We start from the raw sequence: 72,089 nt of genomic DNA on the forward strand, positions 1-72,089 counted from the left end.
AAATAAATTCCTTTTAACAACACACACCTGTTAAATTAAATGCATTCCAGTTGACTACCGCATGTTGCTGGTTGGGATAATGTCAAGTGTGTGCAAAGCGGTCATCAAGGCAAAGGGTGGCTACTTTGACGAATCTCAAATATATTTGGATTTGTTTAACACTTTTTTTGGTTACTACATGATTCAATTTGTGTTATTTCATAGTTTTGTTGTAGAAAAAAATACAAATAAAGAAAACCCTTGAATGAGTAGGTGTGTCCAAACTTTTGACTGTGTTAGCAGTTGATGTTATTCTTCAATAACACAGACCCCAAAGCAAATCAGGGGGATAAAAATAGGTTTATTCTAAAATAACAAATCATAGATGTTATGCTGAGAAGTAGATATTCATTATTCCCTGTCCTCAGTTTTCTCCACGGAACAAAGTGACAGGATGTAATTTATAACCCCCATCTCTAGCCTGTGGTTGACCAATTAGCATTCCTTGCAGTAAAATTGTGCCAATGGCCAAATAGCAAGCATCCTGTTTCAGGCTCAACGTATAGACGATTCAGTCCAATGAGATTTTGCCACCTGTGGCTATGAGTCCAGGACTGAAATCCCTACACAGATTCGAACCAGACGTTGAACATAAAAACAACTATTTCCATTGATCGTTAATTCCCTATTGACCTCTAGTCCTCCGCGTTGTGTATTATCTTAAAATATTCTTACAACTGGTACTGTAGATTAAGTTTCAAATTCAAAAATCGACCCGTGGTGCACTTCTATGTACTTCAAGAAATCCAGACCTAACCCGATCAATCTTGATGGCCTGAGTTCTGTCACTAAGAAGATCAGGAAACCATGAACAGGTGTCAGAGCTCCGGCCTATCGAGGATATTCAGTAAAATAGCATGATCAAAAGTATCAAAAGCTTTTTGCAGGTCCACAAACAAAGCAGCACATTTCATTGTAGTGTCTAACGCAATGCGAAGATCATTAACAACTAAAGTGGTTGCTGTAATAGTACTATGCCCACGCATAACACCTGATTGGTTTACATTCTAAGTAAATTTCTCTGCTAAAAAAAGCTAAGTTGTACATTTACCAAGGATTCAATAATCTTAGCTAGACAAAGAAGCCTTGAAATGGGGTGATAATGATGAAGATCACTACCATCCCCGCCCTCAAGGAGTGGAAGCGCAAGAGTTGATTTCCATACTTTTGGAATATTTCCCGATAACAATGTTTAATAAAAAATGTGGGTTATTGAGCCAACATTGATGGGCACGGCACACTTAAGCAGACTAGGATCCAATTGGTCAGATCCTGTTGATTTCTTATTGTCTATTGCTAGGAAAGCATCAAGGACTTATTTTTCTGTAAATAACCTCTAAGAAAAGCTTTGACTATCATCCCTCAGCAAGTTTCCCCTATCAGCATCCAGCCCAATATCATTGTGAATAGGCTGAGAAGTTCTTTCAAAGAGAGAGGCCGCTGAAATAAATGCATTAAATGCATCAATGATGGAACTTTCTTTCCGTAATGAGGCCAGTGTCTGAATGAATGTGTTATGGCAGACAGGAGGAAATAGAACCCTTCAGGGATTTGACAGTTTTGATTTCCCTTCAGGGATTTGACATGTAGCTAGAATTTATCCGGGTTCCCATTACAATCTGAAAGAGCGGTTAGATAATAATCCGATTTAGCCAATCTGATTTGTCTTAAACAATGATTCCTCAGTTGCTTAAAAGCTTGCCAGTCTGGGCTTAAACATGTGATCCTGGCCTTGACCCAAGCGTTGTTTCTTTTATGAAATAACTGTGGATAATTTTGGAGTGTACAAGGCATTCAATCTTCCTTTAACCCTTAATGCTTTTAATGGAGCATGATTATCCACAATAGTATTGAATACAACATCAAATAGGCTCAAAGCTAAATCACGCTCAGGGATAGCTGAAATACTATCAAGGTTACTAAATTAAAGTTAGTGTCAAAGGCTGAGATATTTGGGCAATGGTCACTAATGTCTTGGGCAAAGACACCAGTAGAAACACACAGTGCATTCAGGAAAGCCTTATTCTAAAATATAAAATATATATATTTTTTAAATCAATCTACACACAAAAACTATTTAATCAATTTTAGAGTAAGGCTGTTACGTAACAAAATTTGAAAAAAGTGAAGGGATATGAATACTTCTGAATGCTTCTGTATGTTATCCACCATCTGGATTCGGTCTTATGTAGCAACATTTGAAATGGTGATGTTCACATTGAATAAAAGTAGACTGTATGCTATAGAAATTATATAGCATACACTGCAGTTGAGGAACAATGGGAAAGTAATTCTGCTTTGAAAGTTGATAAACTTGTAAATGACCATTGAATACTTTGGTACACCTACTGGAGAGCTCTCTTTGTCTACACTATTTCAGCATTGTTCACACCCTGTTAAGCCTTAGCCCCACCAATCTCTTTAAGGATTCACATGTGAGGCCATTTGCTAAACGGAGAGAATAGTGTAGTAAACAACCTAATATTTCAAGACTGAAAGTGCTAAAAGTAGTAGCCTACAATAGGGAAAAACTACAGGTAAAAATACACTTTATCTAGTCCTTGGCCTATATCCTAATCTGACTTTGGTGCAGGTCATGTTCTTTACATTACCGTCTCTGGTAAACACACACTATATCAAATAAAAGTTGATTTGTCACATGCCACAGGATACAAAAGGTGTGAACAGTAGAGTGAAATGTTTACTTGTATAGTAGCAATATCAAAAACAGAAAGTGTCCAGATAAAAATGTTTTATAAATATTATTTAATTATTAGATGACGCTTACCAGACACACTTGTCTAAATTGATGGGTCATGTGAAAGAAATGCTGTAACCACCCCCCAGCCACATATAGCTAAGTGGATGGGTCACTATTCTCTAGACGTGCACATGTTCATGAAGTACAATAGATGGCGTAGACACACCTGGCTAACTTGATGGGTCATGTAATCTGGAAAAGTGGAGTCATTTGTTTAGACATGTAGCTACTGTAGCTATTAGCTACTGTAGCTGTTAGTTAGCTAAACAATGATTCAGCATAATCCCAACTCATACTTCTACCAATACAAGCATTGTCATAGCTGTACTATGAAACTGCAGGTAGCTAAAGATAACCAACTATGTCCAATGTTTGCTAGCTAACATTATGCTTTAACTAGCGATGCAAATGGTTTCTGATAATACTACTATACAGATACTACATGCAATGTTAGCTAGCAAGCCAGCAAGCTAATGTTCACTAGCTACCTAACAAAACGCTTAAACTTGCAATTAAAAATACTTTCTGACAAAATTAGAGACTTAGAATATTTGAAAATGCAGCTAGACTCTTACCCATGTACACGGATGAACGCTTCATGGCAGACGGGAACCATTTCACTTTTTTTGTAGCTACATCTTGTTTGGCCAGCGTTGTGTCAAGTCACTCCAGTTCACACTGACCATGGCGTGTGCAGAAAGTAGCCCATCACAGCTTTTTCCAACTGATCTGTCGATAGCACGCGCAAAACCTTTGCAGTTCTTGATGACTAACGTTATATCTTTCAAAAATGCTGCTGTAGAAAGGAATATCAACACCCACTGAGCAAGCTCATGTTATAGACCAAAGCATGCTACATGGCAGACCAATCCATACCCATCTCCAGGCATGTCCAACCAACCAATTATCTAGGGGCAAGGTTCCTGCCTTTGTTCGTGGCTAAACCAACCAGGCTCGTAATTTAACCATTTTATTTGTATTTACAGATGGAATACAAGTTTGTTAATAAGGCACAGGAAAGTTCACATGTCCCAGAAGACATTTCTGCCAAAAAATAATTTAAATAAAAAGGAATTAAAATGCCTCATCTGTGAAGTAGTGATGTGTGACGTACACCTAGTTTCTTGAAATGGGTCACATATTTCTCTGCTGTATTCGTTAAAATAACATCAATAAGAGATGACTTTGAAAGATCTTTAGGGTTGGGACGTGTAGGCTTAGTCACCAGCTGGGTTAGGTTTAGATCATTACATGTCTTTTAGATTGTCTGAAGCCTGTATTTCCCAATCATAATTTAGGTCACCCAGGATATTAACTTCTGATTTAGTAAAAGAAGACAACAAACAGGTGAATTCCTTGAGTACACAAAAGTTAGCCAAGGGAGGACGGTAGAGTTATGGATACATTTCTCCCCAGACAAAGGCTTCCATTTTTTTAGCTAACATTTCTGGGCAAGTGAAATGGATTTCAGCAAAGATAAAAATGTTTTTATAAGAATGGCCACTATACCACTTCTACTCTCAATATTAATATCAGAGTCTAGAATGTCCCCAGAGATCCAAGTTTCAGTCAATACCACAATGTCCAGATTCTTCTCCATAGCAGAGATCTTGATGTAATCCAGTTTAAGATGTAATCTTTACGATTTCACATGGAGTCTCCAACTCAAACAAGCTATGTCCAATAGGCAGTTGCAGGCCCTGTCTGAAGGTTGATATTGATATAGTTGGTATGGCTATAAGATTGAATAGAACTGCACCATTTGGTCTATCCCTATTAGTAATAGAGGAAGGAGAAATTGGAATTACTTTTCCAAGGTTAGCACCATAGCTAATGTCAATACGCAGAACTCTGAGTAAACAATGCTGTTGTAAGTCAGTTTATATGGGCTTATAAGGGCTTATGTTGCTATTGTGGTGTGGAAGTCAGCTGTGCTCAACCAGGTGCAGTCAGTGGAGGACCTGTACCCGGCCGAAGACTACAACCCTCTGTCCCGGGAGCTCACAGAGGAGGATCTTCAGTGGTTAAGGAACCAACAGGACATGTGTCCTTGAACCTGAGCCAGAACAAAGGCTACCCTCCCTATCATCCCTGTGTATACCGGACAATGTTAAAAAACAAGGGCACCTGGGGCATGCAGGCCTCATGGCTGGCATGGCGCTGTCAGTGGAGCAGCAGGAGGCTGTAAGCCAGACAACAATTGGGCAGCGCACCAACCGCAACTGGCCAACCATGAGGAGAGGGAAGTTGACGGCCAGCAATTATGTAGCAGTGGTTAGGGCCAAGTGCATTACTCTATCACTGCTAAAAAGGGTCCTCAGATCACAGTCATTGGATGGTGTGTTATATGTAAAGTGGGGCACAGATAACGAATAGGAGGGCATCGAGGCAGTGAAGTCGAAGGATTTCTATGTCAATGAGGGAGGGTCTTACAGCTTCTGTGAAGACCATCCTTACTGGCACCATGTCCAAGGTCAGCTCCATATCAAATGCTTGTGCTTCTAGTTCCAACAATGCAGTAAAATCCAACAAGTAATCTAACAATTTCACAACAACTACCTTATACCCACAAGTGTAAAGGAATGAATAAGAATGAGTGATGGTACAGAACGGCATAGGCAAGATGCAGTGGATGGTATAGAGTACCGTATATACATATGAGATGAGTAATGTAGGGTATGTAAATATATAAAAGTGGCATTGTTTAAAGTGGCTAGTGATACATTACATCAAGATGGCAAGATGCAGTAGATGGTATAGAGTACAGTATATACATATGAGATGAGTAATGTAGGGTATGTAAACATTATATGAAGTGGCATTGTTTAAAGTGGCTAGTGATATATTTATGACATCAATTTTTCCATTATTAAAGTGGCTGGAGTTGAGTCAGTATGTTGGCAGCAGCCACTCAATGTTAGTGATGGCTGTTTAATAACAGTCTGATGGCCTTGAGATAGAAGCTGTTTTTCAGTCTCTCGGTCCCTGCTTTGATGCACCTGTACTAACCTTGCCTTCTGGATGATAGCGGGGTGAACAGGCAGTGGCTTGGGTGGTTGTTGTCCTTGATGATCTTTTTGGCCTTCCTGTGACATCGGGTGGTGTAGGTGTCCTGGAGGGCAGATAGTTTGCCCCCGGTGATGCGTTGTGCAGACCTCACTACCCTCTGGAGAGCATTACGGTTATGGGCGGAGCAGTTGCTGTACCAGGTGATACAGCCCGATAGGATGCTCTCGAATGTGCATCTGTAAAAGTTTGTTTGTTTGTTTTTGGTGACAAGCTGAATTTCTTCAGCCTCCTGAGGTTGAAGAGGCGCTGCTGCGCCTTGTTCACCACGCTGTCTGTGTGGGTGGACCATTTCAGTTTGTCTGTGATGTGTACACCGAGGAACTTAAATCTTTCTACCCTCTCCACTACTGTCCAGTCGATGTGGATAGGGGGGTGCTCCCTCTGCTGTTTCCTGAAGTCCACGATTATATCCTTTGTTTTGTTGACGTTGAGTGTGAGGTTATTTTCCTGACACCACACTCCGAGGACCCTCACCTCCTCTCTGTAGGCCATCTCGTTGTTGTTGGTAATAGGGCAGTGTGCAGTGTGATTGCGATTGTGTCATCCATGGACCGGTTGCGGCGGTAAGAAAATTAGAGTGGGTCTAGGGTGTCAGGTAGGGTGGAGGTAACATTGTCCTTGAGTAGTCTCTCAAAGCACTTCATGATGACGGAAGTGAGTGCTACGGGGCGGTAATAATTTAGCTCAGTTACCTTAGCTTTCTTGGGAACAGGAACAATGGTGGCCCTCTTGAAGCATGTTAGGACAGCAGACTGGGATAAGGATTGATTGAATATGTCCGTAAACACACCAGCCAGCCAGGGCGCGGCTGGGGATGCCGTCTGGGCTGCAGCCTTGCGTGGGTTGATACATTTAAATATTTTGCTCACGTTGGCTGCAGTGAAGGAAAGCTCGCATGTTTTGGTAGCGGGCCATGTCAGTGGCACTGTAGTGTCCCCAAAGCGAGCAAAGAAGTTGTTTAGTCTGTCTGGGAGCAAGACATCCTGGTCCGCGACAGGGCTGGTTTTACTTTTATAGTCCGTGATTGGCTGTAGACCCTGCCACATACCTCTCGTGTCTGAGCCGTTGAATTGCGACTCTACTTTGTCTCTATACTGACGCTTAGCTTGTTTGATTGCCTTGCTGAGGGAATAGCTACACTGTTTGTATTCGTTCATGTTTCCGGTCACCTTGCCCTGATTAAAAGCAATGGTTTCCGCTTTCAGTTTTGCGCAAATGCTGCCATCAATCCATGGTTTCTGGTTTGGGAATGTTTCAATAAACGCTGTGGGTACGACATCACCAATGCACTTGCTAATAAACCCGCTCACCGAATCAGCGTATACATCAATGTTGTTGTTCGCCTCAATGCGTAACATATCCCAGTCCACGTGATTGAAGCAGTCTTGAAAGCGTGGAATCCGATTGGTCAGACCTGAGTGCGGGAGCTTCCTGTTTTAGTGTCTGTCTATAGGCTGGGAGCAACAAAATGGAGTCGTGGTCAGCTTTTCCGAAAGGAGGACAGGGGAGGGCCTTATACGCGTCGCGGGGAGGGCCTTATATGCGCCGTGATCTAGGGTTTTGCCAGCCCTGGTTGCACAATCGATATGCTGATAGAATTTAGGGAGCCTTGTTTTCAGATTAGCCTTGTTAAAATCCTCAGCTACAATAAATGTAGCCTCAGGATATGCGGTTTCCAGTTTACATAGAGTCAAATGAAGTTCGTTCAGGGCCATCGATATGTCTGCTTGGAGGCGATATATGCGGCTGTGATTATAATCGAAGAAAATTCTCTAGGTAGATAATGCGGTGAGCATTTGATTGTGAGGAATGTGTTGTTATGATCACACCACGTCTCGTTAATCATAAGACATAACCCCCCCCCCCCCCTTCTTCTTACCAGAAAGATGCTTGTTTCTGTCAGCGCGATGCGTGAAGAAACCAGCTGGCTGTACTGACTCCGATAGTGTGTCTCGAGTGAGCCATGTTTCCGTGAAACAAAGAACGTTACAGTCTCAGATGTCTCTCTGGAAGGCTACCCTTGCCCGGATTTCGTCTATCTTGTTGTCAAGAGACTGGACATTGGCGAGTAGTAGCTCAGGAGCGGTGCGCGATGTGCCCGTCTACGGAGCCTGACTGGAAGACCGCTCTGTCTGCCCCTTCTACGGCGTCGTTGTTTTGGGTCGCCGGCTAGGATCCGATCCATTGTCCTGGGTGGTGGGCCAAACAGAGGATGCGCTTCGGGAAAGTCGTATTCCTGGTCATAATGTTGGTGAGTTGACGTTGCTCTTATATCCAATAGTTCCTCCCGACTGTATGTAATAAAACCGAAGATTTCCTGCGGTAACAATGTAAGAAATAACATTACAAAAAAATAAATACTGCATAGTGTCCTAGGAACGCAAAGCGAGGCGGCCATCTCTGTCGGCGCCGGAAGTAGCCAGTATCACTGGAAGGGACACCTGCTTCTTTGTTGTGTGGCCCACCAAAGCCTCCATCAGCATCCCCATCCAGCTTGACGACCTCTGACAGACTCATATTGCTCCTCCTATCAGTACATAAACTGGAAACCACATATCCTGATGCTACATTGATTTCACAGAAGTGTGATTGACTTGGAGTTGTGTTGTTTAAGTGTTCCCTTTATTTTTGTGAGCAGTGTACATTACTTCAGTTGGCTGCTTTGAGCAAAACTTATATGTACTATAATATAACCTATTCTGGGAGCCTAGTGTGTGTACGAACTATGTGGAATATTTTTGGACCATTGGCTGTCCACTTAGGAAGCAACACTGATTGACAATAGATTTCACATGCTGTTGTGCAAATGGAATAGACAACAGGTGGAAATTATAGGCAATTAGCAAGACACCCGCAATAAAGGAGTGGTTCTGCAGGTGGGGACCACAGACCACTTCTCAGTTCCTATGCTTCCTGGCTGATGTTTTGGTCACTTTTGAATGCTGGCGGTGCTTTCACTCTAGTGGTAGCATGAGACGGAGTCTACAACCCACACAAGTGGCTCAGGTAGTGCAGCTCATCCAGGATGGCACATCAATGCGAGCTGTGGCAAGAAGGTTTGCTGTGTCTGTCAGCGTAGTGTCCAGAGCATGGAGGCGCTACCAGGAGACAGGCCAGTACCTCAGGAGACGTGGAGGAGGCCGTAGGAGGGCAACAACCCAGCAGCAGGACCGCTACCTCTGCCTTTGTGCGAGGAGGAGCAGGAGGAGCACTGCCAGAGCCCTGCAAAATGACCTCCAGCAGGCCACAAATGTGCATGTGTCTGCTCAAACGGTCAGAAACAGACTCCATGAGGGTGGTATGAGGGCCCGACGTCCACAGGTGGGGTTTGTGCTTACAGCCCAACACCGTGCAGGACGTTTGGCATTTGCCAGAGAACACCAATATTGGCAAATTCGCCACTGGCGCCCTGTGCTCTTCACAAATGAAAGCAGGTTCACACTGAGCACATGTGACAGACGTGACAGTCTGGAGACGCCGTGGAGAACGTTCTGCTGCCTGCAACATCCTCCAGCATGACCGGTTTGGCGGTGGGTCAGTCATGGTGTGGGGTGGCATTTCTTTGGAAGGCCGCACAGCCCTCCATGTGCTCGCCAGAGGTAGCCTGACTGCCATTAGGTATCGAGATGAGATCCTCAGACCCCTTGTAAGAACATATGCTGGTGCGGTTGGCCCTGGGTTCCTCCTAATGCAAGACAATGCTAGACCTCATGTGGCTGGAGTGTGTCAGCAGTTCCTGCAAGAGGAAGGCATTGATGCTATGGACTGGCCCGCCCGTTCCCCAGACCTGAATCCAGTTGAGCACATCTGGGACATCATGTCTCGCTCCATCCACCAACGCCACGTTGCACCACAGACTGTCCAGGAGTTGGCGGATGCTTTAGTCCAGGTCTGGGAGGAGATCCCTCAGGAGACCATCCACCACCACATCAGGATCAAGCCCAGGCATTGTAGGGAGGTGATACAGGCACGTGGAGGCCACACTACTGAGCCTCATTTTGACTTGTTTTAAGGACATTACATCAAAGTTGGATCAGCCTGTAGTGTGGTTTTCCACTTTAATTTTGAGTGTGACTCCAAAACCAGACCTCCATGGGTTGATACATTTGATTTCCATTGATAATTTTTGTGTGATTTTGTTGTCAGCACATTCAACTATGTAAAGAAAAAAGTATTTAATAAGAATATTTCATTAATTCAGATCTAGGATGTGTTATTTTAGTGTTCCCTTTATTTTTTTGAGCAGTGTAGTTAACTTTATCATGGGCAGAGTGGGAATGTCGATCTGTGATGTTCAAATTATTTCTTACCCCCTGTGTCTTACTTGCTGAAGGACCCTGTCATCCCTGCCTGTACCTATTACATTCACGTTTTGCTCAAAGCAGCCAACTAAAGTCATGTAGTTAATCTCCTCACTTTCATTCAGTAATACAACACCATTCACATTGCATTTTATCATGCGCACAGTGGGAATTTATATCTGTGATGTTTAAATTATGTCTTACCCCCAGAATGAGAGAGTGAGAGAGTACATAACTTCCAACAGATGTCCTGAAGGATGCAGTCCTGTTGGACTGGAAAACAAAAAGACATTTGCTCAGTGGTAGGTCATTTTCGATGCTGTATCACCAATTTTACCTGGACAGAAAACACATTGTTTATCGTAGCACAAACCCACCATGGACATTTTGACAGGTCCCTCAACACCCAATCTTAAGTCATGAGAAACATACACGAACATACTGTGCAGATACACAGTATCTACAAATGAATTGTTTTATACCATTTGGTGAGTTACTGACCTGTCCATCCACAGGCTCGATCTGCTGTAGTCTCTACAACTGGACGCTTGCACTTGGATCACACTGGCACAGGATGTCCATGCACAGGATGGTCTGAGGCATGCACTGCTGTTGGACTGGAAAACAGACATTTGGTCAGTCTTAGGTCCTTTTTAATGCTGTATCAACATCTTTATCTGGACAGAAAATGCATTGTTTCATAACACAAACCCACCTTGGACAAAGTGGTCCCTCAACACCCAATCCTCATGCCTTATTGTTTGTTCTTGTTTCCCAATCATCAGTCTGAATCTTCCTCTTCCGCCATGTTGGATGAGCTACATTTTCTGGTAAATACAGGGCCATTTCTCTTTCCCAACGGAAAACGGCAGCTACAGACCCGACTGTTGTCCCTGGGTTTCCTTTCTGCCCATCTGAAAGACAAAAAAGTAACTTACTAGCTAGCTAGATTACTAAAATGGTACATCTATATTTCAATACCATAACCCACATAACCCACAGACTTGACTATAGTAACGGTAAAATAGACTGCTTTGGTCTATCTGCACATCTAAAATCCTTCTATGTGGATGGGAGATCTCTGCTGGGATGGAGGAATTATCTGGAATGCTCAACTAGATGATCAGATACAGACTAGGGTACTATTTGCCCGAAGAGGGGGAAGTATTGTGATTACCTATAAGACTGTGCTTGTGATTTTAATTCTCAAGTGAAAAGTTAAAACCGTCAGCCGTGAGGTCACTGAGGAGGACCAACAGCGGTAGGAGGGTTGTCTGAAAAAGACTGACATGCAGGGATGGAACATAAGGATTATGGGCACTGGCCAACAGACCACAATTTCTAATAGCCCAGGTAACATTCAGGTCCTAAATCTGTGGCATGCGATGTTTGTAAAGGCAAAATTTCACTGCTGTGTCAGGCTAGTTTGGCACATTTTCTACTAGCCATTTCACTGCTGTGTCAAGTCTACTAGCCCAGTGTGAAAAGTACTAGCCCTCGGGCTAGCTTAATTTATTATTTTTTTTACCTTTATTTAACTAGGAAAGTCAGTTAAGAACAAATTCTTATTTACAATGATGGCCTACCCCGGCGACGCTGGGCCAATTGTGCACCACCCTATGGGACTCCCAAACATGGCTGGATGTGATACAGCCTGGAATCAAACCAAGGACTGTAGTGATGCCTTTTGCACTGAGATTCAGTGCCTTAGACCGCTGCGCCACTCGGGCTGATTTCACAGGTCATTTGATTAGTCATGTACAACAGATGGACTTGTGGAACACAATTGTTTCTGTGTTTTTGTGTGGGGAAAACATTGAGCCCAAAAGTCCTTTGTGAGCTAGTTAGCCAACTGTAACTAATGTAGCTAACTAGCCAACCAAGGTGCCTAATTAGCTAGCTCACAGGCAATATTTAGCTAGCTATCTAGTTAACATTAACTCACCGTTTGTTTAGTCATGCTAGCTAACCAACTAACCTTGCCATGGTGTCGGCCTAGCGTTAGCCAGCAAGTCTGCCTACATGAACCGTGAGTTAACATTAACTAGCTAGCTAAATATCCCTTCCCTGGTGGACTAACATTAGCTAGCATGTCACCGCGTGAAAAAGTATGACTACACAAACCGTGAGCTAATGTTAAATAGCTGGCTAAATCACTAAAGACTTGTCAATACAAATGTCACAATAGTCATGTTAGCCTATGCTGGTTTGTAAAGAAGGTAACATGCGTTGTACACATAACTACAGACGGTTGTTGTCTAGCTCATTTTGATAAGCACCTGACTAACCACAGATCTTTGACCTAACCAAAATAGGTGTTAGCAGCTAGCAAACAGGGCTTACCTTATCACATGGCTCCAGCTATGCCTCTTAAATTACAGAGGTCGGAAAACAACAAAATGCTTATTGGAGTAGTGGTTACAATCATAGCACATAACTGTCCTTGCTTCTGATCGACAGAGAGACCTAAGGTTATCAAGTTCGCTACGAAGGCCAGAGGGTAATTAAAACAATTATAGTAATTTCAAAATACTAAGGTAGCTATCTAGGTATTTTGAAAAATGCTAAACAATAATACACATGAGAAAAACACAATATAAATAATTTACATGAAAAACTAAAAAGGCTATCATATTTATTTGCTATGTTACTTGCTACTTGTCGATGAGAGTTTGCATGGAGAAATGTGACTTGAGGGATGACGTCAAAGCTTGCGACAGGATGTGTAATTCTGCTAATTAGCACAGTTTTGGGGAGTAATTACAGGCAAATATATTGATAAAAGTTACCCTGTCTGAGAGAGATTTGCACAGTTATCAAAACATCACGCCAGGGTAAGCCTACACAAAACACAGACCTTATATGAAGTAGTTCTAAAATCCCATACAAAAAATGTTATGGTGAAAAAATTAGTAGAACCATTTCCGTTTTTTACTGCTTGGTTTAATGGGCTTTATGACTAATACTGTGGTACTCAATATAATGACATCGTTCTGTATATAAGAGAGCACTGCACGATGACCTCAGCTTTCCAACACTGAGCAGACAGCCTTGTCCTCTCAAGCGTCATAATCCCGTGCATCTGTCAAACCTCATGCGTCACTCTCTGTGTCAGGCATGTAATGTCGCTGCCGTAGCGGACAATGCTACCACCACCACTTCTGGGCTGAGCCTGAATCGAGGGCTCATGAATGAAGAGAGGGAGGAAATGAACAGCGGCTCTTATCTGATGCCCTGGAGTGGAGAACCCCTCCATCGCATGTGTCCAATTTTACATATTTGACAAGGGCTTCAGCTGCAGAGAAGATGAGTAGAGGGTGAAGGGAAAAGTGGACGAAGAGGAGAAATTCTGAGGAAATTGCAGGTGTCCATGTGGCAAGAAAATTCCACCCCACCACCCTTTCCACCCCCTCTACCCTTCTAGCTGTGAGAACTCAGAGCCCATTTAGCAGATGAAGAGTTTCCCATCTGCCACTACAATTCCCTGCCACTCTCTACACCAACCACTACTAATTTTCTGCTGTCTTCGAGCCCTCTCTCTTCCTGAACATAATTTCATTCTAATTGATTCTTTAGTGTAGACTATTGAGTCCTAGAGAGGTGGCTGGCTGATTGGCACTTCTCTCAGAAATGCAGGTGTAGGTCTATCAGAGGAGCATGCTCAATCCCTGCTACTTAATGCGATTCAGATCAAGCATTAATGGGTGATAGCCGACACTTGCATAGCTGACGTTTTGCCGGTGTCAGTATCACGGCTCAGAAGAAGACCCAGGTGCAGGCATTTCGAAGAAACAAAACTTTTACAAAAACAGGTGGCAGGCAAACGACAGATCAAGGTACATCAAAAGGTACAGAACAGCAGGCAGGCTCGGGATCAGGGAAGGCAGAGGTCAGTAATTCAGGCCAGTGTCACAAGGTATAGAACGTCAGCAGGCAGGCAGGCTCTGGGCAGGCAGGCAGGCTCAGGGCAGGCAGAATTGTCAAAACCAGGAAAACTAGCAAAGAAAGAAAGAAAAAAAATATAGGCATATGGGAAATCGCTGGTAGGCTTGACGTTCACAAATAAAACTGCCAACAGACAAACAGAGAACACAGGTATAAATGCACTGGGGATAATGGGGAAGATGGGCGACACCTGGAGGGGTGGAGACAAGCACAAAGACAGGTGAAACAGATCAAGGTGTGACAGTCAGAGGAGTAACTGTGTTGGAGCTGTCAAATCGGCCAGCAGCTGCTCTTGATCATTGTCACGAAGCCCCACCCCTTCTACCTGAGTTAGAAGTTCAGAAAGACAAAGTGTAGGCTATATAGAAATAATGACGCTCAAATTGAAAATCATTCAACAAAATAATTAGGATTTCTATCAGCCTAATCGAGGTGTAGATTGCATCTCACATTCCAGTGTTCGAACTTGTAAACAAGGCTGCTTGGGATTTCTCTTAATGCGACTTTGTGCAGCCAATGGCAATGTCCGCTTTAGGTATAATGCCACTTGTGGATTTGACAGCTCAGTTCCACCTCTGACACCGCCAAAACAGACGCTATGTGGATGTCAGCTAAAGCGGACCTGATTGAATAGATCCCCTAGTTTGTCTCTGATCTATCTAGTTAAATTAAAAGTCAAAATACCTGGTCTAAGCTCAGAATGGATGATACTGTTATTGAGGGTGTACCATCATTTAATTGTTAACAAAACAGAAATGGGGAAAGATGAACTAAGCAATCCCCTTATATTTGCATGCGTTTCTTATTGAAGATCTACACCCAAAGGCTTGGTCTGTCCGTCCATCCGTCCTTGTGTCTCCAGAGCTCTCCTAGTCTGTCTAGTCAGTCTCACCTCTGGATGATGTGTAAGCCCTCTGCAATGTTTTACTTTCTCCTGTCCTTCCCCTCTAACCCTCTAATCCTTTTCTCAAGGTTGATTTTCTGTCTGTGGAATGTTGCACATCTCAAAAAAAGGTCCAAGCCAGGAGTATAAATCGAAATGGCTAATAAGAAACCTGACCATAGAAAATTGCCCTGAAATACAAGCCACTATTACAGGGTTGTTTGGCCATTTTGCTCCTTCAATAGATGGATGTGAGATTGGGCAGCCATTCCAAATATAATGGTTAGGATCAGAGCCGTGTGTCAGTCTTTCAATATAAGGCTCTGGTTGGGGTTATCTGCCCATTGTCTGGCTCTGGGAGCGCCTATGAATTCCCGTTGTCATGTCATGATGCTCTTTGTATGCCTCTGATCAGTGGTGTAAAGTGCTTAAGTAAAAAATACTTGAAAGTACTTTGAAAGTATTTTTTTCGGGTATCTGTACCTTACTCTGTACCTTACTCTAATATTTATATTTGTACTTTTTTACTTTTACTTTTACTTCACTATATTTCTAAAGAAAATAATATACTTTTTACTCCATACATTTCCAATGACACCAAAAAGTACTTGTTACATTTTGAATGCTTAGTAGGACAGGACATTTTCTAATTCACACACTTATCAGGAGAACAACCCTGGGTATCCCTACTGCCTCTGATCTGGCGGACTCACTAAACACATGCTTCGTTTGTAAATGTGGTCTGAGTGTTGGAATGTGCCCCGGGCTATCCGGAAAAAAAAGAAAATGGTGCCATCTGTTTTGCTTAATATAATGAATTTGAAATGATTTATACTTTTACTTTTCATACTTAAATATATTTTAGCTATTACATTTAATTTTGATAAAGTATATTTAAAAATAAATACTTTTAGACTTTTACTCAAGTAGTATTTTACTAGATGACTTTCACTTTTACTTGAGTCATTTTCTATAAAGGTATCTTTACTTTTACTCAAGTATGACTTTTCGGTACTTTTTCCACCACTGCCTCTGATGATGAACACCTATTCAGAACACCAGGTTAAAAACAACAACATTGCAGTGAGTCAATCACACTATCTTTACAACTGCAATTTGAGATTTATGTTTTGGGCTGGCACCTGTGGTAAGATTTGTGGTCTATTTGTGGTCCCGGCCAGGGGCACCTGTGGCAAGATTTGTGGTCTATTAGTGGTCCAGTCCGCGGGCAAGATTTGATCCCAGGAGAAGAAGGTCACTTCTACCAGTGTGAGGCAGCCCAAACTGTGCTGCTGCTGACGCTACAGTTTCTTTGCTCGTTCAGTGACAGAGTTTCATGAAAATTGTTTTTAGTGGAGAGAGCCCTGTGTGTAGGAGGATGCACCCTTCACTGCTCTCATTAAAGTTTGATGCCTCACTTCTAACTCTTCTGAGACTAGGTATGTTGTTATGGGTTTGGACACTGTGTGAATTTGCTACTCAGGAAAAGTGCCTTAGGCTTTTTTTTCAGAATGTGTCTGAGCATTTATCCCAGTTCTCAGTGACTGTAGTCTGGATAAACCCAGCTGGAAACCTATCTGGTTTACAAAATGAGTGACAATGTTAATTTTTAAAATAGAGACAGGAACTTTCCTCTAAACGTTGGTCTTCGGGAGCCAGGGTTTTGAAGGAGAGCTTTGGACTTGGACCTCACCTTGTCTGTGTTGGCTACGCAGTGTGGAGTATCCCAGCTGTCATTTGATGTTCATCATTGTCCCCCACGATGAAATCCGGGAGGAGACTGAGGTTCTCCGTCAGTCTGTCCATTAGTCACACATGATATCTCAGACAGCACAAGCCCAATTTTGAAGAAACTTTGATGAATGATGTGTCTTGCCATAGAGCATTAAAAAAATTACACTGATGTGCCCAAGGCGAGAGCTATTAATTAAGTGAAATTTGAGTCACACCAGAGGAGAGGCAAAGCGAGAGGGATAACTGGGCCCAAAATCTGTCTTCCTCAGCAGGTGGTGTTTTTTCTTTGACACATGATACGGAGTACTGGGACTGGATTAGCTAAAGAGACTGCAGAGCTTGACATTCAGGGCTTGCCCATTGGCCTGCCAACATCTGCCGGGCTCACCGGGCCAGTTAATCACATGGCCGGTATCTCCAAAACAGAAAACATACATATACATACAGTTCCAGACATTTTAGAATAATAGTGAAGACATCAAAATTATGAAATAACACATATGGTATCATGTAGCAACCAAAAAAGTGTCAACAGTGAAGAGGTGACTCCGGGATGCTGGCATTCTAGTTCCTCTGTCCAGTGTCTGTGTTCTTTTGCCCATCTTAATCTTTTCTTTTTATTGGTCAGTCTGAGATATGGCTTTTTCTTTGCAACTCTGCCTAGAAGGCCAGCATCACGGAGTCGCCTCTTCACTGTTGATGTTGAGACTGGTGTTTTGCGTGTACTATTTAATGAAGCTGCCAGTTGAGCACTTGTGAGGCGTCTGTTTCTCAAACTAGACACTCTAATGTACTTGTCCTCTTGCTCAGTTGGGCCCCCGGGGCCTCCCACTCCTCTTACTGTTCTGGTTAGAGCCAGTTTGCACTAGTCTTTGAAGGGAGTAGTACACAGCGTTGTACGTGATCTTCAGTTTCTTGGTAATTTCTCGCATGGAATAGCCTTAATTTCTCAGAACAAGAATAAACTGACGAGTTTCAGAAGAAAGTCCTTCATTTTTTGGCCATTTTGAGCCTGTAAATGAACCCACAAATGCTGATGCTCCAGATACTCAACTAGTGTAAAGAAGTCTAGTTTTATTGCTTCTTTAATCAGAACAACAGTTTTCAGCTGTGCTAACATAATTGCAAAAGGGTTTTCTAATGATAAATTGGCCTTTTAAAATGATAAACTTGGATTAGCTAACACAACGTGCCACAACGTGCCATTGGAACACATGAGTGATGGTTTCTGATAATGGGCCTCTGTAGGCCTATGTATATATTCCATTAAAGAAATCTGCCATTTACAGCTACAATAGTAATTTACAACATTAACAATGTCTACACTGTATTTCTGATCAATTTGATGTTATTTTAATGGACAAAAAATGTGATCTTCTTTAAAAAATAAGGACATTTCTAAGTGACCCCAAACTTTTGAACAGAAGTGTATATTTGTTCTGTGACATCGACCAATTTAAACTGATTGGATATCAGTCTCATTCAATTTTAACTAAAGTTAAACTTGCCAGACTTACCTTTTCAGGTGGATCTTTTAAATAATATCCAAATTGATTGGTTTTCTACAAATGAGACAATTTCCCACATTAACCAAGATCAACAAGGCTGTCAGGTTAATTCAAGTTGAATTCCCAAATAGCCTATACAGGTTTGATTTATCATTGACATTGATTTATCAGTAAAATTTGCTTTTGCAAAGCTCATTCCGTAGAAACCCCCAGTACTGACGGAAGTCCCGCCTTTGTGGAAATCCCATTTGGCTACGGCTTTAGGGATAAGTGAATGTACCCTTACATTTGAACTGCTAGTTACACTTATGGTAATTCATTCAATAGAATACGTTAAATTGCCGAACATACCTTTTCAGGTTCTTCCAATTAAATGAGACATTATTCAACTTTTCCATATTAACCTAGATGAAGAAACACTCTCTGGTTAATTCAAGTTTAATTCACAAATAGCCTATACAGGTATGATTAATCATTTTCATTGAGTAATCAAGTAAATTTGCTTTTACAAATGAATTCATGTTCAACTCCCACATTGCTGATACAGTATTGATGGTTAATTAACATCTATAAATATATTAAAATAGTTTTTGCAGCTTCCAACGAATCCTAACCCAAACTTTAAAAAAAAATCCTCTCAAATGTTCTAATAATGTGCAAACTATCAGAGGGAGTGGTCCCCACTCCCCCGCTAATTAGTAAACCCTCACCCATAAAATGATTGATCTCCAACCTCAGCAGCGATACCAACCAATGGTACCAATTGGTACCAATCAGAATGGCACAAATTCCCCGATATCAGGGTACTCATGTCAACATGTTTGCTTTCAGAGCATATTTGATCCCAAATTATAAGGGATTGGTTGGTTGGTATCCGCCATTAGCGGAAAACAGTAGAAATCACGACAAACGCTCTCCAAAATCAACCTACGGGCGCAGGCCTTGTAAAGGTTCTCTCCAGTTTAGCCCTGATGTCTTGCCATCCAAGATTGGCATTGGTCCAATACTGCAGTGCACAGCTAAAGCACGAGCAGGAAACGGTAGACATAAAGGGACAGGTGGAGAGAACCGGGAAACCAATGACAAAAGCAGAAAAGGAAAACAATTCTGCTAGCTATAGAACTGAGTTTGAAAACTGAACAATTTCATGTAATTGCAAAAACTTATGATGAAGAACGAGCACAAATTCTTCAACAAAATCGTCTTCTACGGAAACAAAATCGTCTTCTACAGGAACAACTTGATTTAGCCAAAACTAAATATGACAATGTCTACGCCAAACTAGATAAATCTGACGATTTATCTACAAACACGAGCGCACAATTTGATAACATGCATGCAGTTTGGTTGAACGTCACTCAAAGTAACAATGTTCTTCTCCAAATGCTGCAGACCAAAGACGATCAATTAATGAACACAATGACTAATTTGAATGACAAATCAGCAGAACTCATTGAAGTCACTAACCTAATGAATGATAAGAGGACTCAGGTGATGAAGATGGAAATATTGATGCCTCAGCAAGTGGAGGAAATCTCATCACTGAATCTCTTGCTCTGTACACTAGACCTCTATCTGCAACCATGGCAGATAAGTATGAGACCGAAAGGAGCAAGTGCGACACTCACGTGTCCAAAATCAGTACTCTAAGCGCTCTAGTGAACTCGGCAATGCATCAGAATACCACCCTTAGGTACAATCTGGTGGAATTCCATAACGGTCACACGCATGACTACCCAACCAAGCAACCTGAGCAACCGGAGCCCGGTACTCAAAGGAGTAAAGACGATAGAAGGTTTCAGACTTTGCTTCCCTCATGTGTCCCTCAGTCTTCTCCTCTTAATCATTCGGGCACTGAGTAATATAGCGCCTTGAGAAAAGGATAAAAGATAATTCACAAGGACTAGACGAGGAATGGCCGGACACCAGGTCCGCAGGAATTAACACCCTTAGCAAGGAAGTTAATCTAATTTCTCCCACTCTCACTCGAGACCCTATCCACAGCCCGCTCAATCAAGAAACAAGCCCACTGGCTTTGTCTATAGACTCTGATACAAAGGATGCAAAGAAAAAAGTCAAAAGCTTTGTTAAAGCCCAGCCCACTCAAAATCCAAAAAGTTGATCTTCCTTCAACTTGAACATAAATGGCACATAACGTCATTGTGAACGACCACTCCACTTTGTGGGGAATATGTCCACTAAACGCAACTCTAAACGGCCCTACCTGGAAACAGTCCAGGAAGACTGCTTAACTTGTCATGCACTAATTGATTCGGGCATGACATTATCACTCATCTCTCAAACATTGTTCAATGATCTCAAAAGGGCTTTGAAGCCAACTAAACGTTGGTTAAAAGTGGAACGATGCGAAACTACACTTCGAGGGGTCACTCAGACTACCTCGCCTCTCACATTGAGGGTCATGCTGAAACTACACTTCCAGGACGTATCGCTCGTTCACCATGTGTATGTTACCAGCCTCTAATCTGAACCGCTGCTACTCGGCGCAGACTTGATGGATCGGTTACTCCCACTGATGGATTGGAAAACCAACCATGTATGGGCATAGGTCACAGTGCCTTCTCCACTGACCATACTGTCTGCCCATGACGCTAGCTGCAACGCAGTCATCCACAAGGGGTATCTGTCGAAAGCACCCCTTGGGAAAAAGACGTTTCGAAACTTCTTGGTGCAGGATCCAATCCAAGGAGATATTATGATATCTCAACACATTCCATCGGCAAACCTGATTGACCATTCTTTTCATAATTTCAAGCCAGCTGTCTCTGTGAATGAGCAACTTCCCTCCTCCTTGAAGTCGTGCAATGCTGTAGTTGAGAAGAACTTACCTTGCCCTTCGGACACTTCCGCAAGCACTGTGGCCGTCTCAGCAAGAAAAACATTGACGAGCAGAGTGAACTCTGTTTCCGATGATACATCTTCCGCTTTGTGGGGGACTGTCACCCCTGCCATTGACACTATTGGGTGTCAGTCCCGCAACTGACCGATGACTCCCACTGGTGAAATACTTTGCGATATCATAGACAGATATCCTCGTCTCAGTTCGCAGGTACTGAAGTTGTTGCTACACGTGGACACTGTGGTGACTTACAGGCCTCGACAGCCACTGAGCGTTTTGAAGTACAAAAACCTGGAGATTTGGTTGAAAGGTTACAGCTATTCTCATAGCAATGCGGCTGCTGACAACTCGTACATAGGGTCTGACCTTTTTGTTTGTGACTCGGATACCAATACCAACCGCTGGTAGGGGGGTCCCTAGACACTAAGGGGGGGGGGGGGGTAGTAGCCCAGACCCATGATGAGCCTCATCGAGGCCGGTGGGAGGTCGAGACTGCGTGCAACACCATACGAGGCCGCCAGAGCAGAAAACAAATCTAGTTGGATACTCCCCTATGAGAACAGTGAGGAGCAGACAGGCCCCTAGATGGGGTTAATCTTAGAACATATCTAGGATATTACTGAGGGGTCCCACACTCGTCGTGAAAGAAGTCCAGTGGACTTCCATCTCCAAAACAAATGGCAAAAATAGTCATGCCTTGCCATGTGTAGCTTCAACTACAATACAACTAGTAAAGTGCTCTAATCATGTGTTCTGGTAGGATAACATTTCAGAATAAATCGGTAGGACAACTGGTCCCCTTGAGTACCAGTACCAATGCCAGCACAGTCAGCATATTGCCAGCACATTGATAACAGCGACAGAGGAGTTAGTAGTCACTCAGATTGCAACACATGTAAGGGAATCCCCAGAACACTCTTCTGATGGTCAACACACATGCCACTAATAAATAGAACCCTCCATTCAAGAGGAACGTTATTAGAAGTCATGAACCATGATCACACCGCGAATGACTGGTTCAGTGCTTAGAGAGTACTTCCGACGTGAGGTTAGCTCCTCCGTGGATGACATAGACATGAAATAGACTCCTTCATACCTATCACCGCTCCAATGGTGTAAGACTCATTGACGTGTAGTAAAACTACTACATGTCCCCTTAACACGTCTTGAGGTCAACATCAATTCTTGCTGACCTCCAGGCACTGACCTGGAAATGATCTGATGACTTTAGACTCATTCCCAAACCTACGAGGATACTTGGTTATTTCCCTTGGCATGTGCCTTACATCTGCAGACTTATCATGTAGTTATCAACTTCGGATAGTGCCCTAAGCAACACATCGCAAATTAGGAACGCCCTAGATATGGCATTAGACAATGCCATAATAGGGTCATTTTGCCAGGACCTTTGACGTGAACAGAATACAGTCCAATTAGATAAACATACCAAGGTAAAACCACCAAAGGAGGACTCCAACGGCGATCACCAACCGGACATCCACTGCCCATTCTTGTGATGGATTGCTCCGCTTTCAGAAATCCTGCCATTTACAGCTACAATAGTAATTTACAACATTAACAATGTCTACACTGTATTTCTGATCAATTTGATGTTATTTTAATGGACAAAAAATGTGATCTTCTTTAAAAAACAAGGACATTTCTAAGTGACCCCAAACTTTTGAACAGAAGTGTATATTTGTTCTGTGACATCGACCAATTTAAACTGATTGGATATCAGTCTCATTCAATTTTAACTAAAGTTAAACTTGCCAGACTTACCTTTTCAGGTGGATCTTTTAAATAATATCCAAATTGATTGGTTTTCTACAAATGAGACAATTTCCCACATTAACCAAGATCAACAAGGCTGTCAGGTTAATTCAAGTTGAATTCCCAAATAGCCTATACAGGTTTGATTTATCATTGACATTGATTTATCAGTAAAATGTGCTTTTGCAAAGCTCATTCCGTAGAAACCCCCAGTACTGACGGAAGTCCCGCCTTTGTGGAAATCCCATTTGGCTACGGCTTTAGGGATAAGTGAATGTACCCTTACATTTGAACTGCTAGTTACACTTATGGTAATTCATTCAATAGAATACGTTAAATTGCCGAACATACCTTTTCAGGTTCTTCCAATTAAATGAGACATTATTCAACTTTTCCATATTAACCTAGATGAAGAAACACTCTCTGGTTAATTCAAGTTTAATTCACAAATAGCCTATACAGGTATGATTAATCATTTTCATTGAGTAATCAAGTAAATTTGCTTTTACAAATGAATTCATGTTCAACTCCCACATTGCTGATACAGTATTGATGGTTAATTAACATCTATAAATATATTAAAATAGTTTTTGCAGCTTCCAACGAATCCTAACCCAAACTTTAAAAAAAAATCCTCTCAAATGTTCTAATAATGTGCAAACTATCAGAGGGAGTGGTCCCCACTCCCCCGCTAATTAGTGAACCCTCACCCATAAAATGATTGATCTCCAACCTCAGCAGCGATACCAACCAATGGTACCAATTGGTACCAATCAGAATGGCACAAATTCCCCGATATCAGGGTACTCATGTCAACATGTTTGCTTTCAGAGCATATTTGATCCCAAATTATAAGGGATTGGTTGGTTGGTATCCGCCATTAGCGGAAAACAGTAGAAATCACGACAAACGCTCTCCAAAATCAACCTACGGGCGCAGGCCTTGTAAAGGTTCTCTCCAGTTTAGCCCTGATGTCTTGCCATCCAAGATTGGCATTGGTCCAATACTGCAGTGCACAGCTAAAGCACGAGCAGGAAACGGTAGACATAAAGGGACAGGTGGAGAGAACCGGGAAACCAATGACAAAAGCAGAAAAGGAAAACAATTCTGCTAGCTATAGAACTGAGTTTGAAAACTGAACAATTTCATGTAATTGCAAAAACTTATGATGAAGAACGAGCACAAATTCTTCAACAAAATCGTCTTCTACGGAAACAAAATCGTCTTCTACAGGAACAACTTGATTTAGCCAAAACTAAATATGACAATGTCTACGCCAAACTAGATAAATCTGACGATTTATCTACAAACACGAGCGCACAATTTGATAACATGCATGCAGTTTGGTTGAACGTCACTCAAAGTAACAATGTTCTTCTCCAAACGCTGCAGACCAAAGACGATCAATTAATGAACACAATGACTAATTTGAATGACAAATCAGCAGAACTCATTGAAGTCACTAACCTAATGAATGATGAGAGGACTCAGGTGATGAAGATGGAAATATTGATGCCTCAGCAAGTGGAGGAAATCTCATCACTGAATCTCTTGCTCTGTACACTAGACCTCTATCTGCAACCATGGCAGATAAGTATGAGACCGAAAGGAGCAAGTGCGACACTCACGTGTCCAAAATCAGTACTCTAAGCGCTCTAGTGAACTCGGCAATGCATCAGAATACCACCCTTAGGTACAATCTGGTGGAATTCCATAACGGTCACACGCATGACTACCCAACCAAGCAACCTGAGCAACCGGAGCCCGGTACTCAAAGGAGTAAAGACGATAGAAGGTTTCAGACTTTGCTTCCCTCATGTGTCCCTCAGTCTTCTCCTCTTAATCATTCGGGCACTGAGTAATATAGCGCCTTGAGAAAAGGATAAAAGATAATTCACAAGGACTAGACGAGGAATGGCCGGACACCAGGTCCGCAGGAATTAACACCCTTAGCAAGGAAGTTAATCTAATTTCTCCCACTCTCACTCGAGACCCTATCCACAGCCCGCTCAATCAAGAAACAAGCCCACTGGCTTTGTCTATAGACTCTGATACAAAGGATGCAAAGAAAAAAGTCAAAAGCTTTGTTAAAGCCCAGCCCACTCAAAATCCAAAAAGTTGATCTTCCTTCAACTTGAACATAAATGGCACATAACGTCATTGTGAACGACCACTCCACTTTGTGGGGAATATGTCCACTAAACGCAACTCTAAACGGCCCTACCTGGAAACAGTCCAGGAAGACTGCTTAACTTGTCATGCACTAATTGATTCGGGCATGACATTATCACTCATCTCTCAAACATTGTTCAATGATCTCAAAAGGGCTTTGAAGCCAACTAAACGTTGGTTAAAAGTGGAACGATGCGAAACTACACTTCGAGGGGTCACTCAGACTACCTCGCCTCTCACATTGAGGGTCATGCTGAAACTACACTTCCAGGACGTATCGCTCGTTCACCATGTGTATGTTACCAGCCTCTAATCTGAACCGCTGCTACTCGGCGCAGACTTGATGGATCGGTTACTCCCACTGATGGATTGGAAAACCAACCATGTATGGGCATAGGTCACAGTGCCTTCTCCACTGACCATACTGTCTGCCCATGACGCTAGCTGCAACGCAGTCATCCACAAGGGGTATCTGTCGAAAGCACCCCTTGGGAAAAAGACGTTTCGAAACTTCTTGGTGCAGGATCCAATCCAAGGAGATATTATGATATCGCAACACATTCCATCGGCAAACCTGATTGACCATTCTTTTCATAATTTCAAGCCAGCTGTCTCTGTGAATGAGCAACTTCCCTCCTCCTTGAAGTCGTGCAATGCTGTAGTTGAGAAGAACTTACCTTGCCCTTCGGACACTTCCGCAAGCACTGTGGCCGTCTCAGCAAGAAAAACATTGACGAGCAGAGTGAACTCTGTTTCCGATGATACATCTTCCGCTTTGTGGGGGACTGTCACCCCTGCCATTGACACTATTGGGTGTCAGTCCCGCAACTGACCGATGACTCCCACTGGTGAAATACTTTGCGATATCATAGACAGATATCCTCGTCTCAGTTCGCAGGTACTGAAGTTGTTGCTACACGTGGACACTGTGGTGACTTACAGGCCTCGACAGCCACTGAGCGTTTTGAAGTACAAAAACCTGGAGATTTGGTTGAAAGGTTACAGCTATTCTCATAGCAATGCGGCTGCTGACAACTCGTACATAGGGTCTGACCTTTTTGTTTGTGACTCGGATACCAATACCAACCGCTGGTAGGGGGGTCCCTAGACACTAAGGGGGGGGGGGATAGTAGCCCAGACCCATGATGAGCCTCATCGAGGCCGGTGGGAGGTCGAGACTGCGTGCAACACCATACGAGGCCGCCAGAGCAGAAAACAAATCTAGTTGGATACTCCCCTATGAGAACAGTGAGGAGCAGACAGGCCCCTAGATGGGGTTAATCTTAGAACATATCTAGGATATTACTGAGGGGTCCCACACTCGTCGTGAAAGAAGTCCAGTGGACTTCCATCTCCAAAACAAATGGCAAAAATAGTCATGCCTTGCCATGTGTAGCTTCAACTACAATACAACTAGTAAAGTGCTCTAATCATGTGTTCTGGTAGGATAACATTTCAGAATAAATCGGTAGGACAACTGGTCCCCTTGAGTACCAGTACCAATGCCAGCACAGTCAGCATATTGCCAGCACATTGATAACAGCGACAGAGGAGTTAGTAGTCACTCAGATTGCAACACATGTAAGGGAATCCCCAGAACACTCTTCTGATGGTCAACACACATGCCACTAATAAATAGAACCCTCCATTCAAGAGGAACGTTATTAGAAGTCATGAACCATGATCACACCGCGAATGACTGGTTCAGTGCTTAGAGAGTACTTCCGACGTGAGGTTAGCTCCTCCGTGGATGACATAGACATGAAATAGACTCCTTCATACCTATCACCGCTCCAATGGTGTAAGACTCATTGACGTGTAGTAAAACTGCTACATGTCCCCTTAACACGTCTTGAGGTCAACATCAATTCTTGCTGACCTCCAGGCACTGACCTGGAAATGATCTGATGACTTTAGACTCATTCCCAAACCTACGAGGATACTTGGTTATTTCCCTTGGCATGTGCCTTACATCTGCAGACTTATCATGTAGTTATCAACTTCGGATAGTGCCCTAAGCAACACATCGCAAATTAGGAACGCCCTAGATATGGCATTAGACAATGCCATAATAGGGTCATTTTGCCAGGACCTTTGACGTGAACAGAATACAGTCCAATTAGATAAACATACCAAGGTAAAACCACCAAAGGAGGACTCCAACGGCGATCACCAACCGGACATCCACTGCCCATTCTTGTGATGGATTGCTCCGCTTTCAGAAATCCTACCAAGGTCCACCACCAGAGGGGGACAGCAATGAGGATCCACAACCAGGACCTCACGTGGTAGTTATTGTTGGTTTGCAAATTGAAGAGTCCTTCCAAGTTTAATCCACCAGAGGGGGACTGTCATAACTGTCCTGTGACGATCTGAAGGATCAGGTTACAGTGGGTCCACTCTACAGCGTGCTCTCTCTCGTAGAGGGGGAGAGTGGGAAGTCGGCTGTTTTATGGCGGTCGTAAAATACGCTGCCTCTATGCTCTGTAGTGTTCGAGATTGGAATGTAAACTGTGGAACACAGAGTGACACTTGAGCAATCAAAAGTTTGAATAATTAAACAATATTTATATTTTTGAGAATGTGGTAATGGTCTGTGGGTATTTAAAGAACAATCACGACAAGTGTGGTTCATTTGGTGATCTCATGAACGACAGGAAACACTCAGTACTGTGTCTTTGTTTGTGTACACTTTTCAATTATCATATTTACATTTAGATGTTGGATAAAATGAATGAGTAAATATGAAACTATTTGTGAGAAGATGTAATGTGATGTTGGCCTTCTAAGCAAGATAATTGTTAAGATGTAAAGTTTTAACTAGTCAGTGGCCACGCCCCAGTGAGGCCAGACATTACATCAGGCGTCATGGAATCGACCCTTTTTCACTTCCTACAAAATGTACATGAAGTCATAGAGCGCCAGGATGGAGTCCCCATGTTGGAATGGCTACAATTCCATAGACCATTAGACCAGAAAATATGGAGCTGGTGCTACATGTTGATTTGATAAAATAACAGTCTTCACATTTAATGATAGTCCAGAGAAAACACCATATATAGACAGGTATGTGCCTTTCCAAGTCATGTCCAATCAATTGAATTTACCACAGGTAGACTCTAATCAAGTTGTAGAAACATCTCAAGGATGATCAATGAAAACAGGATGCACCTGAGCTCAATTTCGAGTCTCATAGCAAAGGGTCTGAATACTGATGTAAATAAGGTATTTCTGTTTTTTATTTTTAATACATTTGCAAACATATTCTAAAAACCCATTTTTGGTTTGTCATTATGGGGTATTGTGTGTGACGATTGATGATTATTTTTATTAATTTAATCAATTTTAGAATAAGGCTGTAACATAACAAAATGTGGGAAAAAGGATGGAGTCTGAATACTTTCCGAATGCATTGTATATACAGTATGTGTGTGAGTGTATTTAATCCTTCACATTCTTCCCAACGTCTGATGCTTCACACCTGTTATCAACCAGCATTCGGGTACCAAGCAGAGGCAAGCATATCAAACCCTTCCCTCTCCATCTCGATTTAGCACAGCCTCAGTTGGCTAAGTCCTGGATAGGTCTACTTGCCCCAGACCCGTCTCAGAACTGAACATCGGCAAGCGCATTCAAAAGTCCTCCACCTGCTTTCCAGTCTTTTTTCATATCAGACACAGAAATGTCATTACTAGAAAATAAGGTTTTATAGAGGCCTACACTATGGAGCTGCTTGCTTGTCAAGACATGAACATTATTTACACAAATCACTTATTGGTTAAGTACAAAATTAATATTTTAGTAATGCTATTCAGTAGTCTAGACCTCTATAATTGTTTAGAAAACATATTTCCAGAAGCTATGTGTCACGTCACGACTTCCGCCGAAGTTGGTCCCTCTCCTTGTTCGGGCGGCGTTCGGTGGTCGACGTCACCGGTTTTCTATCCGCCACCGATCTACTTGTCATTTTCCATTTGTTTTGTCTTCATTGTACACACCTGGTTTCCATTCCCATAATTATGTTCCTTATTTTACCCTCTGGTTCCCCCCATGGGTTTGTGCATGTTTGTTCTGTGTTAAGCGGTCGCTTATATTTGTGAGCTGGTATATTTTCCCTGCGTGGAATATTTTGTTGTTTTGTTGAGTAAAGTCAGTTTTACTCATTCTCTGTGTCCTGTGCCTGACTCCGTCCCACCTGCTGCACATTGACTTTTAACAGAAACACGCACCTGAATTATGGAGTCAGCAGGTGCACCCAGTCCTCCGTTACCTGTGGAGGAGCGCAGGCACAGCCATGGATTGCGTGCTGCACACCATGGAGCGATGGGAGAGAGGGGGTTTTCCTACATCCCCATCAACGTCACCCCAACCCACATCGCTGTCCACCCCTCCGTCACCTGGACCCAGTGTGATTCGGCTCTCCCCCCCGAGGGCATATGATGGGACGGATGCCGTGTGCCAGGGGTTCCTACTCCAGTTGGAGCTCTACCTGGTGACCGTCCACCCAGCTCCCTCATCTCCTGTCTGTCGGGGAAAGCACTTGAGTGGGCCAACACCGTATGGGGAAGAGAAGGCGCAGGGTTGGTCCACTATGAGGAGTTCACCCGCCGCTTTCGGGCGGTCTTCGATCATCCACCTGAGGGGAGAGCGGCGGGGGAACGCTTGTTCCACCTTCGACAGGGGATGAGGAGCACACAAGACTTTGCACTGGACTTCAGGACCCTGGCCGCCAGCGCGGGATGGAATGGAATGGCCAATATTGACCATTACCGGTGCAGTCTACGGGAGGACGTTCATCAGGAGCTGGCATGCAGGGACACCACCCTTACCCTCGACCAGCTGGTGGACTTATTCATCAGGCAGGATAACCTGTGGGCCACCTGCGGACGTCCGGATCGGGGCCCTTCCATTCCATCCTCCAGCACCTCCGATCCTACACCTATGGAGCTCGGAGGTGCTGCTCTGAGGGTGACCGGAGGCGGGGGCCATCTCCTGCACCACATGTGGCCGCAGAGGGCACACTGCTGGTTGGTGCTGGGGAGGTTTCCCAGGAAGTCGAGGCAGCAGGCAGGGCACTGGTGGATCATCCCAGGTGAGTAGGCACCCGACTTACCCAGAGCTCCCTGTTGCGCACATGTGTGTGTGTATAGAATTTCCTGAGTTTTCCCCGCATTCCCAGCATAAGGCTGGATTCAGGCACAGTTGAGATTCAGGCGCAGCTGAATATTGACCATTCATTTGCACTTAGATTAGGGATCCCTATTGTTGCTGTAATGTGCCCTTCCCTGTACATGCCTTAGATAGTTGTCCTTTAGGGTCGGGGCTGATTAGGGAGGCCACTGCTCCACTATGAATGATAATGCAAGAGGGTCATGAGGAGAGAATTAGTCTCTTTCTGACTGATTCTCCTGCGTTTCCCGTGGTGTTGTGCCTTGCCTGGTTGGCCTATCATGACCCCACTATTTCGTGGCAACAGAGGGCTCTCAAGGGATGGTCACGTAAGTGCTTAGGGAGGTGTGTAGGTGTTTCCATCGGTGCTACTATGGTGGAGAGTCCAGACCAGGTCTCCACCGTGCACATCCCCTCTGAATATGCCGATTTGGCTCTCGCCTTCTGTAAGAAGAAGGCGACTCAACTACCACCCCATTGACGGGGGGATAGTGCGATAAATCTCCTGGTAGACGCAGCACTTCCCAGGAGTCACGTGTATCCTCTGTCACAGGAGGAGACGGTGGCTATGGAAACATATGTCTCTGAATCTCTGGGGCAGGGATACGGCCCTCCACATCACCTGCCTCCTCAAGTTTCTTTTTTGTGAAGAAGAAGGACGATGGTCTACGCCAGTGTATTGACTATTGAGGTATCAATCAGATCACTGTGAGGTAATGTTACCCGCTGCCTCTCATAGCCAGTGACATTGAGTCAATGCACGGGGCGCGCTTCTTCACAAAATTGGACTCTCACGACTTCTGCCGAAGTTGGTTTCTCTCCTTGTTCGGGCGGCATTTGGCGGTCGACGTCACCGGTTTTGTAGCCACCACCGATCCACTTTTAATTTTCCATTTGTCTTCATTGTACACACCTGGTTTCCATTCCCATAATTATGTTCCTTATTTTACCCTCTGGTTCCCCCCATGGGTTTGTGCATGTTTGTTCTGTGTTAAGCGGTCGCCTATATTTGTGAGCTGGTATATTTTCCCTGCGTGGAATATTTTGTTGTTTTGCTGAGTAAAGTCCATTATTACTCATTCTCTGTGTCCTGCACCTGACTCCGTCCCGCCTGCTGCACATTGACTCTTAACACTATGATGTTTACTTACACTATCATCTGAATATCAACTGTAGGGTGCCAAGAGCACACAACTTCTCACACAGCTGATTGCAGAAAGAAATGTGTTCTAATAAACCCAGTCACTGCGCAATATTCCCAAATGCAATCTCGGGAAAATACAATGGCGGAACCCCAGTTTTTATGTGCTGAATTATTTATTTCTCAACTTACATTTTTTGAGCAATTGGCAGCGTTTTACAATCTTGATTGTCTGGCATGACAACATAAAAGTAGCGGCGGGAAGCGCACCAGTCATTTGAATGCATAAACGGTAGGCCTATATTCACTGTAAAATTCACACAATTACACTGTAGTTATAAACACTGTAAAAATCACGTGATTTTATTAGTGCCTGCGCAAGTTCTTTTTTTAGGACATTTAACAAGCGACAAGATCATATTTAGAGTCTGTGATCTAGCTAATGATTAACCCATTGTGGTAGACAATACAGAGAAGCAACCCCATGCTTCAGCCATGTAGTCACGATGCTGCATCAGAAGGGTGATAATGCTTTTTGCTAAAATAACACACTTGTCTGATAATATTGCTTTTCATCAATATGTTATTGGACAAATTTCTGAAGGGGAATATTTCATTTTAAAGATTTAATATAGGCTATATGTCATCATTGAAAGGGGGATGGTTTTATATTTGTTTTCCAAACAATCAGTGTAAATATCAGATTTTATGGTTGGCTATAAGGTACTTGCCCAGACTGCAAATGAAACATGAAATCACCTACAATTGAAACTCTGCTAGCTTAACTTGCTTTCCTGTGATCTTGGCCTGGGACAGAAATGTCTCATTCGGGCCAGTCATTTTCACTTGTTACTGGCGAAGTGTGCCACTGGCAAATTTACCTTAATGTCAAGCCCTTGCGCTGCATCATTCATGGGGGACTACATGTTTACTGTTGCCTTGTTTATTTTGAGAGAAGCTTCCCTCTACATTGCTGACATAAACAATCACCCCCACTCCAGTAGTTACTTTGGATCACGGGGAGGGAGTTAGAGGAGTTGTCAAGGGCCATCTATTGACAGACAGTCCAATACTTTGTGGGTTTCTGACTGTAATGAGAGATGACACTCTCAGATCTACATAAAGGCATTGGCTTGGGAGAGACATGCATCCCTCTTTCTTGTCTGTCCATCCACCTTCACAATTTCACCTCCATAATCACATTTTACAGCAGTCCTATCCAAAGTGGACCCAAAGTACGTTTCCACTCGGCTGTCTCTCCTGTCCTTGAAACAACTCTAGAACGGCCATCTCCATTCTCCTAGTTGAGATAGACTTGAATATCTTTGAATATAATTTGCGTCTGATGTCTTGGAGGAGACTGAAGGAGAATATCTTAACTCATTTGGGTCATAGTGTAAGGGAGACTTGTCATAAGGGGGTTTGTGGAAAAACAACGTTTATGGAAGGACTGACATTAAATCTTCCAACTCACACACCCATGATGTAATCTGAGTCATAGATACACAGGGTGATTACCATTTCCAGTCACTCCTCTAAATGCCCTGAATTGCATTTGACATTTATGTTAGCTCATAAATGCTGCAGAGCTAGTTTTCACTGCCCTGATTTGAAATAGGTCTAATGTTTTTAATTCTTTCTCCACCTGTTGTTGTTGCTAGGCTAACCTCTGTCCCCCACATGTGGCTGATGGACCAATCATCCTGGGGGAGAAGTTTGCGAATGTAAATTACTCTGTCAATACTTGTCACATTGCAAGCAGATGGTGTCTGAAATTGCTCCATCATATTTCATCCTCCCTCTTAAAGCTTTCTCCTTGGATTTGAACCATGAAACTCTTGTTGTTGTTTTTTTTTCTTGTATTGGATACATGATTTGTGCTGCTAGGCAACAGAGTGGAAACTGTATTTGTTATTTAGCCCTTTTTTTTAATCACTTTGTCCGTTTGTCAAAAGCCTCAATTTCCGTATGGGCGAGAGGGATATTTTTGGATGAGGTTTAATTTTGTTGTGGGGATCTTTGTCAGACTCAGTCAGGAGTTGGATTAGGATTTGCAGTATAATCATGGTTGTGTGGAGAAGTGTTTTATTTTTATTTTTGTCAATGACGCAGTGTTCTAACCCCGGTCCTTAATGTCCACACAGTTTAGGGACAGAAGTCCTAATTTAAGTGAGAAAAATAAGTAATCTTAAAGATACAATTTAATTACCACTAATAATCTAAGAAATTGATGCCTTGCTGGTATTTCTTAGCACCTTTTTTAGTTGGAGGGATTCAATGCAATTCCTTACCACAAAGCTTTCCACATAAAACATGGAAACAACATATGGTAAGCTGACAAACAACATTGCTGTCACAATAGGATAAATCACAAGCATTTATCAACAGAAAAAAATAAAATCCCAAGTGGGAGAAAAATATGCAATCGCAAGATTTTCTGTACAGCAAAGCACACATTTGATATCGTAACATCTTACAATGGTATTGTTCATTGTGCTTTTTTTGTCCATTCATCAGCGGTGGTGCCTCAGCCTGGTCCCAGATCTGTTTTTGCTGTGTTGTCAATGACCATATGAGTTACAACGACAATAGAAATGACAATGACCATAGGAGTTCCTTGTCATGATGACAAATCTGGGACCAGGCTAGTTGTGCTCATCTTGTCTATCGGTATATACAGCAGCTGTGGAGGAATTTATTGAAGTAGTTCCTGAACTCTGTGTTGAAAACTGTGTAGATGATGGGGTTGAGGGCGCTGTTGACGTAGCCCAGCCAGGTGACGATGCTCATCAGCCATGGGGGGATGTAACAGGTGGCACACAGGGCCCGCATGGTGTGGACCACGAAGAACGGGGTCCAGCAGAACAGGAAGGCACCTGGGATGGAATAGACACACACATACAGGCAGTCAGGCACATACACAAGCAGACACACAAGGTACACACACACGTAGGAAAACAGGTACGCGGTACTCACAAACGTAGGAACATAGGTACACGGTACGCACGCAGGCACACACACACACACACACACACACACACACACACACACACACACACACACACACACACCAAAAAGTGGGAGGTTTATACTGAGGCTCTTTAGATTTCTGCTTAAGAAATCGTAAACCACAGGGATAGCAGTAAAATGACACCTCTGAGACTTCCCTCATTTATGAAACGATTATATGTCAGGCTGGCACAGGCTTGAAACTCTTTATTACTACATATGTAGGATCTTAACTTTCCTGCAATGCAGAACATTTTAAATGTGTAGTGCATTTGAGGTTTAAAAATGCTTCTGAAATGTGTAATTTCCACTTAGAAATTTCAAACTTGATTTTCCCATACAAAAATGTCCAGTAATATTATAATCCACATAACAATTAACATTTCCTGTTGCTGCCAGATTATTCTCCTGCTGTAGCAAATTGGCTCAAAATAAGATCGTACTCGGACTCAAATGGCACCCTATTCCCTTTACAGTGCACCACTTTCGACCAGGGCCCATGGTAAAAAAGTAGTGCAATTTATAGTAAATGGGGTGCCATTTGGGACTCAAAACCAATTTAATAACACAGGAATTGCTAAATATATCATGAGTCTTACTTTGAGGACATCATTGAGTGGCGAGTGGGAATAGATCTAGCTAGCAATAAGTCAAACGCCATCAAAATCAAAGATTGGGCCCTATAAATACAGTTTACCCTCTTAGGGCTCCATTCAGATGGCTGTATTTCAGATTGAAGTAGTCTGAAGAGACCCTGCTGATAGGATTACGTTTTTTTCTTCTTCCACTGAGCCTAAATTACATCTGCATCATGAAGTGTGATCATATCCTAATGATATACTGTAGGTAAAACTGCTATTTACAGAAATACTTACAACAGGTCATTTCCATATCAGAGGGTTGTTAGAACAAGGGTTGTTAGAACTATGATAATGGTGGATATATAGTAGGGGGAAGTCAGCCCCATTCTGTATTGTAAATTGACAAACGGCATTTAAGATCATACGCTTGCCCATACATGAACCAATTGCTCAAACATGAGCAAAACGCACGAGGAATACTTCAGATACGGATCCATCAGTTAAGCTTGATAGAACTGCCCCAGATCGAATTATGTTTGTATGTAAAGAAGTACACCTGCCAGGCAGCTTCCCTGCCTAGCCACCTGCTTGGCTGAATAATTCAGAAATGCTGATGGGATTTCTATTAATATCTAGAATGAACATTAGGATGAGTGATAGATAGATAGACACTAACTGTTGCATGCTGTGTAGGTCTGGGTTGGGTCCCAGATGTCACCCTATTCCTTATAGTGCACTACTTTTGACCATGTCCCATAGAGGTCCGGTCAAAAGTGTTGCACTATATAGGGAATAAAGGTGTAATTTTTGACATATCCCTGCTCTGAGCGTCAACTCCCTTTGGAAGCTGGGCTTTCCTTTCTCCAACTCATTCACTTACTGTGGAGGGAGGCCTTTGGTCCCCCAGGACCAGTATTAAGAACGCCTTATCTAATGTAATAATGTGTTTCTGAGTTCATTCCTACCAGACAGCTCCATCACTCCTGCCATCACTCCTGCCAATCCTGCCATCATCACCTCCTACTGCACCATCGAGATGGTTGCATCACTGCCTGGTATGGCAACTGTTCAGCCTCTGACCGCAAGGCACTACAGAGGGTAGTGCGTATGGTCCAGTACATCACTGGGGCCAAGTTTCCTGCCATCCAGGACCTCTATACCAGGCGCTGTCAGAGGAAGGCCCTACAAAATGCCAAAGGCTCCAGCCACCCTAGTCATAGACTGTTCTCTCTAATACCACACGTCAAAGGGTACCGGGGCACCTAGTCTAGGTCCAAAAGACTTCTTAACAGCTATACAATTACCTCGAATTACCTTAACTCAATTACCTCGACTAACCTGTGCCCCCGCACATTGACTCTGTGCCCGTACCCCTTGTATATACAGTAGTGAGGCTACTGTAATCTTACTGCTGCTCTTTAATTATAAAAAATTAATAAAAATGTACTTATCAATTATCAACACTTATTTTTCTCAAAACAGCATTGTTGGTTAATTAAGGACTTGTAAGTAAGCATTTCACTGTAAGATCTACATCTGTTGTATTCGGCGCATGTGACATACAATTTGATTTGACTATTAAATAAAGGGAGGGATATGAGGTTGAGTGAGGCTAGTTGGAATGGTGTCGTCTCTCAAAGGAGAGTCCCTTATTGTCAGACACCCCCTGACTTTGAGGCATGTCTATGTATTTTACCCACATAACTCTTTGCAGTCTACATCAGGGGTTCTCAAACTGTTTGGGTCCGGGGACCCCTTTTGTGATTGCAAATTCATAGTCATTCAAACTCATAGTCAGAAAACAACTTGAGTGTAATACAAATAGTCTACAAGGAGTTTTACTATGACGTCTACAGTGCAAGACTGGACGAACCAAATCTCAGGCCCTGGGAGAGAACATGTAAAAGGCCCGCCTCTTGGCATTGGAGAGAAAATGTTGCCATTTTCAAGCTGATATCCTGCAATTGTACACATTTTGTCACTGGGCAAAGAGATGTTTTGTTGTTGCAGCTTTAAAGCTAATATCCTGCAATTATACACATTTTTCTGTGAGGCAGAGAGAAAACTTTGCAGTTTTAAAGCTTAAATTACAGCGCGTTTATGTATATATACAGTAGCAGTCCAAAGTTTGGACGCACCTACACGATCTTTCTTTCTTTTAATATTTTCTACATTGTAGAATGGTAGTAAAGACATCAAAACTATGAAATAACACATATTGAATCATGTAGTAACCAAAAAAGTGCTACACACACAATTCAAAATATATTTTAAATTTGAGATTCTTGAAAGTAGCCACCCTTTGCCTTGTTGACAGTTTTTCACACTCTTGGCATTCTCTCAGCCAGCTTCACCTGTGGCGCAGAGGTAAATGACACTCTATCTCAGTGCTGGAGGCACTGAGATAGGTTCGAATCCAGGCTGTATCACAACCGGCTGTGATTGGGAGTGCCATAGGGCGGCGCACAATTGGCCCAGCGTCGTCCGGGTTATTGTAAATAATTGTCCGGGTACATAAGAATTTGTTCTTAACTGACTTGCCTAGTTAAATAAATTAAATAAAAAACCTGGAATGCTTTTCCAACAGTCTTGAAGGAGTTCCCACTTATGCTGAGCACTTCTTGGCTGCTTTTCCTACACTCTGCGGTCACACGCATCCAAAACCATCTCAATTGGGTTGAGGTCAAGTGATTGCGAAGGTCAGGTCATCTGATGCAGAACTCCATCACTCTCCTTATTGGTCAAAGAGCCCTTACACAGCCTAGAGGTGTGTTTTGGATAATTGTCCTGTTAAAAAAACAAAATGATAGTCCCCTAAGCGCAAACCAGATGGGATTGCGTATCGCTGCAGAATTCTGTGGTAGCCATGCTGGTTATTGTGCCTTGAATTCCAAATAAATCACTGACAGTGTCACAGGCAAAGCACCTCCACACATCACACCTCCTCCTCCATGCTTCACGGTGGGAACCACACATGTGGAGATCATCCGTTCACATACTCTGCGTCTCACAAAGACATGGCAGTTGGAACCAAAAATCTCAAATTTGGACTCATCAGACCAAAGGACAGATTTCCACCCATCTAATGTCTATTGCTCGTGTGTCTTGGCTCAAGCAAGTCTCTTATTATTATTGGTGTCCTTTCGTAGTGGTTTCTTTGCAGCAAATCGACCCTGAAATCCTGATTCACACAGTCTCCTCTGAACAGTTGATGTTGAGATGTGTCTGCTACTTGAACTCTGTGAAGCATTTATTTGGGCTGCAATCTGAGGTGCAGTTAACTCCAAGGAACTAATCCTCTACAGCAGAGGTAACTCTGGGTTTTCCTTTCCTGTGGCGGTCCTCATGAGAGCCAGTTTCATATAACATGGACTTGGTCTTTTACCAAATAGGACAATCTTCTGTATACCACCTCTACCTTGTCACAAAATACAAAAAAAACTGATTGGCTCAAATGCATTAGGAAGGAAAGAAATTCCACAAATTAACTTTTAACAAGGCATATCTGTTAATTGAAATGCATTCCAGGTGAGTAGTTCAGCTGGTTGAGAGAATGCCAAAAGTGTGCAAAGCTGTCATCTAGGCAAAGGGTGGGTACTTTGAAGAAACTCAAATTTGTTTTTAACACTTTTTTGTTTGAATACTACATGATTCCATATGCATTATTTCATAGTTTTGATGTCTTCACTAATATTCTTCAATGTAGAAAATAGTAAAAAATAAAGAAAAACATGAATGAGTAGGTGTGTCCAAATTTTTGACTGGTACTGTATATATATATATATAACATTTTGGGGTATTAGTTTTGAGTTGAAAAACTGATAATTGAGTAGTGTGGATACCAATATCCCTGTGAGCCAACCAGGCCCAGGTTTAAGAACATAATTTAGACATTTTTATTTAACATTTATTTAACCAGGAAAAGCCCATTGAGATCCATAATCTCTTTTTCAAGAGGGCAGCAACAATCAGTACCTTACAGAATTAAAACGTACAACAATTTAATACAATTCAACAACATGATCCAGCCTAAAAAAACATTTACGCTCCTCCGTAACAGTCTCCCATCAAAATTGTAGATGAATAATGTTACACTGTATTGTATGACACACTTGAAACGTATTTCATGGATCCCTTGGTTGAAAGTAATTTCATCTGTTAGTAATATTCATAAAAAATATGAAATGAAATGCAGTACCGCCACTGATCCCACTTTGAGAATACCTTGGTCTAGACGACTTCTTCTGTTTGTCGCATGATTTAGATTTGATCAACCTGTATGTCAAATCTATTTAATTGACACCGGGTTTTATCCTCAAATGCCATAGTATATAGGCCATGCTTCAGTTCTGCCTTTTCAATAAATACACCAACTCCATTAATACACACCATCCCTGGACAGATGGACTCAAAGATGGCACAAGGAAACAAGGCTGATCGAGGTCACTTTGAGTGTTTCTCTCTCTTTCTCCTCTCTCCTCCCCCCTTATCTTTCTCCCCCTTTTCCCTTGTTCTCCATCTGCCCTATAAGACATTTTGCTCAGTATTTATTTGTGTGTGTGTGTGTGCTGTTCCTTTAGTGTACGACTTTGCAGTATGGATGATTTTGGCATGGGGAAGGGAAGGATCATCCAGAATAATTTCCTGTCATGCCCTCTGCCTGTACCCTGTGGGGTTGTGTGTGTGTGTGTGTGTGTGTGTTTGTCTACTGGAACAGACTACAGGATTGGCTCTCTGGCTTAAAGCAGTTGCACAAGTTCTCACAGGCAAGGAAACTGCATGAAGAATATGTGAAATGCTAGAAATGGCCATGCCCCGGATAATTGTCATTCAATTTTGATAATACATTATCCTGTACAAGTATCTTTGCTCAGGTGTATTTATGGTTCCATACTTCCAGTCAGAAGGCTGAACACTCTACCAACAAAATGGTGATGCTGTAGGGATAACATCAATTCTAGGTCTTAAGGGCACAGGTAAACCTTACATGATGATTGGATAAAGGATTACGTTTAAGTTAATTAGCCAGTATTCGCTAAATGGTATTATAATGACTTGTTAGGCCCAATAATGACCCTGTTTATTTAGACGTAAGAAATATGTAACTGTCATGGCTTTAGAAACTTCTGATAGGCTAATTGACATCATTTTAGTTTTTGTACCTGTGGATGTTTTCCAAGGCCTACCTTCAAACTCAGTGCCTCTTTGCTTGACATCATGGGAAAATCAAAAAAAATTAGCCAAGACCTCAGAAGAAAAAAATGTAAGACCTCCACATGTCTGGTTCATCCTTGGGGGAAATTTCCAACCGCCTGAAGGTACCATGTTCATCTGTACAAACAATAGTACACAAGTATGAACACCATGGGACCATGCAGCTGTCATACCGCTCAGGAAGAGACGCATTCTGGCTCCTAGAGATGAACATACGTTGGTGCGAAAAGTGCAAATCAATCCCAGAACAACAGCAAAGGACCCTGTGAAGATGCTGGAGGAAACAGGTACTAAATTATCTATATCCACAGTAAAATGAGTCCTATATCAACATAACCTGAAAGGCCGCTCAGCAAGGAAGAAGCCACTGCTCCAAAACCACCATAAAAAAAGCCAGACTACGGTTTGCAAATATACATGGGGACAAAGATCGTACTTTTTGGAGAAATGTCCTCTGGTCTGATGAAACAAAAATAGAACTGTTTAGCCATAATGACCATCGTTATGTTTGGAGGAAAAACGGGGAGGCTTGCAAGCCGAAGAACACCATCCCAACCGTGAAGCACGGGGGTGGCAGCATCATGTTGTGGGGGTGCTTTGCTGCAGGAGCGACTGGTGCAAAATAGATTGCATCATGTGTCAGGAAAATTATGTGGAAATTGGTCTTCCAAATGGACAACGACCCCAAGCATACTTCCAAAGTTGTGGCGAGATGGCTTAAGGACAACAAAGTAAAGGTATTGGAGTGGCCATCACAAAGCCCTGACCTCAATCCCATAGAAAACGTGTGGGCAGAACTGAGAAAGTGTGTGCGAGCAAGGAGGCCTACAAACCTGACTCAGTTACACCAGCTCTGTCAGGAGGAATGGGCCAAAATTCACCCAGCTTATTGTGGGAAGCTTGTGGAAGGCTACCTGAAATGTTTGACCTAAGTTAAACAATTTAATGGCAATGCTCCAGATACTAATTGAGTGTATGTAAACTTCTGACCCACTGGGAATGTGATGAAATAAATAAAAACTGAAATAAATCATTCTTTTTACTATTATTCTGACATTTCACATTCTTAAAATAAAGTGGTGATCCTTACAGACCTAAAACAGGGAATTCTTACTAGGATGAAATGTCAGGAATGGTGAAAAACTGAGTTTAAATGTATTTGGCTAAGGTGTATGTAAACTTCCGATTTCAACTGTACCTCAATGCCGGGATGGGATATGCCACTGTACCTCACGCAGAAATACAAAACAAAATTCTGGAAATATACCCTTTTCACTGGGACCATTGAGTGCTGAAGCTTGTAGCGCGTGTTAAAATCATCAGTCCTTCGTTGCAACATTCACTACTGAGTTCCAAACTGCATCTGGAAGCAACGTCAGCACAAAAACTGTTCGCCGGTAGCTTCATGAAATTGTTTTCCATGGCCGAACAGCCGCACAGAAGCTTAAGATCACCATACACAATGCCAAGCATTGGCTGGAGTGTCGTAAAGCTCACAGCCATTGGACTTTCAGTGGAACGCATTCTCTGGAGTGATGAATCACGCTTCACCATCTGGCAGTCCAACGGACTAATCTGGGTTTGGAGGATGCCAGGAGAACGCTACCTGCCCAAATGCATAGTGCCGACTTTAACGTTTGGTGGAGGAGGTATAATGGTCTGGGACTGTTTTTTTATGGTTTGGGCTAGGCCCCTTAGTTCCAATGAAGGGAAATCTTAATGCTACAGCATACAATGACATTCTAGACAATTCTCTGCTTCCAACTTTGTGGCAAAAGTTTGGGGAAGGCCCTTTCCTGTTTCAGTATGACAATGCACAAAGCGAGGTCCATACAGAAATGGTTTGTCGAGATCAGTGTGGATGAACTTGACTGGCCTGCACAGAGCTCTGACCTTAACTCAATCATACACCTTTGGGAGTAATTGGAATGCTGTCTGTGAGCCAGACATAATCGTCCAACATCAGTGCCCGACTTCACTAATACTCTTGTGGCTGAATGGAAGCAAGTCACTGCAGCAATGTTCAAACATCTAGTGGAAAGCCTACCAAGAAGAGTGTAGGCTGTTACAGCAGCAAAGGCAGACCAACTCCATATTAATGACCATGATTTTGGTGTTCGACAAGAAGGTGTCCACATACTTTTGGTCATGTAGTGTACTTCTCTCGACCCATATCTCGCACCTGCTTCGTGGTATCTTAATATAACCATAATGGCGTTCCGATCCCAGTGCAGCTCAGTGTAAACAAGCGTAACAGTAGGGTCGGAATCATCTGGCTAGTTCTCTTGGTGATGACTCAGACCGCACAATGCACAGAAGATTGACCATGAACATATTTACAATTAATATTTTGCGGTTGTTGTGTGGCTTTGTTTGTTCAGAGTACATTTAGTTATTACAACAGTTACATTAACAGTTGCATCAGTGCCCAACCAACAGTGTTACCATAATAGAAAAAGTGCAAAGTGCCAACCAAACAGATAAGAGAACAAAAATGATCCAACTCACCCACAACGACAGGAAGCACCTTCATGGCCTTCCTCTCTCGGCAATTAATCTTGGCCCTCTTCTTCTGGTGAGGGTCGGTTTGGGGGTGGAGGTTGTACCCAATGTTAGAGTAGGCCACCACGGTGGGCACAGGGCCGTCCTTGTACTCTGTAGTTGTTAACGAGTTGTTATAGGGGCGGTCTGGTGTGTCTGGTGAGGAGTTATTATAGGGGCCGTCTGGAGAATCTAGGGGGTAAGGGTCCAGCTCTTCCAGATTAATATCCTTTAGCTCTGGCTTCATGTCTGTGAGCTCCTTCCTCTTGATAATTGGGGGTAGAGGAGGAGGCAGGGAGTCCAGCGGGGGCAGTGAGGCAGTTGCGTCCTGGAACTTCCTACAGACCAGGATGCTGCTCCTCAGCTTGGCCTTGCGTGCCTCCTCCCACCTCCTCAATCCCCGGAACATGCCGCAGTAGAGGAGGAGCATGATGGGACAGGGAATGAAGAAAGAGCAGACAGAGGAGTAGACCACAAAGTTGTCGTCCTCCAGTTTACACTCTGTAGAGTCCCGCTGCGGGACGTTTTGGATGCCAAACATGACGGGTGAGGCCACTGCCAAGGCCAGGATCCACGTGGCGGAGAGCAGGAAGATCTGTCTCTGATCAACATGCTTAAGGTTGTAGTTGAGTGGAATGGAGACAGCGATGAACCTGAATTAAAATATATACCAGAGAAAAGATTGAGAGGAGCTGTATTCACTATGTTTTCTCTTTGTAGAAGAGAGACATTCATTAATGATTTCCTTTGATCTATCATTATATACTAAACAAAAATATAAACGCACCAAGCAACAATTTCAAAGATTTTACTGAGTTTCATTTCATAGAAGGAAATCAGTCAACTAAAATGAATTCATTAGGCCCTAATCTATGGATTTGACACAACTGAGCAGGGGCACAGCCATGAGGAGGCCTGGGAGGACCAGCCAATCAGAATTAGTTTTTAGGGCTGGTCTCTATTACAGACAGAAGTACTCCTCAGTTTCATGAGCTGTCTGGTTGGCTGGTCTCAGACGATCCCGCAGCTGAAGAAGCAGGATGTGAAGGGCCTGGGCCGGCGTGGTTACACATGGTCTGCGGTTGTGAGGCCGGTTGGAGCTACTGCTAAATTCTCGAAAACTACGGAGATGGCTTACGGATAGATACATTAACATGGCATTCTCTGGCAACAGCTCTGGTGGACATTCCTACAGTCAGCATGTCAATGACACACTCCCTCAGAACATCTGTGGCACTGTGTTGTGTGACAAAACTGAACATTTTAGAGTGGCCTTTTATTGTCCCCTGCACAAGGTGTACCTGTGTAATGATCATGCTGTTTGGCAAAGGAGAAATGCTCACTAACAAGGATGAAAACTAATGTGTGCACACAATTTGAGATAAATACTATTTTTGGTGCATATGGAACATTTCTGGAATCTTTTATTTCAGTTCATGAAACATGGGACCAACACTTTCCATGGTGCGTTTATACTTTTGTTTATTATAGTACAGGGGTGTCAAACTCGTTCCATTGAGGGCAGGGTGTCTGCTGTTTTTCCCTTTCAATTTGTGTCCAATTAAGACCTGTACAACCAGGTGAGGGGAGTTTAACTAATCAGCAACCTTAACTCATCAAACAAGGGAGGACCGAAAACAGACACTCGTCCTTCCGTGGAATGAATTTGATACATGTGTTCTAGTACATTACCTTTGACACAAATATATTATGTACACTGAGTGCAAAAAAAACATTAGGAACACCTTCAGAACAGCCTCAATTCTTCGGGACATGGACTCTACAAGGTGTCAAAAGTGTTCCACAGGGATGCTGGCCCATGTTGACTCCAATGCTTCCCACATTTGTGTCAAGTTGGCTTGATGTCCTTTGGGTGGTGGACCATTATTGATGCACACGGGACACTGTTGAGCGTGAAAAACCCAGCAGCGTTGCAGTTCTTGACACACTCAAACTGGTGCGCCTGGCACCTACTACCATTCCCCGTTCAAAGGCACTTAAATAATTTGTCTTGCCCATTCACCCTCCTAATAGCACACATACAAAACCAATGTGTCATTGGTCTCAAGGCTTAAAAATCCTTCTTTAGCCTGTCTCCTCCTCTTCATCTACACTGATTGAAGTGGACATCAATAAGGGATCATAGCCTTCACCTGAATTCACCTGGGCAGTCTTTTATGGAAAGGGGCATGTGTTTGGATCCTTTGGTAGGCTTTAATTTATTTAAAAAATTATATTATTCCCATTTGTGTGAATGCTAATGAGGTTTTCTTGGCTACAGGCAACACAGAGGCAACAAATACCTAAACAGGCCCTATATATCTTAATGTCAATGATAGGCGTTGTAACAGTGAGCAATGAAAAGGATACATTTATCAGCTAATGTTCCCATGCAAATGCTACCAGTTTATCAAATGGAAACATATTTTATCCTGAGGTTTTATGTCTTGTAAGTTTTTCTCTCTCTGCTTCATTTGTGCTTTCCGTTAACACTGAGTGGTTTCAGGAAGAAAGGGGGAAGAGAGAGATGACAGGTCATTGCTGGAGATATGGTTATTTTCCTAATCCTATCTAGTGGAGGAGACACTATAACCTATGACTTGGGCTGATAGCAAAAGCAGCAGGGGTCTCCTCCCTTGTGCTGCTAACGCTGCCAGCACAACTCCCAGCAAAGTGCTTTGGGAGAGAACATGTTAGTATTGGTATTCAATGGCTCAAACATTCGGACACAGGGTAGGAAAGTTAATTGGAATCCATAGATTATTTTAGTGAACTTGACCTAGCTCAAACATCATGGGGGGGATATCAATGAATCGACTCATGCTTGTATTGCAGGGCTGTTTCTGTCATAAGTCACACTTGATGTCAGCGCTTTGACCACCACCTGAGAGGTCGGACCGAATGTTAACAGAGAGTTAAAGGTCGATAACCTGTCGATGCTGATGGCGCAGAGGTTGAATATGGAGGCCGTACACAGCATCACGTCCATTGTCATCAGGCCGTCGCAGACATGCATGTTCAGTGACCACAGACCACCCTGGAACTGAAACAGAGCAGCAAACACACACGGTCAGACAGACAACATCACTGAACTTAAAAAGAACTTTGTCTCTTTCTCAATCTTTCCTTGATTCCAAGCTGCCTTTCTCCTCATCTCTTTCTCAAAACACATGAAAGAATGTGATAGGGTAATGACCTTCGATATGCTCCTTCGGTATGGTTGAGAAGGAGGCAAGGACATAGGATGCAAGGAATCGTGGAAAGATTAATTGAGATAAAGCCAAGGTCTGCTGACTACCCTTTGCCCCTCCCTGCCCTCTGATGACTTCCACAAGGTCTCGCCCTTGGCTAGCGTTCTGCACCCACCAGATTGGCTGTGTGTGAAATCAATTTCCTCATTAGCGCTGCTGCAGCTCTATCATAGAGCTGAGCAGAGTGAAGCCCCTCTGGCTGATTGGAAATTGCAGGCGTGGAGCACATGTCAGTTATGACAAGTTTTGGCCTTGACACAATTTAGATGATTTTAACGGTATTCTAATCACATATTTTAATTGGCTTGTTATTAATAACTTCTTTCTCTCTGATTTGGCTGCCAGGTTGGGGACATGTGTTCACTGTCATGTAACGTGTAACATGTGGCTCTGTTCCAATAACATGTAAAAACACATTTCTCCTTCCATCATTCCCATTACGGAAAAACCACATGAATTTCACGTGAAAAATTACATGAATTCTCATGTCATATTATTTAAAGGCATGCGTTTTTTGAATATTTCTCAGGTGATGATAATTCACATGAAACTTCACGTGGATTTTCACATGTTTATGAACCCAACCTTTCACATGTGGATTCAAATTTTCACGTGCACATTTTTGTGATGCCCTGCAAACAAAAACGAGTCGTTAGAAAACACACAAACAAGTGTTTAATTTAGAGTGTTTTCAAATTGCATATATGACTCACTTTGACATACATGATTACATTGTGTATTATTATTTATACTAGGGCTGGACGATATGGCCAACATATATCACAATATTGTTCTAATTTTTGACAGTATGATGTTATTTTATGTTTTTGAATAATAACAGCTATTTATATGAGTAGTGCATGACCATAGGGTGGCAACAAATACATTCTAAGTTGTTTTAATGGGTCTCTCTCTCTTCGGATTGTTTTATCAATCAAACTTCAACCAAAAATCTTTCTCTGCATTTTCATCTATTTCTGTATTTTCTTCACTCATTATCATTCCCACACTGTTCCACACGTTTTTGTCTATGAATGCCTCCATTTTGTGAAAAAGTCAATTTTCCTTTATCAGAAAAATGATTATATTTTATGACCATGACGTATACTTAACACAAATATAAACGCAACACGTAAAGTGTTGGTCACAACGTTCATGAGCTGAAATAAAAGATCCCAGAAATCTTCCATATGCACAAAAAGCTTATTTCTCTAAAACGTTGTGCAAAAATGTGTTAACGTCCCTGTTAGTGAGCATTTCTCCTTTATCAAGATAATTAATCCACCTAACAGGGTTGGCATATCAAAAAGCTGATTAAACAGCATGACTATTACAAGGGTACACCTTGTACTGGGGAAAATAAAAGGCCACTGTAAAATGTTCAGTTTTGTCACACAACACAATGCCACAGATGTCTCAAGTTTCTTCACCAGCGGAATCGTCTGAGACCAGCCACCTGGACAGCTGATGAAACTGGATTGGCACAATAGAAGAATTTCTGCACAAACTGTCAGATACAGTCTCATAGAAGCTCATCTGTGTGCTCGTCAACGTCATAATCGACTTTAGTGGGCAAATGCTCACCTTCAATGGCCACTGGCATGTTGGAGAAATGTGCTCTTCGAGGATGAATCCTGGTTTCAACTGTACCGGGCAGATGGCAGACAGCGTGCAAAGCGTCTTGTGGGCGGGAAGTTTGCTGATGGCAACATTGTGAACAGAGTGCCCCATGGTGGCGGTGGGGTTATGGTATGTGCAGGCATATGCTACGGACAATGAACACAATTGCATTTTATCAATGGCAATTTGAATGCACAGAGATAGCATGACCAAGTCATGAGGCCCATTGTTGTGCCATTCATCCGCTGACATCACCTCAGGTTTCAACATAATGCACAACCCCATGTTGCAAGGATCTGTACACAATTCCTGGAAGCTGAACGTTTTCCAGTTCTTCCATGGCCTGCATACTCACCAGACATGTCACCCATTGAGCATGTTTGGGATGCTCTGTATCGACATGTACGACAGTGTGTACCCCTACCCTTTTTAGGTATCTGTGACCAGCAGATGCATATCTGTATTCCCAGTCATGTAACATCCATGGATTAGGGACTAATGCATTTATTTCAATTGACTCATTTCCTTATATGAACTTCAACTCAGTAAAATATTTGAAGTTATTGCATTTTGAGTTTATGTTTTTGTTCAGTTTATTTTCAATAGATTCAATGGCAGTCTTTAGTTTCGCCACACGGGGCATTGTGCCGATTTCTAGGTAGATGACCTTTTTTCATCAATAACTAGGGTATGGGCAGGGCTCAGGTAGCCTATCTCTAATTGGATCACTAACAGTTTGAAGCTGAGCTCTTTGCTCGTGCCCTGCTGCACAGTACAGTCCTATCTGCATCAATAGGCCTACTGCTATGTAGTAAAATACAGTTTACTGCCCAGCCATAATTTATACAGCAATTATTATTGAACATGTCCTCACCTGGGATTTGAATCTCTTGGTTTACGGCATTCCGATCTTCCTGCTACGCCACCATGTCTGTGACAATGACTGAATACAATTCACCTGTATTCCGACACTTTGGACTTAAAACTAAATCTTAGCTTTGTTAAAAATACAGAAAACCCTCAAATTGCTACAAATAAGTCAATTATATCAATGATGAAAGACTAGTCAGACTAACTGACTATTAACTGATTAACTAAAATAGCAATGCAGATGGAACTCTTTTGCTAAGTGCAGAGATGTATTATACAGTGCCTTCAGAAAGTATTCACACCCCTTGACTTTTTCCACATTTTGTAGTGTTACAGTCTGGAATAAAAATATATTGAATTGAGATTTTGCCACTGGCATGAACACAATACCCCATTAATGTCAATGTGGAATTATGTTTTTCAAATTTTCTACGAATGAATTAAAAATGAAATGCTAAAAGGTCTTGAGTCATTAAGTGTTCAAACCCTCTGATGTGGCAAGCGAATAAATACTGTAAATCCAGGAGTAAAACTTGTCTCAACAAGTCACCTAATAAGTTGCATAGACACACTCTATGTGCAATAATAGTATTTAACATGATTTTTGATTGACTACCTCATCTCCCACACATACAATTATACGTAAGGTTAGTTGAGCAGTGAATTTCAAACACAGATTCAACCAAAGACCAGGGAGGTTTTTCAATGCCTCACAAAGAAGGGTACCTATTGGTAGATGGGTAAAAATACAAGAAGTAGACATTGAATATTCCTTTGAGCATGCTGAAGCTTTTAATTCCATTTTGGATGGTGTATCAATACACCCAGTTACTACAAAGACAAAGGTGTCCTTCCTAACTTGGTTTCCGGAGAGGAAGGAAACCACTCAGGGATTTCACCATGAGGCCAATGGTGACTTTAAAAAAGTTACACAGTTTAATGGCTGTAATAAGAGAAAACAGGATGGATCAACAACAGTGTAGTTACGTCACAAATAGGCACTAAAGTAAAACTGCAATAAATGTGGAAAATAAATGTACTTTATGTCCTGAATACAAAGCGTTATGTTTGGGCCAAATCCAACAAAATAAATCACTGAGTGACACTCTTCATATTTTCAAGCACGGTAGTGTCTGCATCATGTTATGTGTATGCTTGTCATTGGCAAGGACTATGGATTTTTGTAGGATAAAAAGAAACAGAATAGAGCTAAGCACAGGCAAAATCCTAGAGGAAAACCTGGTTGTCTGCTTTTCAACAGACACTGGGAGACACTGAAATTCACTTTTCAGCAGGACAATAACCTAAAACATGAGGCCAAATATACACTGGTGTTGCTTACCAAGACCACATTGAATGTTTCTGAGTGGCCTAGTTACAGTTTTGACTTAAATTGTCTTAAAAATCTATGTTAAGACTTGAAAATTACTTTCTAGCAATGACCAACAACCAACTTGACAGAGCTTAAATAATTGTTTGAAGACTAATGTGCAAATATTGTACAATGCAGTTGTGCAAAGCTCTTTTGAGACTTACCCAGAAAGATTCAAATCTGTATTCGCTGCCATAGTGATTGTAACATGTATTGACGCAGGGGTGTGAATACTTATGTAAATGAGATATTTCTGTAAATCTAAAAACATGTTTTCACTCTGTCATTATGGGCTGTTGTAAATGGGTGATAAAAAAATAGAATTTTCAGGCATTTTGAAGTCACGGGGTATGAATACTTTCTGAAGGCACTGTTGTTAATGAATGTGTAAGGGACTTTGTGGGGAAGCAGGAAAATCAGAGTACCCCAAACGCAGAGGCTGTGAGTTAAAATCCCAGGTGGGGTCATATTGACAAGTCAGTACTAAGTGATCATGTCAAACGTAATCATATTCTGATTGATTAAAGATTTGTACATTATTTCTGCTGAACAGCATGCACTTACTTTAAACCTCCCCATACCATTTCATTACTTATCATGGTTTAGGACCATCTGGGACCATCACATGATGTCCTGCCGACTGGTAAAACAAATGTCTTGAAAACATCTTACAAATGTCCTAACATGCTCATCCAGTTACGTTCTTGGGTTGATGTGTCATGGTCCCCTGGAGCTTTTTGTCAAGTTTACGTTTTGTTCCAGTAACATTCCCAAAGACGTTTCTACTACCTTCTCGAAACGTTGTGTCATGGTTCCCTGGAGATTTTGTGTAGTTCCAGGGGTGTCCCCAAGGACGTTATTGGGATCTTGTGTCATGGTCCGATGGAGGTTTTTGTTTAGTTCGGGAACTAAACAAAAACAACACCCAGGGATGTTTTTAGGACATTCTTGGGATGTTGTGTCATGGTCTCCTCCCCTCCTCCAGGGGACCATGACACAACGTTCAGAGAAGTCCTAAAAACATCCTTGGGGACGGCCCTGGAACAAACCTGGAACTAGGCAAAACCTCCAGGGGACCATGACTGTTTAAATTGAATTAATGTAAATTATGCTTTTTAAAATAAAACATTATTTCTAGATTGAATTTGATACCTGGGCTTTCACATGTTCAAATGTTGTCATGTGTAGTTTAATTTTATCATGTTATAATTTTGCATCCCCATGTTATCAGATCTTTACACGCGACAACATTTGAGCACATGTGAAGACATGTTCTCGTGAAAGTTTCATGATATCATATGTTGAAAGATTGCATCCCCATGTTGTCACACTTATTTCACGAGATCATGTTTTCACATGTGTAGTTTTATGTTATTGCATGTTGCTTTTAACATGTTGTCACGTTTTCACGTGATCACAAAATTTATGTGGTTTTTCTGTAAGTTTCCTTCTTTAAGTCCTTGAAGTAATCACTGAAAGCGAAGATTCCATCATAAAGCCGATTCATGGTCAATCTGGTTTCTGTATTAGTCAAACAGCATTTACAGCGATGTGGCCTCTGCAGAAATCAGGGCATTCAAAGTCTTGCTCATCGTTGAGCAGAGCAGAGCTGTTGTGAAGGAAGTTGTCAAGGAAGTGAGTTTGTGTTTATACAGGACGTACCGCCCCCACCTACCGTCAACCAATCATGTCAATGCAGAGTTATATGGAGCCCTCCACATTGTTACAAAATTTGGGTCGTGCACTGCGATGCGGTATGGAGCTTGACTTGGACTTCGGAGGCTCCGCAATTGCTTCACACCCAACGTACGGAGTCTCCGGACCACATTTCCGGATCAAGCATAAATCGTATTTTACACCAGTCATGTTAAATCAGCATTCCCCCCCAAGGAAAGGAGGAAAGGAGGGATGCGAGGCATGATGGATGCATTCTCAAAGAATTAGAACAGGACCCCCCAATTTCATCCATCGATTCATCCATGGTCTCTTTCCGACTGGCCAGTTGGTTACTATATCAAGCACTCTTGAAGGGGCCATAGTGGTGTCCAGTGTGATGCTTGGGACAGTGACCCTGGGAATGGAATGTTCTGTCAGTGAAAAACCATTGTTCCGATGCTGGGTCTCTTGGCTACTAGTGGCTGTCTGGCTGAGGGAGGGGGGGGGGGGGGGGGGGGGCTGAGAGGACGCGCTAGTCAGCCTCATTTCCCCGGCCCAGTGTTGACTGCCTGCTGGGACAAATGTGTGTATTGTGCTGCGATTGTTGAGGCATGTGCTGTGGCAGAACGGATGGGGATGCAGCCGTGCAATGACTCGCTGCAGGGGGTTTTGGTCCCATCAGTGGAGAGGCAACCCACGCATCCCCCGAGGGGTCAAATACAGTTCATGCCTACAGTGTAGTTACAGCTGTGTAGTTGTTGGCGTTAGATTGAGTTACAGGTTTGGGAAATTCTGCCAATCCACAGTCATTTTTTTTATTTTACCTTTATTTAACTAGGCAAGTCAGTTAAGAACTAATTCTTATTTTCAATGAAGCCTAGGAACAGTGGGTTAACTGCCTGTTCAGGGGCAGAACGACAGATTTGTACCCTGGCAGCTCAGGGTTTTTGAACTTGCAACCTTCCCGATAACTAGTTCAACGCTCTAACCACTAGGCTACCCTGCCGTCCCTATAAGTAATGACTTATAGACAGTAGATCTAAGCGTATCTGATTATTTCTGAAATACTTAGAAATAGTATAAATATTTGTGAAGTTGAAAATTCAGTATGATCTGGTGAAGTCATGTCTCAAATACTCAGTGGTGTTTGCAAGCCAAATGAGAAGTTTTGACAGAATAGCTTTGACAACAGCAGCAATCTAGGCACACATGCCTTAGCAAACCATTGGATTAATGAGCTAACTGTGTTTCTCCAGCATTCACATCATCCATTCTGTGCAGTGTTCACCTTGCATCAGCTGCAACACATGTAAATTAACCTGGCCCCAATAGATGATAGGTTGTTAGACAATAACCAATTGTGTAAATATGGCATACATACATATATGCATAATATCAATGACAATTGATATTATTGGTTAATAACATGTGGTCTTTTCTGTCATAATCTGTGATTTGGATTGATAGATGTTATATTACATTATAAACAATGTTACATTATGTGCTCTAATTTGAAATAGCTTCCTATCACAATTAATTGGCCCTTTTGAATGAATATCATAAATGATTATAATGATTAATACTATCACTACTACTAATATTATTAATACGAATCATCATCATAAAGTCACATTGTTTTAATCTTAATAAAATGCATGGCTTTGACTGAGGCACCATACCATTTTGAGACATATTACTCACCTCAACATATATAAACAGTGGCAAAACCAAAACTGCCAACATCAAATCAGCCACAGCCAGACTGACTATGAAGTAGTTGGTTGTAGTTTTCAAAGCTTTTTCCCTGTACACGCTAAGGCACACAAGCAAATTTCCACAAATGATGACCACAATTAGCAATATTCCGAATATCAGAGCAGGGAAGTTATAGTCGGTGTCCTGGGTTTGTGCGGTGTTAATTTCGGCACCCAGAACTAGCACGGTGTTGTTTGAGACGGTGAGGTTGGCTGGCATTTCTGCAGACAGCCGCTCTTGCACCTAAAAAGATCCACTCTCCCTTTCTCCTAATAGAAGAAGATGAAGTTCAATCACGGCAGGTCCGAGAGAAAGCAGCAGTCTTGAAAGGGATTTTCATGTAGGCATCTCTTCAAATAGGTATACAGGATGGGTTTCTTTTGCCATCTCGAAGTCTTCATCACTGAAAACTCTGTTGAGACGCCTTGTTGTTGTCCTTTATTATATTTTCAGCACTGTGCACGCTGGACAGAGCCACAGAGTGTCATGCTTTCCAGCAACAAGCTTGCTCTTCATGCGCGCTCTCTACGCGGGGTTCCTGCTGACAATAACAGGCAGCAAAATTACTGCCAGTCGACCCTGACCCATTGGATTCATTCCCTTTAATGTATCTATTTAAAATCCAGTCACTTTGGCACAACACTAGTGTGTTTCTCCCCAAGCCCAGTTATTTCCAGTTGAACTGATTTATCAAGTTTATCAAGTGTGCCGTTCCGAATCCAGGGGCTTAAAACCGATTACCTGTACTGGTTGTTTTCATGGTCTGCCCTTGAATCCTAGTCCAAGAAGCAATTTAATATTTCTGAGCATGCATTTGTTTCCTATCAGTCACAGGGAAAGTGACTATTGGAGTGGGAGTTTTTGTGTGACCGATGGCACCATGGAAAGCTAATTTCAGTAGACATTCTGAGTGTGAAATGTCATGCAATTGCCAATTAAAACTCTCTCTGACACACTTCAATGAGATTATACAGAATGCATAAAGCACTTCTGTAGCCAAATATCTTATTCATCCATTGTTTTAAGCGTTAAATGACCTGGCATGATGGTGCATTGTATAATGATGCAGTGATCACTTATAAGGTTTAACAAGAATTGAAGCTTTCTGCCAATATTAGATATGTCTATTCCTGGGAAATATTCTTGTGATTCATGCTAATAGCATTAGCCTGTGTTAGCTCAACCGTCCCATGAAAGGGACACTGATTCTTAAGAAGTTTTAAAGCCCTATAACTGAGTCAACCTTTAAAGTAACTGTCCAGTGTTTCTAGATTTCTATGAAATATGACCTAGAATGAATTACAATGGCAAAATGTGTAGCAGGAATTTTGCTTTAAAACGGCAAAATATTCTCTCAGACTCATGACGACGTGTAGAATTGCATTATAAAACTACACATTTTTCCACTTATCCTTCCACTTATACTGTTTTCAGAAAAATTCTTCCATATACCACTCAAGAGAGGCATAATAAGTCATGTCAAACTGTGTAGAATTGTAGGAAATTGCGTTTTCAAATGTCAGAAGAATTTCCGGGGGAGGACCCCACCGGAGCCTCGTCTACTGTTCAGTCCCCTCAATATCTACACCACGTTTTGTCCCTTAATACACTATGACCACAAAATTGCTTATTAAAGCACGACCTATACTATAAGGTCCCACTTTAAAAGACGTTCAGGTAATAAAGGCTTCATAAAGCCTTCTGAATGCTGTTACAGTGTTACAAAGCATGTATCACCGTACGTCATGCTTTATAAAGGGTTCAATAAGTGGCACAGCTGTGACAATCACCAATTTCAAATGTCACATAACTCAACATGTCGAATATTATATAAATGTGTGCTTTATAAAGGATTGTCACACCCTGACCTGAGATATCTCGGTTTTCTTTATATTTTGGTTAGGTCAGGGTGTGACTAGGGTGGGTACGCTAGTTTTTGTACTGTCTAGGGTTTTTTGTATGTCTGGGGTTTTTGTAGGTCTAGGTGATTTGTATGTCTATGGTGGCCTGATATGGTTCCCAATCAGAGGCAGCTGTTTATCGTTGTTTCTGATTGGGGATCATATTTAGGTAGCCATTTCCCTTTGGTGTTTGTGGGATCTTGTTCTATGTTTAGTTGCCTTTCTGACTATTCGTATGGCTTCACGTTTCGTTTGTGCTTGTTTGTTTTGTTTTGCTGAGTTTCGGTTTTATTAAAAAACATGTGGAACTCTACTCACGCTGCGCCTTGGTCTCATCTTTATGACGAACGTGACAAGGATGACATTTTGTGCTGAAGGATGGCACACGCTCTAAATTGAAGTCATGTTAGTCACATTACACAACATCTAAATCAAATCAAACTTTATATTTCACATGTCCCGAATACAACAAGTGTAGACTTTACAGTGAAATGCTTACTTACAAGCCCTTAACCAACTGCAGTTCAAGAAAGAGAAAATGTTTACCAAGTAGACTAAAATAAAAAGTAATACTAAAAGTAACACAATAAGAATAACAATAACAAGGCTATATACAGGGGGTACCGAGTCAGTGTGCCGGGGTACAGGGTAGTTGAGGCAATCTGTACATGTAGGTGGGGGGGGAAGTGACTATGCATAGGTAACAAACAGTGAGTGTACAAAAGGGAAGGGGGGTCAATGTAAATTGTCCGGTGGTGATTTTATGAATTGTTCAGCAGTCTTTTGGCTTGGGGGTAGAAGCTGTTGAGGAGCTTTTTGGTCCTACACTTGGCGCTCTGTACCGCTTGCCGTGCGGTAGCAGAGAAAACAGTCTATGACTTGGGTGACTGGAGCCACTGACAATTTTATGCGTTTTCCATTGACACCGCCTATTATATAGGTCCTGGATGGCAGAAAGCTTGGCCCCAGGGATGTACTAGGCCATTTGCGTTACCCTCTGTAGCGCCTTATGGTCAGATGCCGAGCAGTTGCCAGGCGGTGATGCAGCCGGTCAGGATGCTTTGTTGGTGCAGCTGTGGAGTGCGATTGACATTCCGTCATCTGTGGATCTGTTGGGGCGGTATGCGAATTGGAGTGGGTCTAGGGTGTCGGGGAGGATGCTGTTGATGTGAGCCATGACCAGCATTTCAAAGCACTTCATGGCTAGTGACGTGAGTGCCACGGGGCGGTAATAATTTAGGCAGGTTACCTTTGCTTCCTTGGGCACAGGGACTATGGTGGTCTGCTTGAAACATGTAGGTATTACAGAGGTTGAAAATGCCAGTGAAAACTCTTGACAGTTTGTTCATCACATACCTTGAGTACACATCCTGGTAATCTGTCTGGCCCTGAGGCTTTGTGAATGTTAACCTGTTTAATAAAGGTTTTGTTCACATCGGCTATCGTCATCCAGAACAGCTGGTGCTCTCATGCATGCTTCAGTGTTGCTTGCCTCGTAGTGAGCTTAAAAGGCATTTAGCTCGTCTGGTAGGCTTGCGTCACTGGGCAGCTTGCGTCTGGGTTTCCCTTTGCAGTTTGTAATATTTTTCAAGCCCTGCCACATCCAACGGCGTTAGAGCCAGTGTAGTAGGATTCAATCTTAATCCTGTATTCACACTTTGCTTGTTTGATTGTTCGTCTGAGGTCTTGGTAGGATTTCTTATAAGCGTCCGGATTAGTGTTCCGCTCCTTGAAAGCGGCAGCTCTAGCCTTTAGCTCTATGCGGATGTTGCCTGTAATCCATGGCTTCTGGTTGGAATATGTATGTACAGTCACTGTAGGGATGACGTCAACGATGCGCTTATTGATGAAGCCGATGACTGAGGTGGTGTATTCCTCATTGCCATTGGATGAATCCTAGAACATTCCAGTCTGTGCTAGCAAAACAGTCCTGTAGTGTAGCATCCGCGTCATCTGACCACTTCCGTATTGAGCGAGTCACTGGTACTTCCTGCTTAGTTTTTGCTTGTATGCAGGAATACAATAATTGTCAGATTTGCCAAATGGAGAGTGGGGGAGAGCTTTGTATGCATCTCTGTTTGTGGAGTAAAGGTGGTCCAGGTTGTTTTCCCCCCTGGTTGCACATGTGACTTGCTGTTAAAAATGTGGTAAAACGGATTTAAGTTTGCCTGCATTAAAGTCCCCGGCTACTAGGAGTGTCGCTTCTGGGTGAGCATTTTCTTATTTGCTTATGGCCTTATAGAGTTGGATGAGAGCAGTCTTAGTGCCAGCTTAATTTTGTGGTGGTAAATAGACGGCTATGAATAATACAGATAAGGTACTCTACCTCAGTCGAGCAATACCTCGAGAGTTATTTAATATTAGACAACGCGCAGCAGCTGTTATTGACAAAAATACACACCTCCCACCCCTCGTCTTACCAGAGGTAGCGTCTCTGTTCTGCCGGTGCATGGAAAATCCCGCTAGCTCTATATTGTCCGTATCTTCGTTCAGCCACGTCTCTGTGAAACATAAGATGTTACAATTTTTAATGTCCCGTTGGTAGGATAATCTTAATCGTAGGTCATCCATTTTATTTTTCAATGATTGCACGTAAGCAAGAAGAATGGAAGGCAGTGGGAGTTTACTCGCTTGCCTCTGGATTTTCAGAAGGATTCCCAATCTGCGGACCTTTTTCCGGCGTATTTTCTTCACCCAAGAGGTGAGAACTCGGAGAACTCGTTAAAGGAAAAAGTTTCTTCCAGTCTGCGGTGAGTAATTGCTTTTCTGATGTCCAGAAGATATTTTCAGTCATAAGAGATGGTAGCAGCAACATTATGTACACAATAAGTAATAAAATAAGTTAGACAAAACGCAAAAAAAAAAGACAAAATAGCACAACTGGTTGGGAGAATCTAATACATCAGCCATATTCTTTGGCGCCATCTTAAGGCTAGGGGGTAGTTTTCAGAAGTTCGGATGACTGACGTGCCCAAAGTAAACTGCCTGTTACTCAGGCCCTGTCACGCCCTGACCTTAGTTATCTTTGTTTTCTTTATTATTTAGTTAGGTCATGGTGTGACAAGGGTGGTTTGTGTAGTTTTTGTATTGTCTAGGGGCTTTTGTATGTTAATGGGGTTTTTCTAGTCTAGGTGTTTTTATGTCTATGGTTGCCTAGATTGGATCTCAATCAGAGGCAGCTGTTTATCGTTGTCTCTGATTGGGGACCATATTTAGGTAGCCATATTCCTTGGATAGTTTGTGGGTTGTTATTCTATGTTTAGTTGCCTGTTTGCACTAGTCATATAGCTTCACGGTTTGTTTTGTGGTTTTGTATAGTTTTGTTCAGTGTTCGTTCTTTTCATTAAAAGAGTTATGTACGCCCTATCAAGCTGTGCCTTGGTCTCCTCATTATAATGACCGTGACAGACCCAGAAGCTAGGATATGCATATAATTAGCGTTGTATAGAAATTAGCATTGGATAGAAAACACTCTGAAATTTCTAAAACCTGTTAAAATAATGTCTGTGGGTATAACAGAACGTATATGGCAGGCCATTCAAATTCTTGTCTATGGGATATTCAAAGGAATTCCTCCCAGATTGCAGTTCCTATGGCTTCCACTAGATGTCAACAGTCTTTAGAAATGGTTTCAGTCTTGTTTTTTGAAAAATGAGTTAGTAGTTATAGTTTTTCAGGGTGGCTCCCATTTGGACTGTCGTCTTGTGAGGGCGTGCACTTCGTTATTTATCTCCGGTATTGAACATACTACATTCCGTCTTAAATTTTTTATTTTATTACATATTAACTTCTTAGTGATCCCTTCGCACGCCAATCCTGTTAACGGGATTGACTTGACAACACTCAGTGAAATAGCAGTGCGCCAAATTCAAAAACAGAAACACTTATAATAATAATTCATAAATCATACAAGTGTTATACATTGGTTTAAAGATTAACTTCTTATTAATCCAGCCACAGTGTCAGATTTCAAAAAGGAAAAAAAGCAAAACATGCTATTATCTGAGGACAGCACCCCATCAAACAAACACATGAAAAACATATTTCATATTTCAACACGCCAGGCACGACACAGAATTCAGAAATAACGATATAATTCATGCCTTACCTTTGAAGATCTTCTCTGTTGCCACTCCAATATGTCCATTAAACATCACAAATACTCCTTTTGTTCGATTAACCTCTCTAGGGTATGTGGGGTGCTAGCATCCCACCTGGCCAACATCCAGTGAGATTGCAGAGCGCCCAATTCAAATACAGAAATACTCATGAAAAAAATCAGAATACAAAACATATTTTACATAGTTTTAAAGATGAACTTCTTGTGAATCCAACCACGGTGTCAGATTTAAAAAATGCTTTACGGCGAAAGCATACCTTAGCACAGAATAATCATCAGTAACCAGCCATATAGAAGAGTTACACAAGTCAGAAATAGAGATAAAATGAAACCCTTACCTTTGATGATCTTCATTTGGTGGCACTCAGAAGACATTAATTTACTCAAGAAATGTTATTTTTGTTCGATAAAGTCTCTTTATATCCAGAAACCTCAGTTTTGTTCGCGTGTTTTCTTCAGTAATCCACAGGCTCAAACGCAGTCAAAACAGGCAGTCAAAAAAATCCAAATTGTATCCGTAAAGTTCATAGAAACATGTCAAACGATGTTTATATTCAATCCTCAGGTTGTTTTTAGCCTAAATGATCTATAATATTTAAACCGGACAATAACTTTGTCAATATAAAAGGTAAACAAGAAAGGCACTCTCTCGGGATTGCGCATGAAAAAGCTCTGTGACACGATAGGGTCCACTCGTTCAGACTGGTCTTACTCCTTCATTCATCAGAATAGAAGCCTGAAACAATTTCTAAAGACTGTTGACATCTAGTGGAAGGCATGGGAACTGCAATTTGAGTCCTAAGTCAATGGATACTGTAATGGCATTGAATAGAAAACTACAAAACCAAAAAGAAAACTACTTCCTGAATGGATTTTTCTCAGGTTTTCGCCTGCCATATATGCATATCATATCTTCTGGGCCTGAGTAGCAGGCCATTTAATTTGGGCATGCTTTTCATCCAAAATTCTGAATGCTGCCCCCTACCCTAGAGAAGTTAATTCCGTCGTTATATCTCCAAATTGTCCATTTATTTGGCGCGTTTGATTCAGAAAATGCATGACAAAGTATCTAATAAGTTACCTGTAAACTTGATCCAAACATTTCAAATAATTTTCCTAATCCAACTCTAGGTATTTTTAACCGTAAATAATCGATCAAATTTAAGACGGAATAAAGTGTGTTCAATACCGGACGAAAACAATGTGGAGCGAGCTTTCAGGTCGCGCGCCCCAACCACAACAGTACACTTGGCTATCCACCCAGATAGGAAATGGCAACTTCTTAATTTCTCAAAGGAAAAACATCAACCAATTTCTAAAGACTGCTGACATCTAGTGGAAGCGATAGGAACTGCAAGCAAGTGCCTTAGAAATCTAGATCCACATAGAAACCCATTGAAAAGAGAGTGACCTCAAAAAAATACATTCTGGATGGTTTGTCCTCGAGGTTTCGCCTGCCAAATAAGTTATGTTATACTCACAGACATAATTTTAACAATTTTAGAAACTTTAGAGTGTTCTCTATCCAAGTCTACCTATTATATGCATATCCTAGCTTCTGGGCCTGAGTAGCAGGCAGTTTACTTTGGGCACACTTTTTATCCGGACGTGAAAATAGTGCCCCGTAGCCTTAAGAAGTTGTACCTGATGATTGATTAGAAACGTCGTTTGACTTGTTTGGACGAAGTTTATTGGTATCTTTTGGGATTCCTTTGTCTGCATGTTGAACGAGTGGAACGGGTGGATTACTGAATCAAACGGGCCAACTAAACATACTTTTTTGGGATATAAAGAAGGACTTTATCGAACAAAACAACCATTTGTTGTGTAGCTGGGACCCTTGGGATTGCAAACAGAGGAAGATCTTCAAAGTTGTATTATTTATTTTATCGCTATTTCAGATTTTTGTGACGCCTCCGCTGGTTTGGAAAATGTTTTTAATGCTGGTGTATGCGGGACGCTGTCCTCAGATAATCGCATGGTATGCTTTTGCCGTAATGCCTTTTTGAAATCTGACAAAGCGGTTGGATTAACAAGAAGTTAAGCTTTTAAATGATGTAAGACACTTGTATTTGAATGTAATATTATGATTTTTGTATTTTGAATTTCACGCGCTAGGTAGGACAGTAGCATCCGGTGAAGATGCGCGAAATTCAAAATACAAAAGTAGTATTCATTCATAAAAATACAAGTGTTTCCACCATTCTGTAGCTTAGAATCTTGGATCTTAAAGATCTTCATCTTTTTGTAATCCAAATGGTCCCAGTTTCACAATTAATGGTCGTTTTGTTCGATAAAGTCCTTCTTTATATCCCAAAAATGTCAGTTTATTTGGCGCATTTGATTCAGAAATCCACCTGTTCCAACTCGCCCAACAGGTATAGGAAAGAATCTAAAAAGTTACCTGTAAACTTTGACCAAACAATTCAAACAACATTTCTAATCCAATCTCAGGTACCCTAATATGTAAATAATCAAATTCAATACGGAATATACTGTGTTCAATTATATGCATATCCTAGCTTCTGGGCCTGACTAACAGGCAGTTTACTTTGGGCACCTCAGTCATCCAAACTTCAGAATACTGCCCCCTACCTTGAATAAGTTAAGAAGTTTCCCAGAAACTTCCGTCCAAATGCACGGAAGGTCTGGTGGACCAACAACATCAAAATTCGCCTTCATTAGTTAGGTCAAATTTTAAGAAGATAAATTGTGTAAATGGGCAGGGTTTAGCCATAATTATGACTTTGTGTCTGTGTTAACTAGTGACAACCAGGGAGAAAGAAAAAACGTATTACTAGCAACGGACAAAGCCTGATGACAAAAACTTTACTCAGTAAGGTCACTCCCATAGAATTCTATAGTCACTCCCACTTAGTCCAATTTTGAATGGTTGATATCCCAGGCTTATACAGTGGGGAGAACAAGTATTTGATACACTGCCGATTTTGCAGGTTTTCCTACTTACAAAGTATGTAGAGGTCTGTACTTTTTATCATAGGTACACTTCAACTATGAGAGAAGGAATCTAAAACAAAAATCCAGAAAATCACATTGTATGATGTTTAAGTAATTATTTTGCATTTTATTGCATGACATAAGTATTAGATACATCAGAAAAGCATGACTTTGACATGCAGCTTATAAAGGCTTTATAAGCTGCATGTCAATGTGCATGACCCAGTCCGAGCTGCACGTTTTCACTTGGTTAGTTAGTATAATCGCAGAGTCTATCTGGTCCATGAGCTCATGCAAGCAGTCATATCGACCATGGCGTCTGACATTTCAGTAGGGTACCACCTACCTATTACTATTTAGCTGCCAAGCTCCTGGAGGAGGGCTTGAAGTTACAAAAATGTGTTTGGATTTATTATAGCAACTGACTGAGTTGTTGCTGACATGATATCTGTAATTCAGTACAATACCCTATTCTTATCCTTGCTCTCCATCTTCTTCTTTTTTTTTACCTAACTATGAAAGTCAGTTAAGAACAAATTCTTGTTTACAATGTCTGCCTACCAGGGAAATGCCTTGTTCAGGGGCAGAAAGACAGATGTTTTACCTTGTCAGCTCAGGGATTCAATCCAGCAACCTTTCAGGTCACCCAGCAACCATTCAATGTCGCCCAATCTGGGGAATTAGCATGAACAGAATAGATCTTAAAAGTGGTCATGCAACCATCATAATAATGTGACTGAATATCTTATGACCTTTTTCAAGAACCTTGATTGACTAAATTGAATGGAACATAGCCTAAAAGGCAACATTATTGATTAAGATCAATAGCAAGTGCACTATGACATTCATGATCTATAGCCTAAGCCTACTAATCAAATAGGTTTCAATTTCAATATCCACAAGAGAGTTGTTTTGACGTCAGCAATGACATCAATTCTACTTTCAGGCTAATTAAATTTCATTTTCAATTTAATCAATTTCATTATCCTTTACCAAGAGGAAATATTTGACATTGTGTTGCTATTTTACGTCAACTTATTCCACCCTTGCTTGGAAATGGTGTGAAAATAACATTATGATATCTTCCATAAATGGTGTAAGTGCTATTAACGTTGTTTCCTCCTCGGTTTCACACTTTGACTCTTAGTGCTCAGTCAAGCGCCTTCTTTCACTATTTTCACTTTGCTGTCATCCAATTACATCCTCAGTTTCAAGCATCTAGATGGGCGTGTGTCATTTATAATAGAAAAAAAAGCATGGTTCTGTCTGAAACGGCTCCCTATTCCCTATATAGTGCACTACATTAGACCAGAGCCCTATCCCTGGTCATAAGAAGAGCACTCTATAGGGAATAGGGTTCCATTTCGAATGCACCCCATGCTCATTTACATTTGAGACTTGATGATATGATGAGGAGTCTATCAACATAATCAGGAGTTCTACCCTCTGCCGTTTTAGCCCATGGAGACTTGTAAGTGTGCCTTACAAATGACCTTAATAATGCTGAATGTTCTTAACATTATCCACTCAGCATTCTGTGGTGGTCATTGGGATGCATTTTACGATGAGCTACTGTCATGTACAGTAATGGAAGCTATGAATCCTAGGCGTGTTCCCTTAGAAATCAGTTCATACTGTATAGCATCATATCATGGTATCATCTCCGATAAGATAAGCAGTCCTGCAACATTATGTTGTTGAAATCCATGAAAATTAAGCTAATTGATTGCAACGAAATTGGCCATTTTCATTTACAGTGCCTTGCGAAAGTATTCGGCCCCCTTGAACTTTGCGACCTTTTGCCACATTTCAGGCTTCAAACATAAAGATATAAAACTGTATTTTTTTGTGAAGAATCAACAACAAGTGGGACACAATCATGAAGTGGAACAACATTTATTGGATATTTCAAACTTTTTTAACAAATCAAAAACTGAAAAATTGGGCGTGCAAAATTATTCAGCCCCTTTACTTTCAGTGCAGCAAACTCTCTCCAGAATTTCAGTGAGGATCTCTGAATGATCCAACGTTGACCTAAATGACTAATGATGATAAATACAATCCACCTGTGTGTAATCAAGTCTCCGTATAAATGCACCTGCACTGTGATAGTCTCAGAGGTCCGTCAAAAGCGCAGAGAGCATCATGAAGAACAAGGAACACACCAGGCAGGTCCGAGATACTGTTGTGAAGAAGTTTAAAGCCGGATTTGGATACAAAAAGATTTCCCAAGCTTTAAACATCCCAAGGAGCACTGTGCAAGCGATAATATTGAAATGGAAGGAGTATCAGACCACTGCAAATCTACCAAGACCTGGCCGTCCCTCTAAACTTTCAGCTCATACAAGGAGAAGACTGATCAGAGATGCAGCCAAGAGGCCCATGATCACTCTGGATGAACTGCAGAGATCTACAGCAGAGGTGGGAGACTCTGTCCATAGGACAACAATCAGTCGTATATTGCACACATCTGGCCTTTATGGAAGAGTGGCAAGAAGAAAGCCATTTCTTAAAGATATCCATAAAAAGTGTTGTTTAAAGTTTGCCACAAGCCACCTGGGAGACACACCAAACATGTGGAAGAAGGTGCTCTGGTCAGATGAAACCAAAATTGAACTTTTTGGCAACAATGCAAAACGTTATGTTTGGCATAAAAGCAACACAGCTGAACACACCATCCCCACTGTCAAACATGGTGGTGGCAGCATCATGGTTTGGGCCTGCTTTTCTTCAGCAGGGACAGGGAAGATGGTTACAATTGATGGGAAGATGGATGGAGCCAAATACAGGACCATTCTGGAAGAAAACCTGATGGAGTCTGCAAAAGACCTGAGACTGGGACGGAGATTTGTCTTCCATCAAGACAATGATCCAAAACATAAAGCAAAATCTACAATGGAATGGTTCAAAAATAAACATATCCAGGTGTTAGAATGGCCAAGTCAAAGTCCAGACCTGAATCCAATCGAGAATCTGTGGAAAGAACTGAAAACTGCTGTTCACAAATGCTCTCCATCCAACCTCACTGAGCTCGAGCTGTTTTGCAAGGAGGAATGGGAAAAAATGTCAGTCTCTCGATGTGCAAAACTGATAGAGACATACCCCAAGCGACTTACAGCTGTAATCGCAGCAAAAGGTGGCGCTACAAAGTATTAACTAAAGGGGGCTGAATAATTTTGCACGCCCAATTTTTCAGTTTTTGATTTGTTAAAAAAGTTTGAAATATCCAATAAATGTCCTTCCACTTCATGATTGTGTCCCACTTGTTGTTGATTCTTCACAAAAAAATACAGTTTTATATCTTTATGTTTGAAGTCTGAAATGTGGCAAAAGGTCGCAAAGTTCAAGGGGGCCGAATACTTTCGCAAGGCACTGTATAAGATTCAGCCATTCATTAAATACACACTGAAAAAATATACACGCAACATGTAAAAGTGTTGGTCCCATGTTTCATGAGCTGAAATAAAAGCACAAAAAGTTTACTTCTCTCAAATTGTGTGCAAAAAAAATGTGTTTACATCCCTATTAGTGAGCATTTCTTTGTTGCCAAAATAATCTCTCCATCTAACAGATGTGGCATATCAAGAAGCTGATTAAACAGCCTGTTTATTACACAGGCGCACCTTGTGCAGAGGACAATCAAAGGCCACATTTTTGTCACACCACACAATGCCACAGATGTCTGTGGCATGGAGCGTGCAATTGGTATGCTGACTGCAGGAATGTCCCACAGAGCTTTCTCTAACATAAGCCGCATCCAAAGTCTTTTTTAGAGAAATTGGCAGTTCCTCCAACCGGCCTCACAAATGCAGACCATGTGTATGGCGTTGTGTGGGCGAGCGGTTTTCTGAAGTCAGCGTTGTGAACAGAGTGCCCCATGGTGGCGGTGGGGTTATGGTATGAGCAGGCATAAGTTACTGACAACAAACACAATGGCATTTTATGTATGGCAATTTGAATGCACAGAGATACCGTGAAGAGATCCTGAGGCTGATTGTTGTGCCATTCATCTGCCGCCATCACCTCATATTTTAGCATGATAATGCACGACCCAATGTCGCAAGGATCTGTACACAATTCTTGGAAGCTGAAAATGGCCCAGTTCTTCCATGGCCTGCATACTCACCAGACATGTCACCCCCTAAGCATGTTTGGGATGCTCTGGATCCACGTGTATTACAGCGTGTTCCAGTTCCCGCCAAAATCCAGCAACTTTGAACAGCAATTGAAGAGGAGTGGGACAACATTCCACAGGCCACAATCAACAGCCTGATCAACTCTATGCGAAGGAGATGCGTCGTGCTGCATGAGGCAAATGGTGGTCACACCAAATACTGACTGGTTTTCTGATCCACTCCCCTCTTTCTTTTTAAGGTATATATGACCAACCCTGGAGTTACACGTGCCATACTGTACCAACTGAACAACAAAGGACCAAAGGATATCTGTATTCCCAGTCCTGTGAAATCCAGGATGATAACGACTACATCAACCATGATTCTTCGCTAGTTACTGCCACTATTTTTTTGGTGCCATTCAGCCCCATTCAGAAATACTGTATGGCTCGCTTCAAATTAAAATGCTTCATATGCCATCAGGAGTTTTCCATAAGAATATGTGGATGACATCAGCACTATCACTATCTACTGGTTTTAATGTCTATGGACCAAACATGTCTTCAGGTGCAATGTTAGCTATGCAAATATTCCTCTCACATTACACAGAGAGAGGCTATGCATTTAGCTAGTTACATCACAGCATCATAGTCTAGTGTCATGGCATAGTCTATCAAATAATGACTTTAAAAAAAATGTAACTACTTACCAACAACACACCACATTAGAAGCTAGTCAGATGTAATTCATATCCTGGCCATCTGCCTAAGATTGTTTAACAAATTTATGGAAGCCCATTTCACACAATAGTAGCAATTTCCGGAGCAAGGACAAGTACTCACCACTGTCTGGGGAAGACATTCCAGTGGTTGAGTTTGTTTTCCGTGACAAGGTGCCCTGGGTGGGCGGTGTTTGCTTATTTTTTATCATTACATTAGTCGTCCTAAGGAGAGGTCTCTGGCCGCTCGGGGCACTGGGCCCATGCAAAGCGAACTCGCCCAGTCTTTTCCCAGAAAACACTTTGCCACCACATGATAATAGGCAAAAGGGGGCATGAATTGTTGACATAATTGTAATTCAAACCCAAACCCTGGAGTTACACGTGCCATACTGTACCAACTGAGCAACAAAGGACCACAACTATATTTCAACAAAATAATGCAGGAATGCTAATTTGATCTGTTCCTAACTACAGAAACAACTTCGGAACAATCCTATATGGGTGGTGTGGAAATCCTCCTTCTTGTTCTTTTTGGGAGGTGGAACAACCCTCTGGTCAAAAGTCGTGCACTACATATGGAATAGTGCACCACTTCAGAAGCAGACAATATGTGACCGCTCTACAGCCCAGGTTCAGAATGACAACAATGGAGTGTACTGGTGTTCTGGCAGCGTTAGAGTGGCCAGATAAACATTCAGTCAAAACAGATCAGGGCTCCACTCACTCCACAGCTCCTTCCGAGCCAGACACAAGCATTCCAACAGTGGAGGGTCATTAGAGAAGGGTTAAATGGCACACTATTCCCTAAATGCAGTAGTGCACTACTTTTGACCAGAGCCCTATGAACAGAGCCCTAAGTAGTCAAAAGTAGTGCACTATATAGGGACTAGTGCAATTTGGAACGCAGAGATGGTCCCGTTGACAAACTTTTTCAACGATTCTAGTTGCCTCTTCATCATGCGGCCTGGCACTGCTGCACATTCAATTAGGAGAATCTCAATCTGCCTAGCCAATTTCCACTACAGCATAAGCACACTCATCTCCCTGACTGATTGTCATTTGCTTTAGAAGGACTATTTTTGGGGCGAGGTCAGATGGAATATCTGTCATACAGTGTAGCTGGCACATTTATTCTACTGCGGTTGTTATGTCATTTTGTCGGTTGGAACTATTTTCTTGAGAAATCTAATTGCCTGAACATCTGCACTGACTCTGACTTTGAAGGCTTTTGAAGTTGACTTCAAGATCTGGCAGATTGCAACCCTAAATCATCCCCAACCCCCAGCACCCTTTGCCTGTGGCTTGGAACAGAAATGTTATTTTCCTCAATAAGAAGCCAACAAGAAGCTCAACAGAAAAAAATAACTTACGAATTAACCACTGACAACCAAAATGAAACAGTGGGGTTTTAAAATGTGTTCTGAAAGGCATCCAAAAGACAAATTAGTAGGAAAAGATCAGAATTAACTCCCACAATCATTTACAGGCACATTGGTTGGACTCATAGAGAATGATAGAGAAAGCATCCCTATGGTGTTTGTAAGCGCACGGCAGCGCCATTGAGGCAATCTCCATTTTGAAGTAGTCAACTTTCTTCTTCACGATTGGCTGATCCCCCTGATGACCCGGTTGGACATGACTCCAACAGGGTCACCAGGAAGGATCAGCCAATGAAGTTGGAAGTCTCCCCCAGGTGACTACATTAAAATGGTGGAAGCCCTAAATGACGCCGCCTATGCTAATACAGCCTTTTGGCCACTAGAGGCCTTTATCATTCTCTACGGTTTGATTTAAAAATTCTTAAGGATTAGACCCTTTTTTTTCTAATTTTTGCCTAAAATTACATTCCCAAATCTAACTGCCTGTAGCTAAAGGCCTGAAACAAGGATATGCATATTATTGGTACCATTTGAAAGGAAACCATTTTTAAGTTTATGGAAATGTGAAAGGAATGTAGTAGAATATAACACAATAGATCTGGTAAAAGATAATACAAAGATAAAAAATCAAATGTTATTTTGTATTTATTTTGTACCATCATCTTTGAAATGCAAGAGAACGGCCATAAAGTATTATTCCAGCCCAGGTGTAATTTAGATTTTGGCCACTAGATGGCATCAGTGCATGTGCAAAGTTTTAGACTGAGCCATTGAAACATTGTAATTCTGTTCAAAATGTTTTATCAAGTCTGACCAAATGTGCCTAATTTGTTTATTAATAACTTTTCATGTTCAAAATTGTGTACTCTCTGCAAACAATAGCATGATATTATTTCACTGCAATAGCTACTGTAAATTGGGCAGTGCAGTTAGATTAACAAGAATTTAAGCTTTCTGCCAATATCAGATTTGTCTATGTCCTGGGAAATGTTCCTGTTATTTACAACCTCATGCTAATCACATTAGCCTACGTTAGCTCAACCGTCCCGTGGAAGGGACACCGATCCCGAAGAAGGTGCATTAGTTCCACCACTTTCTCATGAAGAGTTACACATAGTAGTCGTATCATCTAGGCCACCTCTGTTGCTCTACAGATGCCCTTGAAGACTGTTGTACTAATAATATACCATATCAATCTGTCTCAGTTCGTTCGGTGTCTCTGACTGTAGCAGATAAGCAATGAGGCTCTGTCTGTGTTCTTCGACAGAGTATGGTTAAGTATTACAGTAGTGTGACTGTTTATTTATTAGTGCTTGAATAAAATTATTTTAGCGGAAAGAACAAAAGGACATCTGGCTCTGGCATTTCAGATAGGAAATTCACTGATTAGAAATATTTTACTTAAATGATATTTGAATCTAATTTCAATAAAAGTGGTTGACATCATTCACGGGTAATTACATTCCTTTCAGTGTGACTTTTTGAGGAGGATCATCTGGGGGAAAATGAGGTGGAGGGTATTCCTCAAAACTTCCAGGACACATTTTTTAATAAGCAGGAAGCTTCTGGAAAGCATCCAGGTTCAGCTTGTTTTTTGGATGGAAGCCGCTGGGTTGTGTGATATGAAATGAGTCAGTAAACAAACCCATTGATTTCTCTATTCCTGCAATTTGGTATTGATCGAGCGAGACCAAAGGGAAATACAGTATGATGTTGCCACTTCCTTGTTTTAATCAAATCAATACCTTGGGGGTGAGAGCTCTAAAACTCAATAGGCCTATTATGTGCTGTCTCTATAGCTTTGGCCATTACTCCAACATCATAACTTTGTCTGGTTGTATCTAAATCTTAAACAGAAGGCGACCCTCAAAAGGATGAACGTAATCAAAACAGTAAGTCTTCATAAAATCACATCTAGTATAAGTTGTAATAATTTAATATGAGCTGAGAGACTATTATTTCACTGATTCTATTGGTGGTTCTTAGGGCCCGATTCAGGCTTAAGAAATGTACACCTTTTCTACGCAAGCTTTCCTACGCACTTCTTAGTAGTTGGTATTCAGACTTACCTTATGCAGGTGCATAACGGGCTTTGCATGCATGGTTCCCTTGGCCGCTGAATAAATGTAATTCAACGCTCCCATTTGCTGGCTCAAATATTTTCTTATGTTTGAGTTTGCATTCAGTAGGGTTTTCATGACATTTATCTTAAGCCAACCCTTTAAATACAGTGTACCTTCCATTACAATTTTGTTGACAGACTCATTAGAATAAATAGAGAGAAGGGGTTCAGAATATAGGGATCAATGGAAAAAAAAGTTTACAATAGGGGTTGAATAATAGTCATATAAATCTACCCTAATCCTGATGGAACTGTATAACAACGGTCCATTCGTCATGCCCCAGTGCCCCAGGCTTCAGGTTTAAACTGTGTGGTCTGAGTTCCATAATGATTCAAACAGGCTACAAGTCCCAAATAATTGCACAACTTTAGCCTAATGTGATCATGTATTGTTAGCGACCCTCAGGAACAACTAGACAGATGTGACCTTGTGAATATGCTGGAGGAAACAGGTACAAAAGTATCTTTATCCACAGTAAAACAAGTCCTATATCGACATAACCTGAAAGGCCACTCAGCAAGGAAGAAGCCACTACTCCAAAACCTCCATAAAAAAGCCAGACTACGGTTTGCAACTGCACATTGGGATAAAGATCGTGCTTTTTGGAGAAATGTCCTCTGGTCTGATGAAACAAAAATAGAACTGTTTGGCCATAATGACCATCGTTATGTTTGGAGGAAAAAGGGGGAGGGAGGCTTGCAAGCCGAAGAACACCAGCCCAATCGTGAAGCAAGGGGGTGGCAGCATCATGTTGTGGGGGTGCTTTGCTGCAGGAGGGACTGGTGCACTTCACAAAATAGATGATCATGAGGAGGAAAAGTATGTGGATATATTGAAGCAATATCTCAAGACATCAGTCAGGAAGTTAAAGCTTGGTTGCAAATGGGTTTTCCAAATTAACAATGACTCCAAGCATACTTCCAAAGTTGTGGCAAAATGGCTTAACTTGTTATGGCTGCAATCCCGATATCAGGATAAGTGTCATCAACAACCGCTGAATAGCATAGCACTACATACAATAAATATTACTATAAATATTTTTATTCATGAAATCACAAATGGAATATAGGAAAACACAGCTTAGCCTTTTGTTAATCCACCTGTCGTGTCAGATTTTGAAATGATGCTTTAAAGCGAAAGCAATCCAAACATTTGTGTAAATTTATCCATCTCAAGATAAACATTAAGTGCACTTAGCATCAGGTCACGAAAATCAGAAAAGCAATCAAATTAGTCATTTACCTTTGATGATCTTCGGATGTTTTCACTCACGAGACTCCCAGTTACACAACAAATGTTCCTTTTGTTCCATAAAGATTAGTTTTAGATCCAAAATACCTCCGTTTGTTTGTCGCGTTATGTTCAGAAATCCACAAGAAAGAGCGGTCACGACAACGCAGACAAATTCCAAATAGTTTCCATAATGTCCACAGAAACATGTCAAACGTTTCTTATAATCAATCCTCAGGTTGTTTTTAAAATATATAATCGATAATATATCAACCGCAAATGTCTTTCACAGTAGGAGAGGGAAAAGCAATACCTATT

At 41.9% G+C, this 72,089-nt stretch overlaps 1 protein-coding gene across 1 annotated transcript; it reads right to left on the reverse strand.

Annotated features, from left to right (window-relative positions):
- Positions 1-31,527: 31,527 nt before the first annotated feature.
- LOC110492890 (D(4) dopamine receptor-like) lies at positions 31,528-53,655 on the reverse strand. The gene is made up of 4 exons (XM_021567361.2): positions 53,171-53,655; positions 45,631-45,743; positions 42,668-43,353; positions 31,528-34,231 (listed from the first exon to the last, which is right to left on the reverse strand). Exons 1-4 carry the CDS (start codon positions 53,441-53,443, stop codon positions 34,020-34,022), a joined length of 1,284 nt encoding a protein of 427 aa, XP_021423036.2. The 5' UTR covers positions 53,444-53,655; the 3' UTR covers positions 31,528-34,019.
- Between the last annotated feature and the right edge of the window lie 18,434 nt (positions 53,656-72,089).

The sequence above is a fragment of the Oncorhynchus mykiss genome, chromosome 2, assembly GCF_013265735.2.
Source record: "Oncorhynchus mykiss isolate Arlee chromosome 2, USDA_OmykA_1.1, whole genome shotgun sequence".
Taxonomy (NCBI): Eukaryota; Metazoa; Chordata; class Actinopteri; order Salmoniformes; family Salmonidae; genus Oncorhynchus; species Oncorhynchus mykiss.

Excerpts from the sequence above, each read along its gene's own strand:
- LOC110492890 (XM_021567361.2), bottom strand. The coding sequence starts at position 53,443 with ATGCCAGCCAACCTCACCGTCTCAAACAACACCGTGCTAGTTCTGGGT. Across the intron at positions 45,744-53,170 it reads CACTGTTTATATATGTTGAG|TTCCAGGGTGGTCTGTGGTC; the intron begins GTGAGTAATATG and ends GCTCTGTTTCAG. Across the intron at positions 34,232-42,667 it reads GGTGCTTCCTGTCGTTGTGG|GTGCCTTCCTGTTCTGCTGG; the intron begins GTGAGTTGGATC and ends ATTCCATCCCAG.